The sequence below is a fragment of the Blastomyces gilchristii genome, assembly GCF_000003855.2.
Source record: "Blastomyces gilchristii SLH14081 genomic scaffold supercont1.1, whole genome shotgun sequence".
Taxonomy (NCBI): Eukaryota; Fungi; Ascomycota; class Eurotiomycetes; order Onygenales; family Ajellomycetaceae; genus Blastomyces; species Blastomyces gilchristii.
This window is the reverse complement of record NW_003101682.1, coordinates 7,776,337-7,848,425: the sequence shown is the minus strand read 5'-3', so window position 1 is coordinate 7,848,425 and position 72,089 is coordinate 7,776,337. Positions and strand designations below refer to the sequence as shown.

Sequence of the window (72,089 nt, the reverse complement as noted above, 5' to 3'; positions counted from 1 at the left end):
TTCTTTTTCATCTTTTCTTTCTGATGCTGATTTTTCTATTCTTAGAAAAAATCATTATAAGTTTTATTATATATGAAGTTATAGCATTCACAGATATCAAGAAACTTTTTATAATTATAAAGTTTAATATTATAGATATATCTGCTCTGATGAATTTCTTTGAAATAATAGATCTATATCAGTCTATTCTCTAATATCTGTCATCTGACTTCATGATACAGGTAAAAGATATCTGTGTTTTCAGAAACAGAAATATGAATATCATACTCTTTTACACTCATAGATGTGAGACTCATATATCTTATCTGAGATATTATTATAAGAATAAGCTGTTTATATACTGTGTTCTGTTTTCTGCATTCTCTTATATCTCTCTCTCTCTTTCTGAGAAGTCTTATATGTGTTGTAATTGTATGTACAATTCTAAGATCAGCAGATGTTCATTCAGTAATTATTACTCTCTGCTTTTACAGTTTTATATACTAATAATAGTTCTTAGTTACTCCAGCATCAGAGATCATTTTAATCAAGAATAATAATATCACTAAGACTATCTTCTCTCACTCTTAAGCTTCTCTCAGTACTTTCTCTTTCTTCTCTGTAGAAAAGATTATACATACACTGAGTTATAAGTATTCAGTCTCAGATGACTTTTACTGTTGTTCATTCAGTTCTATATCTTCTCTTTCTTCTATTTCTTTCATCTTCACTCTTTCTGCTCTGACTTCTGATTCTGCAGATTCTGTGCTCTTCTTCAATTTTTCTACACACATGTGTACACATTTCTATATTGACATTTCAGTCAATCTTGCTATAAACAATATTAATGTTGTATACAGAGTAGTAGAGAAATCAGAGACATGCACAGTATTATTATAAGAGCAGCTTGCAGCTCTTAAATTCCTTATGAATCTCAAGTTTTGAGATTTCCTTTATTTTTGACATTTTTCAGATGATGTGGTGTTGAAAATAGATTAAATATATGATATATGAAAATGAATAGAGTGTATATCATAATATTTATCTTTTACAGCTGATTCTTACAGTTAATGACTAATTCATTTTCCTTTTCTTACACTTTTTCTTTGTCTGCTAGTCACTACTCTTATATGATCTCTATATAATACAGTGTTTAATGACTAGATTCAACAACTTTTATCTTTTGTGATTCTATCTTGCATATTATACTGTCTCTCTTCACCTGCTCAGATTACTACAGTGAACAGCTTATTGAAACTAATCTCACTCAATCTCTGAGCATTCTCAGAGATTGAGGTAACTTAGTCTCATGCATCTGCAGATGTTTCAGATGATTCATTCTCTGTGATCTCTGTAATTGAACTAGTGTAAACAGTTAAATTCAACTCTGAATCTCTTTTTCTTCTGTAATCTAACTCATATGCAAGTCTGCTGCTTTAAGACTGCTCTTTACTGCATTACACTCACTGTCTATAGCATATTATTGTACAATCAGCTACAGTCTTATCACTTATTGAAGTATGACATTCATTTAATTTCTTCATTACTTCTCATTCTTTTCTTATAATTATGAAAAGATCAGAATAAGTAAGATTATCTGATTTATAAGTGTCTATGATTTCTCTTACTTCATGAGACTTTTCAATTATAAGTCTCTTCTTTTTCAACACTGATAATAGTGCTGTGAATGATTATAATCTGCTCAGGTCTTACATCTTTACTTTTATAAGATATGAATTATTTATTAAGTTATATAAGATCTGTCCCTCTGATTCTTTCAATGTGTATATTCTCAGAGAATGTGATTTGAGTATTTTATATAACTCAAACCATCTAGGTTGAAACTTCTCAGAACTCTTATTATGTATAAGAACTTATATTCTTATCTTGAGACTTGATTTCTTAACTAGTGAGTCTTATATTCTTTTTAATTAGATTGCTCAGTTCAGAAGTAACTTATTAGCTTTTACATGTATGTGACTGATCTCTTTCAATCTTGATTCTGCATCTGTGACTGTTATGTCTGTAACTATTATTCCTGCTGTATCTGCAACTGCTGTTCTCTTCTTCATCTTTTTCAAAGCATTCTTCAGAATGTGTGAATGCAATTCATACAATAGATGGAATAATGAATACTTGAAGACTGCATGCTACTGAATTCATGTGACTAATAGCATCTGACTGAGATATTCATCTCATAATCTTATAGACTTACTCACTAGATATTTCATCAGCATATTATTCAAGATTTTATTCAAGTGTTTCACTTTTCTGTTTATTCATGAGTGATATGATATTGTTCTACAATATCTTGTCTGTAACTGACTTATAAAATGTCTCACTGCTTCTTCTACAAGATTCATACTATTATCAGTTAGAATCTCACACAGCATTTTATAGTTGATATAGATCTCATCATGTAGAAACTTCATCACTATCTTCTCTATCATCTCTGAAACTGCTTTTATGACTGATCAGTCAGTAGTGTAGTCAATAGCAGTGATTATTCAATGATTTTCATTTGACATTTGCACTAATATGTCTATAAGGTTCATCTTCTATCATTTAAATGATTGTATCATACACTTCATCTGATATTGTACTTTCTTACATTCTAACTCTTTCTTAGATTCTTTCATGACCTGATAATTCAGACACTTGTGAGTGTATATCTGAATATTCTCAGTCATGCTTGATCAGTACACTCTTGATTTGAGTACACTCATGAGTTCAGAGCTTTCTAAGTGACTGAATTTCTTATGTATGTAAGTTATCAAGTTGTGTCTAAATGAATATTCTAGATAGAAAGCTTTCACATATTCTAGATTGTGATAAAGTATAACATCATTTTTCAATTTTCTCAGCTTGAAGTTCAGAAGCATCTCTTCTACTACTTTTACAAGATGCTTATTATCTGATATCTTGCTATTCTTTAAGTGAGAGATCATTGCATTCACTCATTCTGATTCCTTACATTCTCTCAGTGTGTTTAATACAAACTTTTCTTGTGTCTGGTTCACAGAACTCTCACTCATGAAATCAGATCTGTAACTGATTGTATCAGATATTACAGTATTTAACCTCTTTTAGTATTTGATATTAAGATTATACACTTGAAACTCTGAGATTCAACATACTAAGTGTTTGAAAGATTTCATCATTAATTATAGATAGATAAGGCTTTTATAATCTGTGATCACTGTTATTATATATCTGTTGTTAATATATCTATCTCACAATATCAGTGTATACTTGATCACTAGTAATTTCTTTTCATACACTGAGTAATTGAGCTCAGTGTCTGATAGTTTTCTATTATCATACATCACTGAGTGCAGCTTGTCATTCTTACTCATCTGTAGAAGAGTGTCTTTAATAGCTTATTCAGATGCATCTGTCTCAATGTAGAAAGATTTATTGTGATCTAATTGAATAAGCACTGAGAATATTATTACATATTCTCTCAGTGTGAGAAAAACCTCTTCATATACAGTATTTCAGATAATTGAATAAAACTTCTTCTTTCACAGATTTACACCTATTTCTCTTAAGAGATCTGAGAGTGATGCAGATATTTATATGAAATTCTTAATAAATCTACAGTAATATAAGATTAACTTAAGAAACTATTATATATAATGTATGTTTCTCAGCTGTGATCAATTCACTTTAACATTCAATTTCTCTGAGATGAGATGTATACAGTCATCACTCACTATATATTCTATAAACTTCAACTCTTTCATTTCAAACACACACTTTGTTAATTTAATATAGAGCTTATACTCTGTCAGAGTTGTAAGCACTTCATCAAGATGCTTTAGATGTTTATTGTATAAGTTTGAAAAGACTAGAATATCATTGAGATATATGAGATATAAGGTTTCATTGTGTTTATAAAGAATTGTATTTATCATTATTTGAAAGATAATAGATATATTTATCAGACTGAATAATATTATCAGAAATTCAAACTTCTCTCATTATATATTAAATACAGTTCACAGAACTGACAGTTTGTCTACACAGATCTGTCAGTATTCTGAGAGAAGATTAATCTTTGATAGATATCAGACATTTTTAACTGTATTTAACTGTTATTGAATTCATGACAGTGAATATTCATTCTTGATTATAAGCTTATTAAGTGCTTAATAATTGCTACATATTCATCACTTCTCACCTGTTTTTTTCATAAATAGAACTGAAAAGTCTCACATACTTGATAAGAATTGTATAAGATCATATTCTAGAAGGTCTGTGATCTGATACTTCTGTTCTTCAAGATGCATTTGTAACAGAGAGTATGTATTCTGATTGACTGATTTCACATCCCTCATGTCAATCTTATATACAAATCCTCATTTCAGCAGCAATTTCAGTGAAAGATCTGTTCAGAAGATCTTCTCATACTTCTTCAGAAGCTTCTTCATATACTTATTCTCTCATATATTCTTTATCTTGATTTTCTTCACTTCTGAGTCCTGTATGACATACAGAATGCTTTCAGATAAGATCTTATAAATTATTCTCTTTACTTATTAATATATAAGCAGATTTAATTCTTCTATATCAGAGATGTGAAATGTCCCTCTTATATCAGTTAATAGAATTATATGAACTGTTTTCTTCTTATCAGTCAACTATATATAATATGTACATCATTGAATCTGTGAATTGAATCTTTGAAACTAATTGAGTCTGAGAATAAGATTGTATTTCACATTCTGCAGCTCTTGCACTTAAATATAGCAAGATTATTCTCTGAAGTGCAAGAGAACTCTTACTCTTACAGATAATATTAAATATCAGTTATCAGATAATCTTATACATTAGAGATTCTTTACTTAGCAGATCTCTTTTAGTCTTTGAATTATATAATTATTAATATATTGTGTAGAAGCTTCTGTATCTGCTAACACTTTTACAGTTATCTCTCAATTCTTACTCAAGTGTTTTTTATATATTAACATTTCAGGTCTCAAGGTATTGAGATAAGTATCTGCTTCATCATTCTCACTCACATCTCATTTGAGAGCCTGCTTTCTCTTGATATTCACAGAATTCAGAGAGTTATCTAATACAGACATCTCTTTCACTTTGAAGACTTTCTATAGAATATCAGTGAGTATCTTCAAGCTCACTGATTCTGTTAGTTTTTTAACTCTCTTGCTTCTCTTGACTGCACACACTGTGTGTAATTCTTTGTATCATGATTTTAATATTCACAGTTGAAGCAAGCTCAATACTCATAATACTAAGATTTTCACTCAGAGAATTTCTTTTTCAGAAGATTTGATACTTTAGTAATAATATTCAAATCTAGATTCATTGCATCTGAGTGTGTAACTTGTATTATAGAAGTCTGATTATCTGTTCTCTGTTAAGACATACTTAATTACAGTATTTTCTATCACAGTTGACTCACTTGTTTCTGTATAATAAGAATATTGTATGCTTTCTTCACTGTGTCTGACTGTGAGATTAAGCATTTTCATTCTACTCTTAACTTGAGTGTAAGATTATGAATGAAGATCTGTAAACAGAAAGATGTTAAAAGCTCTTCATTCAATACAAGATAGTATAAGCTAAAGTGTGTAAAGTATGATATAAGATCACTCACTTGTCTACACTCAGTGAAGTATTTATAACACTTGTCTTATATATTCATTTTCTCAAAGTTATACAAGATTCATTTGAAAAACTCATTTCATATTTATAAGAATGAATATCACTTCAGATCTGTGAGATTCATCTTTTCATCAGTTATTTATAATAACTTCACTTTTTCATATAGAAACATAGCAGATCTTAAGACTTGTTAAAATTTTATTAACTGTCTGTCTGTAAGTTTGTATTCAATCTGATAATATAATCACATCTGACTTAGTCAGCTGATTACAGCATTATTTTTTCAGTCATTATTAAAGCTTAATGACTCTGACAGATCTCTCAGCTTAATGTATTTCATGTTCAGATTCTCATTCTGCACAGCAGTCTCAGATAATGTGTACACTTCTAAAGAGATTGTGAATAATTATGATAAAATCTTCAGATTCAGTGCAGTTATCTGTCTATGTAAACATTTAATTTCTCACTGCAGATCTATAACCTGATTTTCTTCATTCTTATTAATAATGATAATTGCATCAATGAAGCTCTTCATAGTAAATACTTAATCTGCAGTGAATACTAATTATTGTTTAACTTTCATCTCAGTCTGTCACTGTGTACACAAGATCTTGATTTTATTTAGAATTCTCATATGCATACAGAGCTTCAATTTCAGTTCAGCAATCTCAGCTGCTTTTCTTACTGCTTTAAGTAAACTCTCTGAGAGGTTCTGCATATATTTCAGTTCAGGTAGCAGAGAAGAATGTTTGTATTAACTAAGAAAGATATTCATTTCAGTGGTTTCTCATTGATTGTATAATGTCTATTATTATATCACTATATTATTCTATCACTATATTGTTATATGATTTCTGTTATTATTATACAACTTCAGTGATAGTCATCTCTCTTTTTATTCTTCTTTTAAGTAGGAAGTGAACTTCTTTGAATCTGATTCACTGCTCTCATTCTCTTTCTCATATCTCATCTGTTCACATATATAGCATTCATCTGAGTGTGGAGTTTTCTCTTAATAAGCAAAGTAGTATCAATCAGATGCTCTTTCACTTATCACTCTTCATACACTATCTTTTGAGATGTTCTAGAACCACACTGGTATGATAACTATGAATCACTTTGTAGATAGAATTATCACACTCTGGAGAAGTCTGTGCTTCTCACCAGTTTTTAGACATGCTATCAGATGTGATTCAAGGGTTCACTTGAGCCAGCATACAATTACAGGCGTACGCCGGCTTCTTATATACATTATTTAAATTAATTAGTGGCCGCTAGGGCCTCTTTACATTTGTAAGTGTGTTCGGAAGCGTGTTCGGAAGCGGCCGCGTTATTATCCGGCGGTCGTACGTTCTTCCGAACCACAATTCACAGAATCACAGACTGTTATTGTTATTGATTGAGTACTCTGAGATGTCAGTTCTTATATGTAGTTCTGAGAGGAATCAGAGTGCTTCTTAACATAGTGCTTTAGTAAGTACTTGAAGAAGTTCATCAGTTTGAGCTGTTATATGTCATAATTCATTCAGTATAGATTTGAAAGAAGTTGAGATATCAGTGTCAGTATCAGTGTCAGTGTCAGTAACAGTTCAGAAAGAAGGTGTTCTAATCAGAGAAGTATGTATAGTGTTATAAGTTATTTCATCTTAATCAACTAATATCTTCAGATCTAGAAGCTGATGTTCTCAGTTCATTTAATGAGTGTCTATTACATTGAAAGACATATCTTACTCTCATTGTAAGAGAACATCTGTTATCAAGTTCTGACTACTGAGATAGTAGTGTATTGTAAAATAAAAGCAGCTTAAGAACTCAGATTATTGCATCTGTTATTCAGTGAGTTTACAGATAGTTGTGAAGTACTTGAGATTCTTATAATCTGTGATTATCTCAAATTCAGAGATACTTCAGAGTTCAGAGTCTCATTCTTCTAGATAGTGTACAATTGTAAGAAGTTTCTTATTATAGATCTCATAGTTGTATTCAGCAGAACTCAGTTTCTTAGATATGAAGATGCATTATTATTATTATTATTATTCTTCAATTATAGATGTATGCAGTCAGAGACTATGATATCTACCTGAGAACTTTTAGTTCTCAGAGTTTTTCCTATATCTATAAAGTTAACTATTATACATTCATCAATTTCAGATATGCAAAATCAGAAAATTTCAGCTCAGAATACAAAAACTGTTTACAAATTACAGTATTTTAACATCTTCTGATACTTTGAAATCATTTGATAATATCATGACAAAAGAAAAGAGAACACAGTCTTAAAGATAGACACATTAAATAGATAGATAGAAAAGAATAGAAAGAAAAAGTAAAGTAAAGAAAGACTGTAATAAAACAAATTATCAAAAGATAGTATATAGCTGTTTTAACAGACTATATCTGATCAATTTCCTTCTCTTCATATTCAGATATTTCTGAATTTAGTCATTTTCTTATAGCTGCTTGAGTTTCTGATAGAAAGTCTATTAAGTATTTAATTTCTGTCTCAGTTGAGAATAAGAATCTTATATTTAATTAATTTAAATCATACTTCTCTTTCAATCTAACTCTGAGACTATTGTATAATACACAGTGTATTATAATATACTCAGAATTCTTATTTACATTGCAGAATGAGTATTCTATTGAATTAAATCTATCATCAAATCTTTGTATATAAGATTTAAAATAGTCATGTTCTAGTTTCAGCTGTATTATAGATGAGAATATTTTCTTTTTATATTTGATTAAATAAGGTTTTCACTTGAGTTTTGTTTCAAATCTTGAATAATATATACTCTTCTTTTATTTCTGTCAGCTTTCATTTCACTTCTCAAAATAAGATTCTTTTATCTTTCTCTTTATAAAAGATTAGAACATAATTTTTTGAATAGATCTGCTTAATTCTGAACTCTTTTTTACAGCTGAATCAGTCAATTTATTGTCATGAATATTCATATGAGCAGGAACTTAGTGCAGATAAATTATCAGCTTTAATATTCTTCTCTTTTGAATTTTCAAAACAGAGTTTAAAATCAGTTCAAGATTCATTTGATTATTATGAATCTGACTATTTCTAAGTCTTTTTAAAGCAGCTTGACTATCAGAGAATATCTATATCTCTTTCAAACTATTTTCTCTTTTATAAGACTACAGGTGCTAGTCATCCGCAGAATGCATCTTAAGTTAATTATATTTAATTCTCTATAATTAACTGATCATTACATCTGTTCTCTCAGGCCAGTTTCTAATTTCCAGAGATGTTAGTTAGTGACTGCTATCACTCACTTGATAATGTACATATCAAGCTTCTGATTGCTGATCTCAGTCTCATTAGATACTCATAGATCTATTAATCAGTCATTATAGCCTTGCTCTGTGTTAGAAACTAATCATAGACTTAATAACTATAGTTCTCTCTGTCAGTATTAGAACTTAGCAGTGAGCTTACAGACTCTAGTCTATCAGAGTGCTCTGTCTAGAGTCTAGATATATATCTAGATCTGCTAGTCAGATGATTTTCAAAATTATTCTCTGTATTTGAGAAGAAGCTAGGCTCTGATAACAGCTCTAGTTAGAGACTTACTTAAGTAATATATAATCACTACATTAGGCTTGACTCTATATCATTAGAATCTTGACAGATGCACAGTAGAATAGTGAGATATTGACATCTTATATCAGCTCTGATGAGTGTTCACAGAATCTCACTTAACTAGTGACTTAGCTTACAGTAGAGAGTTCTACCCTGTATCAAGCCTTACTAATTAGACTCAGTCTCTATTACATGAGAGCTTTCATAAGTAAGAAGTGACAGGTGTCAGTGATGAGATTTGAACCCATACATCTCTAATGTATGCGGCCTTGATTACCAGTCTTACCAACTGAGCCATGCTGATATGAAGATGCATAATCATAAGACATCTTTATCATTATATTGTAATATAGCTCTCTCTGTAACATAGTCAGAGAAGTCAGCTTCAATAACTGTTTTATAATCAGAATTAAATGTTATTAGTGAAGAAGTGTTAATAAACATCTTCTTTATCTATGTGAATATAGCTTCAGTGTCTATTAATCACTGAAATACTGAGTTCTTTCTGATAAGTTTTGTAAGTGATCTTATAATATCTGAGAAGTTTTATATAAATTACTGATAGAAGTTAGTAAATCTGATAAAGTGTTATACATCTTTCACAGTATATAAAGCTTCTTATTCAAGAATAATAAAGACTTTCTCACAATTCATTTGAATTTCCTTATCAGCTTCTATAATAAAACCTAGATATTTAATACTCTTGACTTTGAAGTTATACTTGTTAATATTTATTGATAGTTCTGCTTCTTGTAATCATAGTAATACTCTTTACATGTATTCTTGATATTCTTTTCTGAACTCATCAGTGAAGATGAGAATGTCATTGAGATATACAGATATAAATTCATCAAGGAAATTCTGAAGTCCTTAGTTATTATACTTCTGAAATGTACTGAAAGTATTAATCAGTTCAAAGAGTGTAATGATTCATTCAAAGAGATTATAATATATTTAAAATGCTGTAAGTCATTCATCTTCTTCAGTGATACAGATTTTATGAAATGCAGTGATAATATCTAGTTTTATAAATTATTGAGCTTGTTCAATACAAGCTAGAGTTTCATTGATAAGAGATAAAGAATAGCAGTTCTGCTTAATTAATCTGTTCAATTCTTGATAGTTCACACAGAATTAGAGTTCTTCACCTGATTTCTTTGCAAAGAGAATAGAAGCTGCAGTAGAAGAGTTACTAATATGTATAAATTTCTTATTCAATAGATTATTGAGTGTCTTCTGAAGAAGAAGAAGTTCATCTTGAGACATATTATAAAGAGAATCTTATAGTAACTTAGAGTTCTTATCATTCTTCTTTTCTAACTTGATACTGTGATCTACTTCTGAGTCTTGTAAAAGAGATATATTTATAATATTATCTTATCAGAAGACATTCAGATATTTGTGATATTATTAAGAGAGTTTTGTATAAGAATCTGTTATTATAGTATGAAATAACTTCTCTAGAGCTTTCTTGATATTAGTTAGACTGATAGAATAGATTGTTATATAATTCTGCTATTAACAATCTTTTCAGCAACTTTCTTTTCAGAGTATTTCATAGATGTTGACAGAGATCTGTGTCAGATTCATAGTCATATAAATGTCATCTTTGTGAACTCTATTATTATTAGAGAATATTAAGCTTCTGTTTCAAGTATTCAATAAGATATCTTATTCAGATAATCAGATAAGTTCTAATATAAGATTATAATTAAGATTATTAACTTCATATATATAGATATCTTTATATTGATGTTCTCTGACATCTATGTTCAACTTCATCATGTAACAGATATAAATATCTTTTAAGTCATTAAATTCTATAAGAAGTCAGGGTTTTAATAAGAGAATACACTGAAGATTATAATATCTTATGACTGAAGATTTAATTATTGTATAATGACATAGACTGCTGTCTATTATGGCTTTTATATTATATATATTATCAATTACAGTAGATACAAAAATTGCATTCATTGTCATTTTCTCTTTAAATTATTATTATTCAATCTCTTCAAGCTTCTGTTTACAAATTTGAACAGAAGCTAATCTTTTCTCTGTTTTATCAGAGTATTCTCATAGTTATCTTCTAAATCTTTCTTTAATATAATGTGATTGATATGAACAGATGTTGATTCATTCTTTAAATGAGAAGATATATAAACTGATCAGCAGTTGAAAGTAATATATTCTGATCAGTTACAGTTGATGTATACTTCTCATTGATATTGATCAGTGACTTCTTCAGAAGTGATCTCAGAAACTCAGAAGTCTGTTCAGACAGCAGAGACTCTTTCTTATATATTGACATTTGAGTCTACTCAGTTCATAATATCTATATCATTGTTATTATTCCTCAGCACAGGTGTATAAGTGACTGAGATGTAATATCTTCTATCACTGTTCTGTATACTTGAGCTTGATAAGACAGTCATTCAATATTCAGAGTTATACACAGAAATCTTCATAAGTCTGATCTTTGTCTATGCTTACAAGAGTCTGTAAGAGTTCAAAAGTTAATATCTTCTTAAGTATACTAATCTTCATTCAGTTCTCTCAAGATTAATCACCTGCTTCTAGAATCTTGATATCAAAGTCAGGAATAAATATTATGAGAGAAGTATTTCTATGTCAGACACTCTGTAATTAATCTAATACTTTCTACTGTATGATAGTATCTTAAAACAGAATATCAAGATATTTGATAATATTATCAGATACTTGCAACACTGATTCACATGCTTTTATTCATAAATGAAACTTCTGTTTCATATGATTCTTCAATTATTTATTGATATATCAATCTTGATTGATTAGTGAACTGATAACATCTTTATCTATACTTAGTTTCATAAGCATTTTCAATCTCTATGATGAGTAGAGAGTGAGATCAGAAGTATTAAAATATACAGAAGTATCTAAGTATTTCTTTAGTATTTATATTATATCTATATTCAATTCTGTCAGTATTGAGATTGTCTGTGCAGAGGTTTCTTATTGAGACAATTGTTAAATCTCTTCATATTGACATTGTTGAGTTGCATGTATATCAGCTCTCTATTACTGTTGTAATTTCAACATTGCTCAGAGTCACTGTGATACTGTATCTATGCTCATATTTAAAAGTTCTCTTATATTATCAGTAGACATAGCTGTATTGTTCATCAGATATGTGTAATTATATAAATATCTCATATATCTGTAGTATCAGAACTCTCAGATCTTTCACTGACATTCTCTTTATAAGATCTTATTCTCTTCATAAGATCTTATTACAGAGTCAGAGTGACTGATAAACAAGCTTCTATTTAAAGACTCAGTGTTCACTTAACTGTTTGACTGTTTCTCTATTTCTTATGTGTCATTATGTGTTTGAATATCTCAGTGAATAATCATTTCTAATGAGGAGATGATATGTGAATAATCATTTCTAATAAGAAGATGATGAATGTTTTTCAAGTGTAAGAGGCCTACACCGAATAGATCAGTATAATATATAGGTCTTATATAACAAAGTGAAAAACATTAAAGAAGGAAAAGAAAGAGAAAGTGTGAGAATTGATGATTAAAGTGAATATTTATATGCATACATGGTGCGTACGCGGTGGAGCTTCAGAGTGAAAGAATAGAAATTCCATGGGTTTTTTAGCTGAGAATCGGCGATTGAGAATGACCGAGAATCGGAGCTTTCAGCGGAATCTATGAAGTGTAAGAGAATAGTCTATATAATGATCGGGCGCAGCCTGTCACAAGATTCAATGATTGTCTTAATAAGAAACTCCTGCACAGACAATTTCAATACTGACAGAATTAAATATGAACACAATATAAATACTGAAGAAATACTTAGATACTTTTATATATTTCAATACTTCAGATCTCACTCTCTACTCATTATGAAGATTGAAAATGCTTATGAAACTAAGTATAGATGAAGATGTCATTAATTCACTAATTAATCAAGATTAATATATCAATAAATAATTAAAGAATCACATGAAACAGAAGTTTCATTCATGAATGAAAGTATATGAATCAGCATTGTAAATATCTGATAATATTATCAAATATCTTAATATTCTGTTCTGAGATACTGTTATATAATAGAAAGTATTAGATTAATTACAGAGTGTCTGATAGAGAAATACTTCTCTTATAACATTTATTCCTGACTTTGATACTAAGATTCTAGAAGCAGATGATCAATCTTGAGAGAATTAAATGAAGATGAGTATGCTTAAAAAGATATTAACTTTTGAACTCTTACAGATTCTTATAAGTGTAAATAAAGATCAGACTTATAAAGGTTTCTGTGTACAACTTCAGACATTGAATGACTGCCTTATCAAGCTCAAGAGTATATAGAACAGTGATAGAAGAGGTTACATCTCAGCTACTTATACATCTGTGCTGAGAAATAACAATAATGATACAGATATTATGAACTGAGTAGACTTGAATATTTATATACAAGCAAGAGTCTCTACTGTCTGAATAAGCTTCTAAGTTTCTGAGATCACTTCTGAAGAAGTCACTGATTGATGTCAATAAGAAGTGTGTATTAACTGTAACTAATCAGAACATATTATTTTTAACTGTTAATCAGTCTATATATCTTCTTACTCAAAGAATGAATTAGCATCTGTTCATATCAATCACATTGTATTGAAGAAAGATTCAGAAGATAACTATAAAAATACTCTGATAAAACAGAAAAAAGATTAGCTTCTGTTCAAATTTGTAAACAGAAGCTTGAAGAGATCAGATAACAATAATTTAAAGAGAAAATAACAATAAATATGATTCTTGTATCTACTGTGATTAATAATATGTATAATATAAAAGCTATGATAGACAGCAGTCTATGTTATTATACAATGATTAAATCTTCAGTTATAAGATATTACAATCTTCAGTATATTCTCTTATCAAAACCCTGACTTCTCACAGAATTTAATGACTTAAAAGATATTTATATCTGTTACATGATGAAGTTGAACATAGATGTCAGAGAATATTAATATAAAGATATCTATATATATGAAGTTAATAATCTTAATTATAATCTTATATTAGAACTTATCTGATTATCTGAATAAGACAGCTTATTAAATACTTGTAATAGAAGCTTAATATTCTCTAATAATAATAGAATTCATGAAGATGATATTTATAAGACTATAAATCTGACACAGATCTCTGTCAATATCTATGAAATGCTCTGAAAAAGAAGTCACTGAAAAGATTACTGATAGTAGAATTATATAACAATCTATTCTATCAGTCTGACTGAGATTAAGAAAGCTCTAGAGAAGTTATTTTATACTATAATAACAGATTCTTATACAAAACTCTCTTGATAATATCATGAATATCTAGATATCTTCTGACAAGATAATATTATGAATATATCTCTCTTACAAGACTCAGAAGTGAATTACAGTATCAAGTTAGAAAAGAAGAATGATAAGAATCTCAAGTCATTATAAGACTCTCTTTATAATATGTCTTGAGATGAACTTCTTCTTCAGAAGACACTTAATAATCTATTGAATAAGAGATTTATATATATTAGTAACTCTTCTACTGCAGCTTCTATTCTCTTTACAAAGAAATCAGATAAAGAACTCTAATTCTATGTAAACTATTGAGAATTGAACAGATTAATCAAGCAGAATCACTATTCTTTATCTCTTATCAATAAAACTCTAGCTTGCATTGAACAAGCTCAATAATTTATAAAATTAGTTATTATCACTATGTTTCATAAAATCTGTATTACTGAAGAAGATGAATGACTTAGAGTATTCTGAATATGTTATAGTCTCTTTGAATGAATAGTTACACTCTTTGAACTGATCAATGCTCTCAGTATATTTCAGAAGTATATCAACTAAGCACTCTGAGATTTTCTTAATAAATTTGCATCTGTATATCTTGATAACATTCTCATCTTCACTGATGAGTTTAGAAAAGAATATCAAGAATATGTGTGAAGAGTATTATAATAATTATAAGAAGCAGAACTATCAATAGATATTAACAAGTGTAATTTCAAAGTCAAGAGTATTAAATATCTAGATTTTATCATAGAAGCTAGTAAAGAGATTTGAATGAATTCTGAGAAAGTCTCTGTCATTCTTGAATGAGAAGCTTCATATACTGTGAAAGATATATAAAGCTTCATTGAATTTACTAACTTCTACCAGTGATTTATATAAAACTTCTCAGATATTGTGAGATCACTTACAGAACTTATTCAGAAGAACTCAGTATTTCAGTAATCAGTGATTACTGAAGCTGTATTTATACAGATAAAGAAGATGTTCATTAATATCTCTCTACTAATAATATTTAATTCTAATTATAAAATAGTTATTGAAGCTGACTTCTCTGACTATGTTATAGAGAAAGCTATATTATAATATAATAATAAAGATGTCTTACAATTATACATCTTCATGTATAAGAAACCGAGTTCTGCTGAATGCAACTATGTGTGATTCAATGGTTGCTTAAGTCAGTGTACAATTACAGGCGTATGCCGGCTTCTTATATACTGTACACTAAATTAATTGATGGCTGCTATGACCTCTTTACATTCATAAGCAAGTTCAGAAGTGACTGCATTATTATTCAGCAGTCATACATTCTTTCAAATTACATTCTTCTTCACCAGATTTGATCACACTCATATGATCATGACATACACTCTAGCTTCATGCAGATTAGTGTGTCACTAGTGTTTACAATCATGTGATTTATTTCTGATTCAGCTAGCATTCTGCATACACTCTTACAAAGAAACTTTCACTATATTACATCACTCATCTCTAACTTTTCTTATTCTTCAATCATCTTCTCTATTATCATCATCATTGAATACTATTATCTTCTTCAAGATTTCTGCTTCTTCTTCTGTTCAATATCTTCTATCTATTTATCTATCATATTGTATGCATTTCTGACAATAATCTCTCATTTTCATAACAAGTGTCATCATAGTGCTCATACTGAGCAGTTTGTTAGCAGTAAGTATAATATGTTGTGAAATATGACCTGAACTTGTTTATCTTCTAATAATCATCAGAACATACTATTATGAATAACACATCTTCTTCATCTTCTTATACACTTCTGACTCTCTTTTTTTCAGTGATATCTGATTATGTTTTCTGATCATATTTTCTGATCATTTTGCATGACTGCAGATACTAATATATTTGTTTTAATTCACATAGAATCTTCACATATTAACAGATCTGCATTCACTGATGATCATAATCTTAATGTTGAATTGTTAATTAAGAACTTAAGAGATATGATAATGAAGAAATTATCTGTGCTATATATAACTGAGTCTTCTACATCTCTCTCTGTCTCTTTCTCTGTCACTCTCTCTCAATCTTCTACACCTGCCTCTATGTCTGATTCTCCCGCTCTCACTATCTCTGTTCTCATGATCTCTACTTCTGCTACTTCTGCTCTCTCTGCTTCTACTGTCTCTGCTTTCATTATCAGCTCTTCTCATTTCAAGAAGATATTGCATAGGCTTAATAAATTATGTTTCTCAGTGTATATACTCTCATTCTTCTTACTAATCTCTAAAATGATTTATTATACAAAGACTGTATATAATACAATTATCTAAAGCTCAGTCACAGACACTGATTATTATATTCATTTTAAATATTTATAATAAGATAATTATTCATTTATATCAGAGAATCATCTCTCTTCTCAACAGTGTTGAGATTGTAAGTCTTTTTTCTTTTCATCTTTTCTTTCTGACACTGATTTTTCTGTTCTTAGAGAAAATTGTTATAAGTTTTATTATATATAAAGTCATGATGTTCACAGATATCAAGAAACTTTTCACAATTATTAAATTCAATATTATAAGTATATCTGCTCTAATGAATTTCTTTGAAATAATAGATCTGTATCAGTCTATTCTCTGATGTCTGTCATTCAACTTCATGATACAGGTGAAAGATATTCATGTTTTCAGAAATAGAAACATGAATGTCATACTCTTTTACACTCACAGATGTGAGGCTTATACACCTTGTCTGAGATATTATTATAAGAATGAGCTGTTTATATACTGTATTCTGCTTTCTGTATTTCTCTATGTCCTTCTCTCTCTTTCTGAGAAGCCTTGTATGTATTGTAATTATGTGTACAATTCTACAATCAGTGAGTGTTCATTCAGTAATTATTATCTCTGTTTTTACAGTTTTATATACTAATAATAGTTCTTAGTTACTTCAGTGTCAGAGATCATTTTAATTGAAGAGAATAATACTACTGAGACTATCTTCTCTCATCTTCAAGCTTCTGTCAGTGCTTTCTCTCTCTTCTCTGTGAAGAAGATTGTGTATACACTGAGTTATAAGTGTTCAGTCTCAGATAACTCTTACTGTCATTCATCTGATTCTATGTCTTCTTCTTCTTCTATTTCTTTCATCTTCATTCTCTCTACTCTGACTTCTGATTCTGCAGATTCTATGCTCTTCTTCAATTTTTCTACACACACATATACACATTTCTATATTGACATTCCAGCCAATCTTGCAATAAATGATATTAATATTGTATACAGAGTGATAGAGAAATCAGAGATATGCACAGTGTTATTATAAGAGCAGCTTGTAACTCTTGAATTTCTTGTAAATTCCAAGTTTTGAGATTTTCTTTGTTTTTAATGTTTTTCAGATAATGTGACATTGGAAATAGATTAAATATGTAACATATGAAAATGAATGAGATATGTATGATAATATTTATCTTTTTATAACTGACTCTTACAGTTGATAATCAATTTATTATCTCTTCTCTTTCTTATACTTTTTCTTTATCTGCTAGTTACTACTCTTATGTGATCTCTATATAATACAGTATTCAGTGACTAGATTTAGCAGCTTTCATCTTTTTAATTCTGTCTTGCATATTATACTGTCTCTCTTCACCTGCTTAGATTACTACAGTGAACAGCTCATTAAAACTAATCTTACCTGATCTCTGAGTGTTCTTAGAGATTAAAATAACTTGATCTCATACATCTGTGAATGTTTCAGATGCTTTATCCTCTGTTATCTCTGCAATTGAACTGATGTAAACAGTTAAATTCAACTCTGAATTCCTTTTTCTTCTGCAATCTGATTCATGTGTAAGTCTGCTACTTTGAGACCACTTTTTATCACATTGTGCCTGCTGTCTGCAGCATATTATTGCATAATCAGCTACAGTCTCATCACTTATTGAAGTGTGATATTCATCTGATTTCTTCATTTCTTCTCATTCTTTTCTTATAATTGTGAAAAGATCAGAATAAGTAAGATTATCTGATTTATAAGTATCTATGATTTCTCTTACTTTGTAAGACTTTTCTATTATAAGTCTCTTCTTTTTCAACACTGATAATAGTGCTGTAGGTAATTATAATTCACTCAGATCTTACATCTTCATCTTCATAAGATATGAATTATTTATCAAGTTGTGTAAGATCTGTTCCTCTGATTCCTTCAATATATATATTCTCAGAGAATGTGATTTAAGTATTTTATAAAGCTCAAATTATCTAGATTGAAACTTCTCAGAACTCTCATTGTATATAAGAACTCATATTCTTATCTTGAGACTTGATTTCTTAACTAGTGAGTCTTGTATTCTTTTCAATTGAATTGCTCAGTTCAGAAGTAACTCATTAGCTTTTGCATGTGTGTGACTGATCTCTTTCAATCTTGATTTCACATCTACAACTGCTGTGTCTGTGACTGTTGCATCTACAACTATTGTTTCTACTGTGTCTGCAACTGATGCATCTATAATTACTGCTCTCTTTCTCATCTTTTCTGAAGTATTCTTCAGAATGCGCGGATGCAATTCATACAACAGATAAAATGATGAACACTTGAAGACTATATACTGTTGAATCTGTGTGACTAATAGCATCTGTCTGAGATATTCATCTCATAGTCTCATAGACTTGCTCACTAAATATTTCATCAGCATATTGCTCAAGATTTCATTTAAGTGTTTCACTTTCTCATTCATTCACAGATAATATAATGTTGTTCTACAATGTCTTATCTGTAACTGACTTATGAAATACCTCATCACTTCTTCTATGAGATTCACATCATTATCAGTTAGAATCTCACACAGTATTTCATAGTTGATATAGATTTTATTATGTAGAAACTTTATCATCATCTTCTCTATTATCTCTGAAACTGCTTTTGTGACTGGTCAGTCAGTAGTGTAATCAATAGCAGTAATTATTCAATGATTTCTATTTGACATTCACAGTAATATGTCTATGAGATTCATCTCTCATCATTTGAACAGTTGTATTGTATATTTTATTTGATGTTGCACTTTCTCACATTCTAATTCTTTCTTAGATTCTTTCATAACCTGATAATTCAGGCACTTATGAGTATACATCTGTATGTTCTCAGTCATGCTTGGTCAGTACTAGACTGGCTGCTGAGATCATGAATTTCACATTTAATCTCATTTGATCTGATCTCATACATTTCTTGGCGTGAATCCCGCTGGGACTAGTCATTAAAAAAACATGCAAAGTGACTATATATCAGATTTTAAATGAAACCATGACTTGAAAAAAATGAGAAAGTGGTTTCATTTGATCTCATTTAGTCTCATTCTTGACATAAAGTTACTATTTTTAGACATTTTAAGTTGTTTTTTAGACTATTTTTAATTTTTTAAAAAGTAATGCTTTTTGATAATGCTCAAATGAGATTTAAAGTCATTTAAAGCAATAAAAATAATTTAAATTGAGAAGTGAAAATCATGGTTTCATTTGAAAAATGTGACAAGAGTAGACAGTAAGTCTCACTGAGACAGTATGAGACTACTATCTAATGTTAAAACTGTGTAATGAGATCAGTCGAATTGGTAATAGAACTATTGAAAAATCTGGTCCTGGTCTCAGACACAGTCACACGGTCAGTCTAGTCAGTACACTCTTGATTTGAGTACACTCATGAGTTCAGAGTTTTCTAAGTGACTGAATTTCTTGTGTATATGAGTCATCAAGTCACATGTAAATAAATGTTCTAGATAGAGAGCTTTCATATATTCTAGATTATAATAAAGTACAACATCATTTTTCAATTTCCTCAGCTTGAAGTTTGAAAGCATCTCTTCTATTACTTTCACAAGATGCTTATCATCTGACATCTTACTATTCTTCAAGTGAGAGTTTATTGTATTCACTCATTCTGATTCCTTGTATTCTCTCAGTGTGTTTAGTATGAACTTTTCTTGTATCTGATTCATAGAACTCTCACTCATGAAATCAGATCTGTAACTGATTGCATCAGATATCACAGTATCTGATTTCTTTCAGTATTTAATATTAAGATTATACACTTGAAACTCTGAGATTCAACATACTAAGTATTTGAAAGATTTCATTATTAATTATAGATAGATGAGACTTTTGTGATCTGTGATCACTGTTGTTGTATACTTATTGTTAATATATCTATCTTATAACATCAGTACATGCTTGATCACTAGTAATTTCTTTTTATACACTGAGTAATTGAGCTCAGTACTCAATAGTTTTCTATCATTATACATTATCAGATGCAGCTTGCTGTTCTTACTCATCTGTAGAAGAGTGTCTCTGATAGCTCATTTAAATGCATCTGTTTTAATGTAGAAAGCTTTATCATGATCTGATTGAATAAGTACTGAGAATGTTATCACACATTTTCTCAGTGTGAGAAAGACCTTTTCACACATGATATTTCAGATGATTGACTGAAACTTCTTCTTCTGCAGATTAGTATCTGTTTCTCTTAAGAGATCTGAGAGTGATGCAGCTATTCATGTGAAATTCTTGATGAACCTGCAGTAGTATGAGATCAATTCAAGAAATTATCATACATGATATACATTTCTCAGCTGTAGTCAATTCACTATAATATTCAATTTCTCTGAAATGAGTTATATACAGTCATCACTCATCACATGTTCTACAAACTCTAACTCTTCTATTTCAAACACACACTTTGTTGATTTGATGTAGAGCTTATACTCTGTCAGAGTTATAAGCACTTTATCAAGATACTTCAGATGTTCATTATATAAGTTTGAGAAGACTAGAATGTCATTCAGATATATAAGACATGAGATTTTATTCTGTTTATGAAGAATTGTATTCATCATTATTTAAAAGATAATGAGCACATTTATCAGACTGAATAATATTGTCAGAAATTCAAACTTTCTTTATTATATATTAAACACAGTTCACAGTAGTGACAGTACTGATAGTTCATCTACTCAGATTTGTCAGTATTCTGAGAGAAGATTGATCTTTGATAGATATCAGGTATTTTCAATCATATTCAACTGTTGTTAAATCTAGACTGGCCGCCGGAACTATGAATTTCATGTTTGATCTCATTTGATCTGATTTCATATATTTCTTGGCATAAATCCTGCTGAGACTAATTATTAAAAAAACATGCAAAATGACTATATATCAGATCTCAAAATGAAATCATGACTTGAAAAAAATGAGAAAGTAATCTCATTTGATCTCATTTAGTCTCATTCTTAACATAAAGTTACTATTTTTAGACATTTTAAGGTTTTTTTTAGACTATTTTTAATTTTTTAAAAAGTAACACTTTTTGATAACACTCAAATGAGATTTAAAGTCATTTAAAGCAATAAAAATAATTTAAATTGAGAAGTGAAAATCATGATCTCATTTGAAAAATATAATAAGAGTAGACAGTAAGTCTCACTGAGACAGTATGAAACTACTATCTAATGTTAAAACCGTGTAATGAGATCAGTCGAATTGATAATGAGACTATCAAAAATTCTGGTCCTGGTCTCAGACACGGTCACACGGTCAGTCTAGTTGAATCTGTGACAGTGAATATTCATTCTTGATTGTAAGCTTGTTAAGTGCTTAATAATTAATACATATCTGTCACTTCTTATCTGTCTTTTTCATGAATAGAACTGGAAAGCCTCACACACTTAATGAGAGTTATATAAGATTATGTTCTAGAAGGTCTGTGATCTGATGCTTCTGTTCTTCAAGATATGTTTGTAACAGAGAATATGCATTCTGATTGCCTGATTTCACATTCTCTGTATCAATCTCATGTATGAATTCTCATTCTGATGATAATTTCAGTGAAAGATCTGTTCAGAAGATCTTCTCATACTTCTTCAGAAGCTTCTTCACATACTTATTCTTCTGCATATTCTTTATCTTGATTTTCTTCACTTTCAGGTCTTATATAATATACAGAATGCTTTTAGATGAGGTCTTGCAGATCATTCTCTTTACTTATTAATATATAAGCAGATTTAACTCTTCTATATCAGAGATGTAAAATGTTCTTCTCATATCAGTTAGTAGAATTATATGAACTATTTTCTTCCTATCAGTCAACTGCATATGACATGTACATCATTGAATCTGCAGATTGAACCTTTGAAATCAATCAAATCTAAGAATAAGATCATATTTCATATTCTGCAGCTCTCACACTTAAATATAGTAAGATTATTCTTCAAAGTACAAGAGAACTCTTACTCTTGCAGATGATATTAAATATCAGTTATCAGATAATCTTATGTATTGAGAATTCTTCACTCAGTAAACTTCTTTCAGTCTTTAAATTATATAATTATTAATATATTGTGTAGAAGCTTCTGTATCTGTCAACACTTTTACAGTTATCTCTCAATTCTTACTTAAGTATCTTCTATACATTAACATTTTGAGTCTCAAGGCATTGAGATGAATGTTCACTTCATTCTCACTCATATCTCATTTAGAAGTTTGCTTTCTCTTAATATTCACAGAATTCAGAGAATTATCTAACACAGATATCTCTTTCACTTTAAAGACTTTTCATAGAATATCAGTGAGTGTCTCTGAGCTCACTGATTCTGCTAGTTTTTTAACTCTCTTACTTCTCTTGACTGCATATGTTATATGTAATTCTTTACATCATGATTTTAATGTCTGTAGTTAAAGCAAGCTCAATACTTATAATATCAAGATTTTCACTCAGAGAATCTCTTTTTCAGAGAATTCAGTACTTTAGCAATGACATTCAAATCTAGATTCATTATATTCAGATGTGTGACTTGTATTATAGAAGTCTGATTATCTGTTCTCTGCTGAGACATACTTGATTACAGTGTTTTCTGTTATAATTGACTCACTTATTCTTAAATAATGAGAATATTATATGCTTCTTTCATTATATTTGATTATAAGATTAAGCATTTTCATTCTACTCTCAACTTAGATATAAGATCATGAATAAAGATCTGTAAATAGAAAGATGTTGAAAGCTCTTCATTCAATACAAGATAATATAAACTGAAGTGTATGAAGTATAATATAAAATTACTCACTTATCTATACTCTGTGAAGTGTTTATAACACTTGTCTTATATATTCACTTTCTCAAAGTTGTGCAAGATTCATTTGAAAAACTCATTTCATATTTATGAAAATAAATATTATTTCAGATCTGTGAGATTCATCTTTTTATCAGTTATTTATAATAACTTTACTTTTTTATATAGAAATGTGACAGATCTTAAAACTTGTTAAAATTCTGTTAACTATCTATCTGTGAGTTCATATTTAATCTGATAATATGATTACATCTGACTTAGTCAGCTGATTACAGTATTATTTTTTCAGTCACTATTAAAGCTTAATAGCTTTAGCAGATCTTCTGACTTAATATATCTCATGTTTAAATTCTCATTCTGCACAGTGATCTCTGATGATGTGTATACTTCTGAAGAGATTATAAATGATTATAATAAAATCTTCAGATTCAGTGTAATTATCTATCTATGTAAATGTTCAAACTTCTGCTGCAGATCTAAGATCTGGTTTTCTCTATTCTTATTAATAATGATAATTGTATCAGCAAAGCTCTTCATAGTAAATACTTGATCTGCAGTAAATGTCAATTGTTATTTGACTTCTGTCTCAGCCTGTCACTGTGTACACAAGATCTCAATTTCATTTAGAATTCTTGTACATGTACAGAGCTGTCACGCTCCCGGCCGCGCCAAGGCCCCGCTGCGGTTTCACACGGCCCATCGCTTCCATGCGGATGATTTCATCCCATCCGAACCGGTTTCCAACCACTCTATGACATCATTTGAATATATCATAGAAAGATCTGATTGATGGATAAGAGAACCCCGCTTCTATACAAGGTCAGCAGATTACTCTTCCTTGGCAATGAGGCGCTGCTGAGATATCACTTCAGCTATTCTTGCTCATGAAATGAGAGAAGAGTATCCGCTCATTATCTATATAGAATAGCTAGATGCTGACTCCTCATCAAAGAAGTCAGTGATTCATTTCTTTTCTTCTACAGGAATATATACAGGAGTTACTGCATGTCTTATACAATCTTCTTAGTATACTAAGTATTATATCTGTGATATTCTCATAATAACTCTGTAGTCTACAAGCTTGCTATTCAAGCAAGATAGTCAAGCTCACTTATACAGCTTCTTAAACAACTATCTCTATATAACACTGCTAACTAGTCATCACTTCAGTTTCATCACATTACAATTCAAATCACTCAATCTGATTACATGTTTGAATCAGTCAAGCTCTAACAGACTGATATGACCTCATGCACCTGCACTGAGACTGATCTGACCTCATTCTCTGAGAGAAACACTACACTATTTCCTAGAGTGTGTACATCTCTATCTCAGCAGGAATCTGAGATTTCTGAACTCACTGTACATTTTGACATGAGCTCTTCAACTGCTCTGTCATCACCGCAGCCTCTACACACCTACATCTATCATGAAGATAGAGAGATTAAGGTCAGAGATTCTCTGAGATATAAGAGAAACATCTTGTCTGAATTCCACAGCTTTATCTATACTCTTGAATGAAAATTCCAGAGCCTTAATCTGAGTCAGTATAATACTTATAAGATATAAGTAATCTACACTGTCAATCTTCTTGAAGACATCTCTGCAACTACTTGAACTATTAAGAAGAGAGAGCTTAAGCATATTAATACTGTCATGACTTAAGAAGAATTCAAGAACTTTCTACTGAATCAAATTGAAGATTACTATAATTACAGCTTCACAGCAGCACAGCAGTTCAACACATTATATCAATAAAATAATGAGAATTCTTCTGATTTCAATGTAAGATTTAAAGAATATTGAGAGAAATTAACTGATAATTTGAATTAATTAAAAACACAGCTTTATCTCATAAAGCTGACTCACAAGATGTGAATAATGATATCACAGTATCAGAGTTCACTAATCAATTGTACTGAGCTTGTCAACCTGGCTTCTTAAATCTATTTGAATAATCAATTCTCTGAGAAAAAGGTTAACAAGACTTCTTCTAAGTAATTTATAACAGAATCTAAACAGTGTCATGATAGCTTCAGTGTGAAGAAAGTAAAGAAGAATTTTAAGTATTCTGATTCTTCACTCACTGTGAAGAAATATTAAAAAAGATTTGATAAAGATCTCTGTTTCAACTGTAGAGCTGATGATCACTATATCAGTAATTATAAGAAACTGAAGAAGAAAAGAAACTGAGAAGATATCTTTTCAAAGTCAACTTCTCTTCTGATAAACATATTCATAGAAGATAAAGAAGAGAAAGAAATGAAGAATTGATAATTCTCACATCTTTAAGTTTATATTATGATTATAATACATACTCTGAATAAGAAGATATCAGTGAGATGTCTACTTGACTCTGAGATAAATACTAACTTTATATTCTATTTCTTTTCTTTAATGAAGAGTTGAAAGAAGATAGATCTGTTAAGCTATGTGAAATTGACTGATGAAATAAAATGTCACTGTTTTAGCATAATTCAAGCACAGTGTGTAATCACAGACTTAGAAGAAATCTTCAAGAAGAGCAGTCTGCTCCTTTACATAGTTAATATCATAGATGAGAATGTCATTCTAGGTCTTCTATAATTGAGAAAAAACAATTCTCTCATTAACTGAGTCACTTAGATGTGACAGTATTATCTTACTAATGAAGAGACAGTGATAGAGAAATCTGAAGAGTTTCATTGAAAGAATCTTGAGAAAAAGATTGAGTTAATATACTGTGTAGCAGATAACTGAGACTTGAGAACAGATGAAGAAGTTATCATTCTTACTGCAAGATTAGCAGCAGTATCTGTCATTGAAGATGAATGTACATGATATCTCTTTACAGATTTTAAGAATGTCTTTTCAGAAAGAGAAGTAGCAAAGTTTTCTGACACTAAGATATAATATAAGATTTATCTTGAAGATGGTGTAACAGCACTGTACAGATCTCTTTACAACTTATCTATAAAGGAATTAAATGTTCTATGCAAATATCTTAAAGAAGTGCAATCAAAGAACTGAATATATTTATTAAAGAGTTCAGCAGAGATGTCTATACTCTTTATACTCAAGAAGAATGATAGGCTGTGCCTATATATAGACTACAGAGGCCTTAATAAGATGATGATTAAGAATTGCTATTCATTACTGTTAATTAATATGATGATTAATTGATTATCTAAAGCAAAGATGTTCTCAAAGATTGATATACAGAATATCTATTATAGAATCAGAGTTAACAAAGACAATGTTTGAAAAACAGCTTTTCATATCAAGTACAGCAATTTTAAATATCTTGTTTTATCTTTTAATCTTTATAATACTTCAGTCATCTTTCAGATCTATATAAATAAGACACTGTGAGGCCTTGTTAATATCTTCTGTATAGTATACTTAAACAACATTCTAATCTTCTCAAAAACAGAGAAAGAACATGATACTCATGTTTAAGAAGTATTAAGTCACTTGAGACAGTATTAACTCTATACAAACACTGAAAAATACTCATTCTACATGCAGAAGATTGATTTCTTAGATTATATTATTGAGATGAATGACATTTCAATGAACAGAAGCTGAGTCTCTGTCATTGAGAACTGGCCAGTGCTGCAGATGTATCATGAGATGCAGATATTTCTAGAATTTGTGAATTTCTACAGACAATTCATCTATACATATTCACAGATTACTGCTCCTCTTACAGATCTGTTAAAGAGAAGTGTAAAAGATAGAAAAATAGAACTGTTTATTCTCATTCAAGATACTGTGCAGGCATTTGTGAAATTGAAACAAGCTTTCACAGATGCTATGATACTGAATCACTTTAATTCTGACTTACTCAGTCAGTGTGAGACTGATGTATTCAGAAATGAAGTCTGTGAAATCTTTTCACAGTTGACACTGAAGATCTTTCAACATTGAAAGAATCAGAGAATAATTATTTCTGAAGAAACAGATAATGAATTGTCTGTGAGAGAAGACTTTTTTACAGAGTCTATAAGACACTGTAAATGAAGATCAGTGATCTTCTTCTTCAAGAAGTTATCACTCATACAGAGAAGATATAATATTCATGATCAGAAGATGTTAGTAATTATTGAATTCTTTAAGATCTGATGACATTATCTTCAGAGTAGTAAGTACTCAGTGCAAGTTCTCACTGATTATATAAATCTGCATTATTTCTTGATAACAAAGAGCTTGACAGAATATCAAGTCAGGTGAGCAGAGCTGCTTTCAGAGTATGATTTCTATATCTAATACTGTTCAGATCAGCTTAATTCTACTAATATATTATTTAAACAGCTCAATTATAATATCATTGATGTGAAGAAGAATTCTATAAAAGAATCTCTGTCATCACTGTAGAAGAAGCTGGCTGCAGAGGGTTGAGATTCTCTGAAGCTCAGAAACAGCACTGATAAGACAGCTGTGTGACTCAGTATAGAAGGTGGAAGAAAACTCAGATCTCTGCAGAGAACTGACACTGAAGATTATAAGCTTCTTATATTATATCTTACAATCATTGAATTGATAAAGAATAAAATAATCTACAATCTTTCAATCTGACTACTTTTAAAATTTATTGATAAGTTACAGAAGAGAGACATCTCTACTACAGCTTGAATTCAGAAGTTGAAGAAGAAAGCATCTGATTTGAACTTGAAAGAGACAGACTCTGAGCAGGGCAGTGCTGCTAAGAAATCAAGTCACTGATAACTAGAAGAATGTGAACTTCTACTGCTGAATAATTCAGTCTTTGTCTCTCATAGCAGAGTGATGCATCAGAAGTTATTGAGAATTCATTATAATAATTCTCATATAGAGCACTTCAGATTAGAGAAGACTGAGAAGCTTCTAAAATATAAATATATTTAAGAGAAGCTTCAGACAGATATTAAAGAGTATATTGAGACTTATAATATCTGTCAAAGAATAAAGATCTCATGATATAAGCAATATAATAAGTTGATATCACTGCCTGTTTCAAAGAACTCATGACAGAATCTATTGATGAATTTCATAGTTGATCTGCTGAAGTCAACAAGAGTCAAAGAATATGACTTAATTTTAATCATTGTTAATCACTTCACAAAGATAATCAGATATATCTCTACTTATAAAAAGATTAAAGCCTCTGAATTGACTGACCTATTTTTAGATATTATCATTTGTGATCACAGTGCTCTGAAATTATTAATAATAGATTGAGAATCTCTCTTCATCAGCAAATACTGATCAGCTTTTTACTATCATTTTATAATAAGATATCTTCTCAGTACTGCATTTCATTTACAGACAGATGATCAGACTGAATGCTAGAATCAGACACTAGAACAGCATCTTTAAGTATTCTATTTATATTATCAGAATGATTAACTCAAACATCTTCTAATCACTGAATTTATATATAACAATGTAAAGAATGTAATTTTAAAGATATCTTCTTTCTATACTTGTTATGAATATAATTCTTCATTATTCAGTGACATCACAGACAACATTTCAAAGAAGAGAATAGATAGTTAGAATGTTGAATAGATACAGAGAATGAAGTATCTCTCAGTGCTAGAAGTAAAAGTAAGATTGAAACTTTTAAACAAAATTCATGAGAAAACAGTGAAAAGCATTCACTGTGTTCAGAAGTAACAGATGAAATACTATAATTGAAAACATCTTTCAATAAAGTTCTTGATAGAGAATTAAGTACTACTTTCAGCAAAGAATATCAAGATAATAAGACTGTATAAGAAGCTCAGTGAGTGATGACTAGAATCTTTCTCAGTAATAAAAGTGATAAGTAAGTAGATATATGAGTTGAAATTACTCACAGAATTGAAATCAATTTATTCTATTTTTCATATTTTCTATTTGAAGCTCTATAAGTAATACTCTGAGACAGAGCTGTCTCAGCTGAATAATATTAAGATTGAGAGTGATACTGAATATCTTATAAAGAAAATATTGAATAAGTGAATATATTACAGCAAGCTTCAATATCTTATTAAATGAGAAGATTATTCATTGTCAGAGAATTCATGAAAACTGCTTGAGTATTTAAAAAATACTGAGAAAGAGATTGTAAGCTATAAGACAGCTAGTAGAGACTACTCTATTATACATCAGAGATGTTGAGTAAGAAATGCTACTTAAGACTTCTTATTTTTCTCAAAGAGTTTTTTAGAGATAATCTTATAATAATAAGTCAGTATCTTATAGACTCTGTAGCACTCTTCTTCTATTTTCTCTTAAAGAGTTTTTTAGAAGTTTAATAAGACTATACAAGTGTAAAATTCCTGAAGCAGTTAGAGAAAAGAGATATTGAAAATCAATAAAAAGATTAATATTATCAATTCACAGATCACTGCTATTCTAATAGAGTCACAGCTCACTGAAAAAGTAAAAAGAGAGATCAGAGTCTACTTATCAATAATCACACTCTTATCAAACTCATTCTTCACTGTTGAAGTCTCTGATACTGATATCTTTATCTGCTGAGAAGTTAGTGCTGCAGTACTGCAGAAGAGTATGAGAAATATATAAAAATATTAATTTATTAACTTATAAAACATCTCAGTCATCTACTTCAATTGAAAGTGAGATTCTCTTTAATCAGTGATTAATCTTCATAGTACTTTCAACAGCAGTATCAGTTAATCTCTTCTTAAGATCAGTTATTCTGAGATGTTTTTTCATCTCAGAGATTCACACTTTCATCTTCTTTTACAGATGAGTAAGAAAGATCTTCTCAGTCTTGACAGAATTCATCAATACTTAAAGCTCTGAGACTCTTACTCTGTACTGCTTGAGCATCTAGACTTCTTATCAGAGTTAACACAATGTCTTTCTGTGAGATAATACTTACAGAGAGACAGGAGTCATTGTTATAAGTGCAATAAAAATAATGAGAGTGAGAGAAGAGACAGATATATAAAATCCCTCTCTTCTTCAGCTGCTTAACATAGTGTAGACAAGTAGTAGTGCTGGTCAGAGACTGCATCAGAGCCTTCTTACAGAGAGAAGATGAAGAAATCACAGAACTCTGCAGACTCAACTCAGCAGTATTCTGAGCAGGGCTCAGGCATGCTGTGAGAGAGAAACTACAGATTGAGCTTCTCAGAGTCACTGTTTCTGAAATCAAGCTCTTTCCAGGTTTCTCTTCAAATGATCACACAGGGTCATACATCACTGTATTGACTTGAGAGGGGGGCAGCATTACAACAGTGGCAGAGAAGGCAGGGGACAGACCAGACACAGACACACTGACTGATAGAAGAGATGACATCTCACTGCAAGGCACAGCAACTACCACTGTGGTCACAAGAGAAGCAGAAGAAGATGTGACAATGAGAGCAGTGCTTCCACAGCTCATTGACATCACTGCCTTCAACCTGGCTTTCTTAATGATCATGGAGGCCGCAGCCGCATCATGAAGATATTTACTCACTAGAAAATGTCAGAATAAGTCTCTTATTATCTTCTAAGAATGATGCTCTCATGCACTCACTATTACAGATGAGAGAGAGGGAAGAAAAATGTGTCATAAGAGAGAGAAATCTTTTCAAAAAATCCTGTCACTACTGTTAGCTTTATCTCTAAAACACATCACTTTTACAGGGAATTTCATATATAGAATGAAATATGATGAGAGATCTGTAAGTCACTTATTAACTACATTTTTCACATTTCAAATCAATATATAAGAAACTCACTTATCATATATTTAATTTGAATGAAGATGAAAAAAGAAAGATCTATATAGTCAGCAGAAAAACTCATCTATTTCTTTGTATCATGTGTAGTATATTTGCTGTCAATTGATTAATAACTGTTACTATACAACAAAGATAACTTCTAATCTGATAATCTTAAGAGTATAAAGACTATGCTCTTAAAGAGAAGAGTATTATCATACTTCTGACTATATCAAGATCTCACTGCAGTTTCACACAGCTTATTACTTTCATATGAATAATTTCATTTTATCTGAACTAGTTTTCAATCACTCTATAACATCATTCAGATATATCATAGAAAGATTTAATTAATAAATAAGAGAATCCTGCTTCTATATAAGATCAGCAGATTACTCTTTCTTAACAATGAAATGCTACTGAGGTATTACTTTAGCTATTCTCACTTATGAAATGAGAGAAGAGTATTCACTCATTGTCTATATAGAATAGCTAGATGCTGGCTTCTTATTAAAGAAGTCAGTGATTCATTTCTTTTCTTCTACAGAAATATATACAGGAGTTACTGCATGTCTCATACAATCTTCTTAGTATACTAAGTATTATATCTGTGATATTCTTGCAATAACTCTGTAGCCTACAAGCTCACTATTCAAGCAAGATAGTCAAGCTCACTTATACAGCTTCTCAAACAACTATCTCTACATGACACTGCTGACTAGTCACTGCTTCAGTTCCGCCATGTTACAAGAGCTTTGATTTCAGTTCAGCAGTCTCAGCTGCTTTTCTTACTGCTTTAAGTAAACTCTCTGAGAGATTCTGTATATCTTTCAGTTCAGATAGCAGAGAAGAGTGTTATTTATATTAACTAGAAAAGATATTCATTTTAATAATTTCTTATTAATTATACAATGTCTATTATTATATCACTATATTATTATATCACTATATTATTATATGATTTCTGTTATTATTGTACAACTTCAGTGATGATCACTCTTTCTTTTATTCTTCTTTTAAGTAGAGAGTGAACTTCTTTAAATCTGATTCACTACTCTTATTTTCTTTCTCATATCTCATCTATTCATGTATCATATATAACATTCATCTGAATGTGAAGTTTTCTCTCAATAAGTGAAGTAGTATCAATCAGATACTCTTTCACTTATCACTCTTTATACACTATCTTTTAAGATGTTTTAGAATCACACTGACATGATAACTATGAATTACTTTGTAGACAGAATTATCACACTCTGAAGAAGTCTGCACTTCTCACTAATTTTTAGACATGCTATCAGATGTGATTCAAAGGTTGCTTGAGTCAGTGTATAATTGCAGATATACACTGACTTCTTATATACTGTATACTAACTTAATTGATGGCCGCTATGACCTCTTTACATTTGTAAGCAAGTTCAGAAGCGGCCGCATTATTATCCGGTGGTCATACGTTCTTCCGAATCACATATAAGATCTATGATAAGAAACTTCTTATAATTATACACTATCTAGAAGAATGAGACTCTGAACTCTGAAGTGTCTTTAAATTTGAAATAATCACTGATTATAAGAATCTCAAGTATTTCATAATTATCTATAAGCTTACTGAATAACAGATACAGTGATCTGAGCTATTAAGCTGTTTTCATTTCACTATACACTATCACCTCAGCAGTCAGAACTCAATGATAGATAATCTCTTATAACAAGAGCAGAATATGTTATTTAATATAATAGACATGTGTTGAATGAACTGAGAACACTGACTCTTAAATCTGAAGATATTAGTTAATCACAATGAGATTACTTATGATACTATATATACTCTACTGATTAGAACATCTCTTCTTCTACACTGAATGAATTATGATATATAATAGCACAAACTGATGAACTTCTTTCAGCACTCACTGAAGTAGTATATTAAGAAGCACTCTGATTCTCTTCAGAACTATGTATAAGAACTGACATCTCAGAATGCTCAATTGATGACAATAATACTCTATAATTTTATAAACAACACTGAGTCTCTCACTCTGAATTCTTGTGCATCTGAATAATACAAGAGATGCATGATTCTTGTATAACTGATTATTCAGATTGTGAATAACTGTATTAAATAATCTCTTGAGAGTTTTACTGATCTGAGATATTAAACAGTATCAGATATTTTGTCTGAAACTGTAACTATTATTCTTCTATCATCTTATAAAAGAACTGTAGAAAAGATCTGATAAAATTACTTAATATCTCTGATAGAATCTGATGAAATATAATAATTGACTTCACTATTAATCTCTCTAAGAGTAAGAATTATAGAAATGTTCTGATTATTATAAACTGATTAAATAAAGATGTAATATTGAAATCTTATAATAAGATAAATACTGAACAAGTCACTGAAGCTTTTCTACAGAGCTTATTCTATCAGATACATGAATTACTGAGATCTATAGTATCAGATTGAAACTGTTAATTTATAAGCACTCTCTGAATAAGAATCTGTCAAGTTCTCAAGATTATACACTGTTTATTAACTGTCTATTACTCTGAGACTGATGATGCATCAGAATAGATAATTCAGACTGTAAAGAATTATCTTTATAAGTTCTATAATCACTTATAAGATAATTGATATGATCTTCTTCTACACACTGAAGTTACTATTAATGACTGAGATACTGTTTTAACAGGTGTAAGCCTGTTCTTTCTCACACACAGATATCACATGAAGATATTGAATCTTCTAGAGATTATATATTTCATACTGAATCTCTGCAGTCTGATTCAGATCACTGATAATATAGTAATGAAGTTCTGAGACATCTGTGATTAAGCAGAAGTCTTTATAATAAGTGTTAAATAGAATTAAGAAAATCAAACTAATATTTACTGAGATTCTGCTGAGTAATATGAGATAGAAGACCTGATGTGATTGAATCTTAAGAATATATAAATCACATACTCATCTCATACACTGAATTATCATTATATTAAATATAAAGTGATAGAAGTTCTAGACAGTTATAATTACTATCTTAATACATTATCAGAGATTTATAATGTCTTTCATATAAGCTTACTTCATTACACTGTCACTGACTCATTTCCTTCTCAACTGACTTTTAATTAACAGTCATCAGAGATTGTAGAAGAAGATAGTGAACTTAAGTGAGAGATTGAAGATATTCTCAATAAGAGATTCTACAGCTATGACTGACAATATCTTGTGAAATAAGTTAGCTATGATTATGTAATCTAAACTCTGAGCTTTATAATATCTGAAACAGCAGATCTTAACTGATAAGAACTACATATAATCTCATCTCTGAAAAAAGAGAATTAATGTGATAAGCTGCATCTGATCAATTATATAGACTATTTTATTACACTTCATAGATTCTGCTAAAAGCTTCAATTCTCAGTTATTAATTCTTAGCTGAAAAATTCATGAAATTTCTATTCTTTCACTCTGAAGCTTTACTGTGTACATGTATAAATATTCACTCTGATTATTAATTTCTACACTTTCTCTTTCTTTTCTTTTCTAATGTTTTTTACTTTGTTACATAAGATCTATAAATATTATACTGATCTATTCAGTGTAAACCTCTTATATTCAGTCTTATTCAGTTTATTCAGTGATTGCTTATATAATCAGAATTTGATAATAATTATTAATAACACTTATGAAATAATTAAATATATATTTATATAAGTTTATTCTTTACTTTTTTATAAAAACTATACTTTTCTGATATACTGTGATCTAGACTAGCTGCCGGGGACTATAAAATTTCATGTTCGCTCGCATTTAATCCGATCTCATACATTTCTTGGCATGAATCCTGCTGGGACTGGCTATCAAAAAAACAGGTAAAGTGTCTATATCTCCGATCTCAAAATGAAATCATGACGTAAAAAAAGTAAGAAAGTGATCTCATTAGATCTCATTAGTTTCATCTTAGCATAAAGTTACTATTTTAGACATTAAGGTTTTTTTTAGACTATTTTTAATTTTTTAAAAAGTAACACTTTTTGATAAATACTCAAATGAGATTTAAAGTCATTTAAAGCAATAAAAATAATTTTAAATTGAGAAGTGAAAATCATGATCTCATTTGAAAAATGTGATAAGAGTAGACAGTAAGTCTCACTGAGACAGTATGAAACTACTATCTAATGTTAAAACTATGTAATGAGATCAGTTAAATTAATAATAAGACTATCAAAAAATCTGATTCTAATCTCAGACACAGTCACACGGTCAGTCTACTGTGATCAGAGATATTAAACTATCTGATAATTTCATATTTTATAATTATAAGTTTCTTAATTATTTCTTCTTAGAATTATCTCTGATAATAGTGATAAATATCTTAACTTGAGTTAAACTTTCACTTTATTTTCATCTCTGTTAATAAAATTGTTAAAATATTATATATTATTAATATAATAGTTAAATATATATTTTTAACTAGACTAACTGTATAACTGTGTAACACAGTTTGTATCTGAGATTAAAATTAAACTTTATAGTTATTATATTATTTAAAATATTACTTCTGATTATAATATAAGTTTATTATATTAATTTTAAATCACTTTTATTTCAAATATTAAAGATCTCAGATTTACTTTTTAAATAAAGATTTAATCTCAGATAGACTAACTATATAACTGTGTCTGAGATCAAAATTAGAATATTTAATAGTCTTATTATCAATTTAATTAATCTTATTATATAATTTTAACATTAAATAGTAGTTTCATACTGTCTTAGTAAGACTTACTGTCTACTCTTATTACATTTTTTAAATAAGATTATGATTTTCACTTCTCAATTTAAATTATTTTTATTACTTTAAATGACTTTAAATCTTATTTAAGTATTATTAAAAAGTGTTACTTTTTAAAAAATTAAAAATAATCTAAAGAAAATCTTAAAATGTCTAAAAATAGTAACTTTATATTAAGAATTAAACTAAATGAGATCAAATAGAATCACTTTCTTAATTTTTCTAAGTCATGATCTCATTTTAAGATCTGATATATAGTCACTTTGCATGTTTTTTTAATGATTAGTCCCAGCAGGATTCATGCCAAGAAATGTATGGGACCAGACCAAATGAGACCAAACATGAAATTCATGGTCCCGGCGGCCAGTCTACACCCACGGATGTGGTGGGTTTTTAGCGTAGGCACGTGTATTCCATTTTGTTTCTAACTCCGCGCAACGAGTTTATTCCAACTTCTGTCGCCGCGGATAGTCAACAATTTGTTTTAACCTAAGGAGCCTGTTCCCTTTCATTTGATTTGGGCCATGGTCTGACGAATACAGACAGACGTCTGGCCCCACAAACATCCTGCTGTTCCAACATCCACCGTTGGAATATTTTAACACCGCTAATTCTGCTAATTTCATAAAGTATGCTATGCTCCCTGTCCCTTGATCTGTTAGGCCAATATGAGCAATATTATTTTAGACTCACACGACGAGAGAGTCCCTGTTGCTTTAAGGAGCGCATTTCCTACCAATAAATACTTCGTTCCCCAATGGATATGTACGAATCTGCTGAGAATATCTGGGATTCATTTCATCGTTGCTGCTTTATATAAAATTTACTCTGTAACCTGTTGGGAAGAATGGATTTATAGTGTGTGGGAACAATGCTTCGTACTTACAGTCGAAAAGGGAAGGGGAAAGATAATAAAACGAGGTTAATAGGGCTCTTGAATTCGATGGGCTCAAGTATATATAGATAATATTGTACAGTACAGACCGAACTGTCTGGGGAATAAACATTAACGTTGTTTATCTAGGGTAGGTGGAAACCCGCAAGGGCAAGGTAGCAAAAAGCAAAGAACCCTTCTCAGACCAAAGCCTCCTATGCCTTTCAAACATGAACAAACGGTGTATAGTAAAACATTCAGTCAAATCAAAATGAAAAGTCTTCTGATTTCTCTTAAAAAGGGAGAAAGAAGAAGAAAACAAAGAGTAAAAGAGAAACCAGTACAAAAATCTACGCCTGTCTATTATTGCCGTTAAGTCGCCATGCGCGCAGTGGTAGCTGTTGCACCTTCAGAACAGCGGGTCTGATATATAGGAAAAATGTAACTGCGCCGATAATTACACATATGATGTTGGTGGTATAATACCCGTCGCGATATACCTGGCAAACACCCTTGCCAGCTTCACAGCGATGCCTGTCCGCTTCAAGCGCGCAGGAAAATTGCGCCGTGAGGGGATCCTTTATGCCTGCGGGTGTTCGTGTGGGGGGTATGCAGGTTGCGCTCGTGAAGAGATCGACAAGTTTGAGAATGAAGAATTTGGGGAACGTTCCACCGAGGTTGGAGACACTGTGTGACAGATATTTAGCTTTAGATTATAAACCATTTTTCAGAAGGTATGGGGACTAGAAGGGTGATGAAAAGTGGGAAACTCACGTTGCGAGGAGGGTCATGTAAGTCCCGCCGATGGCGGGGTCGGCAATGCGTGCATGGAAGGCGGAAACAGCAACAAACATAACGGTCATCATGAACGTAGAGAAGACATGTTCGGCAATAACTACCAGGATATACCAGGTCGGCATTGGTCCGCCACCACTCGGGAAGACCATGACAACTGCCTGCGCGAGAAGTGCGGCAAACAGCCGGGCAACAAATGCCCAGCACCAGAGCCTCATTGGGGTATACTTGTTCGACCATTTGCCAGCATAGTATCCTAACCCGATCTCGAATGGGAAATCGATCAGGACGACGAGTGCCATGTTCTCTTGGCCAAAGCCCTGGTCAATTAGTTTTAGACTGGTCACGGCATCGTTGGCTTGGAAGCCGATTTTGGCGATGAGGTGGACAATGATAATGGTGTGAATGCTCTTCAGCTTCAATACACCCCACATGCTCTTATAGACTGCAAGGATGCCATCCCGATCGTTGGATTTCTCCTCTTTCTTCCGGATAGCTAGAACTAACGTGACAACGATATAGAACCACCCCCAGAATGTAAGGTAACCGCCCAAGGTTATAAGGCCAGTATTGCCATCCAGAGTGCGGAACCATTTGTTGGCGAAATCTTTCGAGTTCAAGGCCAAGAAGACAGTGTATGAAAGAAACTGGCCGGCAGTGAGACCAACCGTCTGGGCCGTGGAAGCGTAAGAGATATTCTGGGCCGACAAGAGGGAAATAGCCCAGCCGTCAACCGCAATATCCTGCGTCGCACATAGGAACACCAAGAGGAACCACCAGCCAGTAAAGTTCCAAACACCTGCACCACCATCTGCGCCAGCAGCTACCATCATTTTATCAATGCTACCTCCCAGATATAGCATTGCAATACCGGATATCATCTGGATGGGCGTGATCCAACTTTTCCTCCGCCCAAATCTTCGACTCCAAACAGCATCTACAATGGGACTCCAAAGCAGCTTCAGGGAATAAGGGTATGACGCAAGGGAGAATATGCCGATTTGGCCGTAGGAGAGGTAAGGTTTAAGAAGGAAAGGCACCGATCCACCAGCCAGCCCCATCGGCACACCCTGCAAAAAGTAGAGAAGACATAATAGTACAAAATTCCGCTTGTCGTGTACGGGTAGATCGCCAAAGCTCGTAGTTGTGGTGCCTGGAGTTTGTGGTGTGGGAGGTTCATGATTAAGCGAGAAATCCGATCTGTTCATGAGCCGGACTGTCTGGGTAGCTGAGGGAGCTGAGTCGAGGGAATTGTCCTTCCTCCGCATTTCAATAGTAGAAATCATGTCACTCTCGGCGTGGCCGTTTTCCCCGGCGGTTACGACGGCCAGGCCCGGCCTGTTGGAAGGGCGACGTTTGAGTGATCCCACCTTTTTAGAGCGCCTCATCTGAAGATTTCTTGGGTTTGGTTGACCAAACCGCGAGGGGGAAATCAGTTGTGCGCCTCGTTGATGACTTCACTGGGCCGGAATTCAGATACGTCTGTGTTGTTATTTGTACAATCCTCGTTCGTGTTCCGCTTTCCACTCTCCTCTTTCTTCAATATTTCCCGAAGCTTCTTGTAATCCTGCCAAGGAAACTTTATCGCGATGACCAGAGGCGGAAGAACTATTGGCTCTGTGACCCTGAAAGCGAGCGGAAGACAAGGGGCTGGAGTTGGACGTCCTGACCCTAGTCGGAATCAATGGTCTGGCAAGAGTCGGAAACATGGAGAGGCAAGCCGGAGGAAACGAAAGGCGATTTTTGCGCGGGAGGGAGGGATATGGCGGGAGTGCGGGCTCACCTTCAGAGGCGGCGTCCATGGGGCGGCGGAAATAATTTGAGGCAAGTTGGCCTCTGCGCGGATCTAATGGCTTAGCCCGCTGCCTAGATTGCGGATCACTGACGTGTTGGCTTTGTTACGTGCTGGCGGATGTGATAGGACAGACAGAAGCGGAGATGTGGATAAGCGGGGCTGACTAAGGGCTCAGGTAAGCAAGAGCCGCAGGGGCTCTGTTTCAATTTTAAAAACATAGATACATAACTTACATGGAGTGGCGGCCTCGTCCCAAAGACGCTGTCTCTTGCAGAGTTATGTAGACGAACTAGTAGCAAGACACAGACTTGGGCCGATGCGGGAGCATAAATTATGTTTATTTACATCAGATAGAGCGATTTAAATTGGGATCAATAATATAAATATCCTATATATTACCTGGCCAGGAGCCTCTTCCGCTTTTTTCACTATCCAACAGCATCTTCCCTCTATTCGCTAATGCAAACCCCATATCGAGCAACAATGACATCAGCACAAGGGAGTCCCCACGCTCATTTCTTTAGACATTTCCAACCACCTTCCTTCAGCGGAGAGTAGCCGGCTACTTTTTTGTCCTATGGTCGACTCGGACGCTGTGGCGCTATTTGCGATTCGTTCGCGGCCAGAAGTGGCAGCGCATGAGTAAAACAATGAACTTCCCTCATCACAATTGTCCACTGTTCAAATTGAAACCACCGCCTACCGCTCTATGACTTCTAACTAGTAAAAATTAAACAGCCACCCAAAAGAACCATTCAAGTCGATTGAGCAGACGCGTGAATGGATGACATTCAAGACCTACAAACAGGGGCCCCCAGATATCGTGGGCCGTTCTTTCAACTTCGCCATCTTGGACAAGTCGATTCCTGAAACGCAAGAGCAACTCATTGGCTACGTGAGCGTTAACATGGTAGTCCCCTGTCCTGAGATTAGACACTCACTTCCCCTTGAATCGTGGGCAAAGGGATATGCCACCGAGGCGTTGCAGATGATGTTGAAGATCTGGTGGGATCTCCCGAGGCGGAATGTTACTGAGCGCAGTGGAGGTGATAGTGGCGATGGTGAACGTGCGGACAAAATTTATGCCACTTGTTAGGCGGGAAATCATGTGGGTTCGAGATCGTCCAGGAGATCACCTATGGAGGTGATGATCTTCTTCTATTTGCTACAGAAAGGCCTAAAGCATAGAGAAATGCCCCTATAAAGAGGCCTGTGGCTAATGGTAACCTTTGCTGGGGTGGATGGTGCTGAATTCATGGATACGTGTGGTCTGTTATATGGTCTGTTTGTTTGACTTGGGTTATGTAACTTACTCGCTCTGGTTTACGTTGGGAACTGATAAGGCTTTGCTCGTCGATTTATTAAGGCTCATTTGTCACATTGTAAAATAAAGGAATGAATTTAACAACGATGTAACTTCAAATGTATCTCCAGGGACCAATGAAATTTGGCAATCGTTGACTACTAATTGATACAACGGTCCGCTATGTTTGGTACGGGGTCAAACTTGTGTATACAGAAAACTTGACCTCGCTAAGTGCGCCACTTGACCTCATTACATAATCATGACCCCGACCTCACACAATACAGTAATAATCAGTTGATAATTGACTTTCAACCTTTCAATTCATTCATCCACTCAGCTTATCAATCAATCAAAGCATGTATAGCTGATTCATAATCAATTAAATGAACTGATAAATTCATATAGAATATAAAGAGATATTTTACAGAATTTTAAAATATATCAAGATAAAAATATTTAATAATTTCAGTATTAAATTAATTTTAAATTGATTTTGAATTGATTTTGAATTAATTGTTAATTAATTATAGTAATAAAAATAAATTCAATCTATATATTTAAGTAATTAATAATTGATTGAAAATCAATTGATAATTAATTCAGTGTAAATTATATAAATACCTACTTTATTATTAAATTCAAGAATAATTTCAGTATTAAATTGATTTTGAATTGATTTTGAATTAATTCTGAATTAATTGTTAATTAATTATAGTAATAAAAATAAATTCAATCTGTATATTTAAGTAATTAACAATTGATTGAAAATCAGTTGATAATTGATGATAAATAATTGAGTGGTTTCAAATTACAAGAAAAGATGTATTGAGCGAGGTCAGGTAGTGGCACGGGCCACATTTGCGAGGTCAGCTTACATAGAGGTCAAGTGGCGCACTTAGCGAGGTCAAGTTTTCTGCTTCCTGGTCAAACTTTCAGGCAAACCTTGGGACATAGCCTCTGTAATCAGGGGGCCGACCAAATGAAGCCTTTCCTTGGCTCCGCCGTTTTCTAAGTCACTTGGTGTTGAATACAAAGTTTGGTGTCCTACTTAGGGATGCCATGTCGCGGGGCAATCAAGGGGCTAATCATCCTGGCTATGTGCCTTTGTCGGAATGGGTATCTCGGATGAATATGTCGGAAACATATGAATCTCATGTGTATCAAGATCTGCTTCTTATATTCTCTGTACTCTATCTATCCTAGCTAATTGCATACAAAATATGGCACTATTTATAGGAAAATGAATGTGTGAGCCAAGAAGCTAGCATTAGCAAGTATTTAATGAGCAATTGTAGTAGGCTGATGATGATAAGAAAAATAGTAGTAATACAATGTTGGTGGCGTTCATAGCGCATGACCTCTTATTTCCCAACAGCCTTTCATTGAAACAACACCTTGCCTTCAATAGGGCATACTAATTGGCATACCAGATCCAATAGAAACGTACAATGTGGAATGAATCCGCCTGCGATATAGCTACGAATTTGCATCTTCGTTTTATTTGGGCTGTAGTTTGCAATTGGAGTGGAATTTTCCAACGCATTCTATCTGAGGGAGGCACCTACTTTCCTATGACTTGGAAGCACTTGAAACTTCAAATTATAAATGCCATATCTAGATATCTTGCACCGAAAACAGAGAATCTTGGTATATGGGGGTCCAGCAATAAGGGGCATATCAATTTAGTATGCTTCATGAGCGCAGATGAATACAGAGATTATGGGCACACATTAACGTGAAGAAATTATGTCCAATATATCCTAGAACTTTTCAAGATCAAGAGCAACAACATGTCTATTTCCCGGCATCTCCATTTGTGCCCACAGCCCATACCCCTTCTGATAAGACAAGTCCTCCGGCACGCCAGAGAACACGTCCTTATACCCCTCCTGTCCGTCCTCCCATGTAAACGTCCACAAGCTACCACCGCTCTGGGTCAGGAAGTACTTGTTGTTGATCATGATGCTGCCCTGGATTTTAGTGAGGGAATGCTGGACAGCTCGAGAGGCAGTTGCGATGTTGTCGCCATCGACTTTAAGTAAGTGGCTGCTTTCGTCGAGATCCCAGTGTGTAAGGCGACCGGGGCCACTCGGAAACCATTCACCGGTAACAAGGCTTGGATGTACATTAGAGCTTCATTTCGACAGTATACGGGGGTGTATTTACTTCTATGAATATGTACGTACCTTGGAGGGTTGCTAGTCTTGTCAAGTCCAACGAAGGAGAAATGCAAATTTTTGACACCTTCTTTCGGCTGCCACTTGTAGGCTCGCACTTGCGGTAGGACATATCTGGAGCGAAAAATGTTAAAAAGAAAATCGGCGGCAACTGTCGAAAGGGATCTGTTTACCTGTAATTGTGTGCTTGATACTCATTTCCAACACGGCCAATACCGTCTCCGATGGCAACTTCGTAGATGTGCCTCAAATCGAAGACCAGAAGTCCCCCTGTAGTCGCGACCACATAGAGGTAATGCCCGTACCAGGCAATCCCACCAGCATGGAGGCCACTAAGCGCTTCGAAATTGGGCTTTGACCCACCCTCGGTCGGCCGAACAAGGAGGATATTGCGGTAGGCTCTCTCAGCTCCTTTATTCATGTTGATGAAGGAGATGCGCGGACCGCGTTTCCCATCATTATAATTATCCGAGTGCCAGGATATCAGGGTGGCGACGTCGCCTTCATAGTCACCCGTATCGGTTGCGTCTGCGGTCGTGGTTATGCCTTGAGGATACCACTTCCGTGTGTTGACATCATCATACCCATCGACGTCCTCCCACGTAAAAGCTTGCAGAGTGTGCTTCACATCTGGAGAAGAGTCTGGGTTTCTATGATTAGTGGTTGCCAGGACTTGTTTGACCGATTTGATGGGCAGGACCTTATCCAGGTCTTTTATATTGTCAGAGCATCCAGTTGCTTTGAGCTTGTAGTCGTTCACGGTGATGTTTTTGAATTCTGCGGCCGCTAGGGGCAGCGCGCAGAGGGCTGCAACCGCGGTGAGAAGCAGTGAAGGCAAGACCACCATGTTGTCTCTTGATAGTGGGTTGAGAGCGGGTTGGAAAAGTGTTTCTTGATTCTACATCATGCAGGCCAGGGCGAGCCCGGGATGGCCTCCAAGTCTTATATGTGCATGCTCAGCCATGTTGATCGTCGCCGCACGGGATGGCGAAACTTGATCACTCAATTCCAAGTTTGCTTCTGCATGTGTGTATGTTACTCTTTTGTGTGCTGTGCAAGCGACTTGAAACGTCCTAAGATCACGAACTTTGCTGACACAAGTGGAATCGGTGCTGACAGCGATTGGCCTTGCACTTGATCGAATTGGTCTGCGCCTCGTCTAGGCTGTTGCAGAGTGTCGAAGAGCATTGTGTGATGTCTGTTATTGGTGGATGAGGAGGTTAAGCGGGTTGTGGGGGTACGAGGTATCCTAATAGAGGGGACAAGCGACACAAGCTTGGTACGGTACAAAAAATTATGCATGAATAAAATATGCACCAGGCGTGTATTTTACACGTGCCAAGGAATTTATTACCACGCTCAAGCCTTGGCATCAACATCACCAAACAATCGATGTTGATCATCAGCACAACATCCACGACGAGACGGACAACCTAGGAAAACCCAATGCCCGTATCTGCGTGGTAAATGACGTCGCTATGTCTGTAGATGTGCTGGATACCACTGTGCCTGACATAGACGACGTGTCAAGCGGCCTCGACGATGAAATCGCCGCACTACGTGCCCAGAGTCAGTTCACCCTTCGTTCCCGCCCGGCGTTTGTTATTGCTGACAGCATTCATAGTCCACAATCTCTCCAATCGCAGGCAACTCCTTTCATCAAGCCTCCTATCGACCAATACCGTACAAGATGTGCTGGCTCAGCATGTTCCGCTCGGGTTGGAAAAGGATATAGAACCTGTCATCCTGAGTAGCGGAAAGCATGCCCAAACCAACCACCATCGCATTACCTTCTCCGTTACATCCTTTCCTTTTAAGGACCCTTCGCCTCACGCGGCGTCATCCAACTTACTAGGTATTCGAATTGACATCTGCACGCGCCATGGAACCTTTGTTAAACCATACTATCTACTGTTAAAACGCGTTGGCGGACCGGAGAAGAAGTTCCTCCAAGTACATCGCCATACCATTCCTATCTTCGTACCATTGACTCAGCTGGAACAAAGATACCTTTCTGTGCCCCGTGGCACAAATGGAGCGGATTCCGCAATTGCGAAATCGCGCAAGACTCCAAAGCAGGATTTGCGTAGCCTCGTGCGAGAATTAAGGCAGGAGCTGGTCGCTTGGCATTTGCGCTGCGATGCGCTCAAGTGGTTACAAGAGGAACTTGGTATCCCGGACGAGAGCGGCATGGATGAGTCGCAGGTGTCGCAGCGCAACCTTCATGACGACCCGCGGCCTGAAAGCGATTTGGGGATTGTATCCGTTAATGCAACCGCTATCGAGACGAGATACATTCGCATTGAATGGCGGGATGGCCGTGTAGGCCGCATAAAACTCTCCAACAAGGGATATGTGGAGCGCGCTATTATCATTGGTGATGAGGGCAGAGATAAAGTGACCGAAAACTTACTGACAGGGGGTGACGGGCGGATCGAAAGTGCAATTGAAAGGTTGCGCGGTGCCTTGAAACCTGGATGAGTGGGTCATACATAGCGGCTAATTCGGAATAATTGAAAACCTAACGCATTGTGTCATTGTCACATATGCCCAACCTAGCTGTATGATGACATTTATGCTCGTTGATTGGCCGCTGTGGTTTCTACTGACATGTCCCTCTCCCCGATTGCCAGGCTCTATCCGCAGTGAGAACCCATCTCGTGGTATTTATTACCAAGTACATGCACACTACGGCGATCACTACTGGTTCTTAATCATAATCAGTCGCATGCGGGCTCATCATTACGTTGAAACATCCGCGTACGCTCTGCGTATCCACCGCTAGCAGCTGTAGCCTCGATTTATTACTAATGGTCCCTAACTACTATCTAAAGCGTACGGCTGGATACCCTTTCTCCACTTTATCTCGAAAAGTAGATGCCAATATAGTCGCTGGAACTCGAGGGCTAGACGCCAAAGTACCAGTTCCATATCCTGTATTCGTTTGAAGTTTCGTTTTTTGGTCACCTCTCGAATTTTAGGGTTACAGGAATTGGACCGTTTCAAAATGAGTTAACCGAGGGAGTTCAATACTAAAAGTACTGGGAGTTGGACGGCCTTAAAGCCTCTGGCGAGAAAATCGCGATGCGATCTCGGCATCCTCTGAGCCATCGCCTATTACTGGCAAGCACTGGGAAGACGCCCCACCTTTTTTTTAAGCGAAAAAATGTCTGTACATGAGCTCTCTCACCAGCCGGTCGTTCAGGCTTTTGCCTACGCTTATCGTTCATCTTTGTTTCGGTAGTGAGCGATGAAAATGGGGAGAACAGGAGGGGATATGGACGCAACAACCCTTCCACTTTCTCACCAGTGCTGAAGGAGTCACCCAGTCCAGGACGATGCGTCACGTTAAAGGGAATTGCGATGGGAACGAATTTGACAGGTGGAATATCAAAAATACCCTATTGCTGATAAGCAGCTTTGCAAGGTAGTTGAACAGAAGTCGCACGATGATAAGGGGGAGTTGTGGAGAATTGAACGACGATAATATTAGTAGTAAAAATAAAATATTTAGCGGTTGCGCTTTTTTTCATTGTTGCATTTTCATAGATCTAATTTTATGACGTCGAGTATCGCTCCAAAAGTTGACACTGGAACCTTTGCCATAACTCTCGTGGTGTAGCCGGAAGAAGTTTGTTTTGTCAAAGTTGAACATTACGTACATACTCTTTAGTCTTGAGAGTTAGAGGCTTTTAGCGCTGTTAATTGGATCATGCAAGTCTCCCACCAGCATCAAAATGACAACACCTGAATCAGATTCATGGGGAATTAACAAATACCCATGGATTTCATCGAGAACAGGCGGCAGCTTTATTCTAAACAAGGTCCCATTCATGTTAATAAAAATGGCTAGATTTGAAGAGGTGTAGAATTAACTAGAGGTTGTCTAAAACGTATTTCTGATTTGGATTTTTATTTATTTTTCATGGCAGCTGCCAGCGTTTGCGAGGTCGATTGTATTCATCCGGTTGTTTAAAATGCAACCGTGGAAAAGTTAATGGAGTACAAAATCAATTTTTTGTGAAGCATACTACATTAAAATCGTATCTGGCAGGTTGATGTGGGATTCTGTGTAATGTCAGATATAGATATTGGGTGACGTAGTGTCAATTTGTAACATAGCAACGAGTTCGTGAAACATCTTTCTCAAACCTCAGAAATGACCAATATGCGGAGTGCTTCCCACGAACATCTGCCATTTTTCATGGGAACTACTAAATTAAATCAAAACCGCTCCACATAATTCTCCGATCTCAAAATTGTGATGGTCGTGTCCTCAATTTAGTGTACAAAGGATCGCAAGGGGTTAAAGGATTTGTTTTGAAGTGTCATTCATGGATGGGCATTGCGCTAGTTGGGACGGGGAATTTTAAGCTTAAATGAACCCCTGCAGGCACGAACCCCTGCAGGCACGTTTTTGAGCCCCAAAACTTTAATCATGTTCCAGTTACACCTGAAGTGTTTCCCCGCATTCAGGAGACGTCATTAAGACAATGACACAATTCGCGTTTTAACTTAAAGAGGCTTTGAAAATTCGCATGGTTCAAAATTAGAATATGTATCAGAATTTGATAAGTGAAGTAGAACAAGTAGAAGAAGAGGAATGACTGTACTCGTCCTCGTTATTACGAGTCATTGTCGGTGACCTATATATAATGATCTATGGTAGACTTTATTATGTTGGTCAAGTAAGTATGTGATCGTTCTCTAAGCACTAGAGTAAATCGAACAGAATGATTAGAGGGTAGGTCTTCACAGAGGCTTGTCGAATCAGTATTACAAAACAAGGTAGAATAGAGGGATCGCAAGTCGAATTAACTTAATATATAGTTTGGTATGTACGGCTGAATGAAATATTACACTAAATATTATGGGCAAAAACAGATCGCTTAAATCTGCTTCTATTTTTTGCCCTTTTTCTTGACACCTTTCCTCTATACAAAGTAAACAAAACCAATCATGTTATGCAACAAAAATGAAAAAACCAAACGAAAAGAAAAACTGAATGAGAACCATGCAACAGAAAATGAGGGGTATAGAACTGGCATCATGTCGTAAAACAGGGGATGAAAGGGCCGTTAAAAGGTAGAAAGGAGTACGAGTTATATGCAGAGTTGATATGGGGTGGATACTTAGGGGAGCGTGAAAGTGTCGGACTCTTCATAAACCGGACCGCATATCAATGGGAGCCGTGGGTGCCGGAGTGCCAGGGCGTATTGCAGACAGAGAGCAAAGGGGAGCGCACCAAGGTTGATTCATGAGATGCGCGTCGTGTTGTGTGAGTCGAGATTAATCAGGTCTCTCTGCATATTCCTCCGAAAATGAAATCACTGGCAATGGAACATAAGAGATACCCGTGTCGATTTCCAATCTTTTTCTAACAATCGCTTCTTCAAGCATCCACCTCATTCTCAGGTGTTGTTTTCGACTGAGAAACCACGCATTAGCAGCTGCAGTCTCGTTGTCACAACGGCTGACAAGGTTCTGGAATGCGTTCTCATGTACTTGGGCCACTTTGCTGGCTTTCTTCTCCTGCTTGGACACTGTTTCTAGGTATTTCCGTTCTTGGGTGTCTCGGAGCACTTTGATCTTTGATATATGGAGAGTATCCATCCTGTCCCGTTCGCGGTACTTTTCGAGTAGATGGTCCCTATCTTTTTGAGTGACTTGGCGGTGGGGTTGATGGATATAAGAGTGGTTGTCAACATCGTTATTCGAAAGCCTGGATTCGGAATTTCGCGGAGCGTTACTGAGGTAACCTTCCATATGGAGGATACGCATCTCTAGAGTTTGCCTTTCTCGCCGTAGTTCCTCAACTAGATCGAGTTCAGCGCTAAGTTGAAGCTCCTCAAGTCGATTTGCTTCTTGCATATTCTAAAAGTGTAAAGTTAACACAGAATAATACGCAGGTTTAAAACCTAAAGCACACTAACCTGGTCATCTATATCACGTTCCACTTTCTCATATTCCCTTCTCTTCAAAGATTTCGACTCTTCGTGCCTGAGATAAAGAGTTTCGAGTGCTTCTTCCTTGAATGCCAGGAATCGGTCTCGTTGGGCTTTCTGAGCACTACGCAATTCTTGTATTTTAGGGCAATTCAAAGTCTTCATCGTAGCAAGCTTATCAACATTATTGCTATGATTGAACGAGGGGTTATTATTCGACTGCGGGGTCTGGTTTCCCAATTTGGACTGCGAATCTAGGAATTGTAGGTTGTCAAGGCCTGGCGTGATGGATCTGGTTTCGGACCATACAGGAGAGGTAGGTGTTGAGACGGCTGTAGCGGAACGCCTTCTAAAATTCGGAAATTTTCCAAAGGATAACCTGAAACTACTAAACCTCACCCTTCGCTCACGACTACCCTGTTTCACGAACGATAAACTTGACCTGTAACACTGTCCGGGCCTTGACACCGGCGAAATGGATGGCTGCTCTACAACGGAGCCGTGCGATGTTGGGCGCGTGGAAATGGAGGTAGCAGAATACATACTGCTGGCGATTTCATTGCTTGAGGATATAGTTGGCGGAGAAGACACATTATTGTTATTTGCATGAGGAGAGCTGGTTGAAGTAAGGGGAGAAGATTCCAAGTTAAGGTGAGAAGACTGATTGGGAAAATGGTTCGCCAATTGGGACATATCGAACTGTGGATGTATAGCATTAGAGGTCTCTAAACCAATCCCTTGGGCTATACTGATAAGCTCTTTTTCCACGTCTTCTTCCGCCTGGCTAGGTGGGATTTGTAGAACAACCTCATGGTATTGGCGTTGGTTGACTGGGGGGCAACTGCTAGGTTCGATGTCGTTTTCCACGAAGGATAGTGGTAAGCTTTCTGGCGCCATCGCCGTCGCTATGTCCATGGTTTAAGATCGATAGAGGTAAACCAGCAAACAGGGTACCCGCGACGGCGTTTCGAACCGACAATCGTGATGGACATTAGATAGGGGCAAGGGTGACGAAATGATTAACTAGTAGGGATAGATGGCTGGCGACGACTTGCGAGCCGCTAGCTCTCGAACTCAAGGGGTTTCGAATGCACCTGAGATGGGATATGAAAAAAGGTTCTAGATGCAGTTTGGCCGGAGAAAGAGGTTGGAAAGACTGGATGCGAGCTGCAAGCTGCAACACAAACAGGTTTGCGCCCATTCCAACCCAAAAAATCATACAGGGCGGGATGCACGGGATGCACGTGATTCTCAGCAAAAGGAGTGGGCCGAGGATAAACTAGTCCTTCTTTAGTAGGTGACACATGCGGATTAACCGATTTGAGCTAGATTAACGAGGGAGGAGTTGACCCCGACTTGGCGTCGTCCAAACCGCGGTGGAATAGGATAAAATCTGAAAGAGGCAGAGGGGCAATTGACAGTGTGTGTACGCCTCTACGAAGTGGGTTTGGCATAAAAACACTAATGTTTGGTAAAGCTGTTTGTCTGGCATTTGCCAATTCCAGCATGACAGCGTAACCCCTAGCAACCTTCAGCGGATTTATCTATTCTCACCTAACCGTGCCATGCTTACTCACTCTCTCTAGTGAGTGTGCCACAGTTAGACTGACCGTGTGACCGTGTCTGGGACCAGGACCAGATTTTTTGATAGTCTCATTACCAATTTGACTGATCCCATTACACAGTTTTAACATTAGATAGTAGTCTCATACTGTCTCAGTGAGACTTACTGTCTACTCTTATCACATTTTTTAAATGAGATCATGATTTTCACTTCTCAATTTAAATTATTTTTATTACTTTAAATAACTTTAAATCTTATTTAAGTATTATTAAAAAATATTACTTTTTAAAAAATTAAAAATAGTCTAAAAAACCTTAAAATGTCTAAAAATAGTAACTTTATATCAAGAATGAAATTAAATGAGATTAAATGAAATCACTTTCTTATTTTTTTCAAGTCATGATTTCATTTTAAGATTTGATATATAGTCACTTTACATGCTTTTTTAATAACTAGTCTCAGCAGAATTCATATCAAGAAATGTATGAGATCAGATTAAATGAAATTAAATGTGAAATTCATAGTTTCAGTAGTCAGTCTATCTGTAAGTTTACTCTTACAGTGTGTGTGTAATTTCATCTGAATTATGCTACTCTTGAAGATTTTGTTCAACTGTCTTATTAAATCAGATGTAAGAGTATTCTTCACATCTTCTAAGATTTTAACTGCTGTATTAATTTAATGATATAGTTTTGCAATCATCTCTGAGAAGATTAATTATAAGAAGACAGTTAATAATTGATCTGCAGATAACAGAGTAAACTTTAAAGTGATTATATACATTATTATCACTATTGTATATGTTGAGATTCAGAGCATCATTAATGATAAAAGGTCTCAATTAATTGAGAATTATATTGTGATTAACTGAATACATTTCATAGTTAGTAAAACCAGCTCTTATAGTATTAGATTTAAATATTTACAGTTGAACACTCTTCAGATTAGTAAGAAATTGTCTGTCATCATACTGCTTATATCTGTAGTAGACAGCCTCATTAACTGTCTTTGTATAATAATACTTATACTGCTGAAAAGATATATTATCAAGAGATTGTAGAATATAACTTATATAAGATGAGAATTCAAACAGAATAATCTTATAAAGATTACAGTATTGAATAAATTCTTCTATGAAATGAGAATTATAATTATTCATTAATGGCAGTTGATAACTACTTATTTGACACTTTTTTATCATCTTATTAAACTGCTTGATTCATTCAAATTCAATCTCATCATTTGTAAAGTCAGACTCAGATACAGTGATAATGTAGTTATTAGATAAGTTGAAGTATATATATCAATTCTCTAGATGAATCTTTGATTTCATTATAATCAATGAATTCAATACTGTGTTATCTGTATTAATACACTTCATCACTGTTATTAATCTGCAGAAGTATAATAACTGTATAACAGAATTCATGTCTTTAAGAGCAGTTATAACTCACTATTCATATTCTTCTTCTTCTTGAAATTCAATCTCATCAAAGTTGTAGATATTGCAGTGAAAAAAATGATATTAATTGAAGACAGCTTTATATCAATTAAATCAGTTAATAATGAAGCTTATATTCTCACAAGACACTTATTTTGAATTCATGAGCTTTTGCTTAACTCATTCATAATCTGACAGACATTTAATGAATTGATATACTCACATCTTGCTTACTATGAGAGATGCAGTCTCTGAATCTGTATAATGCTGTCTTAATATACAGTTCACAGCAGCTTTGATATACTTGATAATAAGCAGACAAAAATTAATATTCAATTAATAAATTCATATCTTAATTATCTCTTTCTAACTGTCATTCAATACTCAATTCAGTGAAACTCTTATAGTTCTTGATTTCTTTCTGTTAATTCTCTCATATAAGATAGTATATAAGACTTTGAATTCTTGTAACAGAAATGTGATTTTTAATTTTAAATTATTTTTATATGTGTTAATAGCTCTTTGCAACTGCTTCTCAGTGTAATTAGAAGATTTAGACATGATTATAATTAATAATGATTATTTGAAGATAAAGAATGAAGATATTGAAAATATTTTCTATACAGTGTGATTTTCTGTACACTGTGATACACTCACTAGAGAGAGTGAGTAAGCATGACACAGTTAAAGACTAAGATATCAATTGACAGATCTTATACTATTGATGAAAATGATCATCAGATTACTTCCGTAGGCTCATTTTAATACTATTTATAAGTATAAGAGAGGATGTTTTAGCGTTCTCTTGACTATTAGAGAATCTTAACAAGCATATTGAGATTCAATTTAGCTGAACCTCACACTGTGTACAGAAATGATTGTAAAACTATCTTAATGCATATGAGTCTCTGTGTATAAAGACATTGCAGAGCTAAGCTCAAAACAGAAGACTCTGTAAGATTGATTTTACAGCTTATTAATAGAAGGAATAGAACTGTAACTGCAGTGAAAGTATGTCTGTAAAAGTGAAATAAGATTGACTTGAGAATGAGTTGAATAATGATATAGATAATTAATGAAAGACTGAAGAGAGATCTACAGAACTGAGAGATAAATTAATTATCAAAGATAATGACTGCAGCTGTTTTCTCAATTAAGTTAAGAATGAAGTTAATAAGAGATATTCTCTATAATATCTGATAATACAGTGAGCTCTTCAAATGATAGTTTTCTTTTTACAGACTGCTGTTAATAAAGATGTATCAGAACTATAAATCTCACAGTGATAAAACTTAATCTCAGATAATATATCTATTTCAATAGACTATTTACAGGCTTAAGAGACTACTATTGATTGTATGAAGTATTAATATATCTAGAATAATAGAGAGAGTTCAGACTTATTTATCACAGAATCTGTAACTGTAGAAGAATCTGATTTTACTATATATATTCATTTACAGTTCTACACAGTGTAAAGAGATAATCAGTGATAGAAAAGATATAATAAGAGAAGATTACAATACCTGAGTTCTCTGAGTGTGACATTGAAGATAGATAGCTGTAGAAGTAGTAGAACACTGTAAAGAAATAAATTAATTAAGAGACTGGTTTTGTAAGCAGTAAATACAGACTTTTAACACATTATTCATTCTTGAGAATCTATGAGAGATAATTGATCAGATACATTATCTATTCAAAAATCTGTACAGAGTAAATTGTTAATCAGATATGTTATTTATTCAAGAATCTGTATAAAGTAGATAGTTAATGAGATGTATAATCTATTATTCAAGAATCTGTACAGAGTTAGATAATATAATAGTACAATGTCACGGGATTACGCTTTGCTTAATTCTACACCAATCAGTGGGCTGTATTCGCGCCAAGAACCTCAAAAAGGAAATTCTCCACTTTTAATGACCACAGTTTTCATCATATATTTGCTTCGCTTCGCTCCACAAATTAAAAAACGCATCAAATATAACCTCATTTGTACTCTTGCACCCGAAGTTTATCCCGACTGACATTTTAAATATTATGTTCAAGAGTTCTCTCAACATGTTGAAGTCATCTCACTTATTCATTTGTTTCTGACAAGCGCATTTTTTCCATTGTAATAGCTCTGCTTATATGCATGAAGAAATACAGATTAACACTCAATGAGAGCATGCTCAGCCACCACTATAGCGATTGAGATCTTTATGTCAAAAATGAATCATGTATTGTCAGCAGTTGTAACTATTTTTAATCAGCTCTAATCAGAGATATTGTAAGAAATCCCGCTCTGTGGTTCGGAAGAACGTACGACCGCCGGATAATAACGCGGCCGCTTCTGAATACACTTACGAATGTAAAGGGGCTCTAGCGGCCACTAAGTAATTTAGTATAACATATATAAGAAGCCGGCGTATGCCTGTAATTATATGCTGGCTCAAGAAACCTTTGAATCACATCTGATAGCATGTCTAAAAATCAGTGAGAAGTGCAGGCTTCTTCAGAACATGATAATTTCATCTACAAAGTGATTTATAGTTATCATGCCAGAGTGGTTCTAAAAAAACATCTCAGAATGAGAGTGTACAAAGAAGTAATGAGTAAAAGAGTATTCAATTGATGCTACTCTACTCTACTTGTTAAGAGAAAACTTCATACTCAGATAAATACTATATATACAAATATAATGAGATGTGAGAAAGAAAATAAGAGTAATGAATCAGATTCAAAGAAGTTCACTATCTACTTAGAAGAATAATAAAAGAATAATTATTATTGAAATTGTATAATAATAATAGATAACAGAAATCATAGAATAATAGACACTGTATAATTAATAAAAATCTTCTGAAATGAACATCTTCTCTAATTAATATAAATACTCTTCTCTGCTATCTTTAGACTGGCTGCTGAGATTATAAATTTCATATTTAATCTCATTTAATCTGATCTCATACATTTCTTGACATGAATTCTGCTGAAAGTAGTCATTAAAAAAACATGCAAAGTAACTATATATGAGATTTTAAAATGAAATCATGACTTGAAAAAAATGAGAAAGTGATCTCATTTAATCTCATTTAGTTTCATTCTTGATATAAAGTTACTATTTTTAGACATTTTAAGGTTTTTTTTAGACTATTTTTAATTTTTTAAAAAGTAATGCTTTTTGATAATACTTAAATGAGATTTAAAGTCATTTAAAGTAATAAAAATAATTTAAATTGAGAAGTGAAAATCATGATCTTATTTGAAAAATGTGATAAGAGTAGACAGTAAGTCTCACTGAGACAGTATGAAACTACTATTTAATGTTAAAACTGTGTAATGAGATCAGTTGAATTGATAATGAGACTATCAAAAAATCTGGTCCTGGTTCCAGACACGGTCGCACAGTCAGTCTAGCTATCTTGTGACGGGCTGCGCCTGATCAATCATATAGACTATTCTGTTACACTTCACAGATTTCAACCACTTCATTCTTGAATGTGTATGCTATACTTCACAGATTCCAACCGCTTTATTCTCAAATACATACACTCTGATTCTCAGCCATTCTCAATTGCCGATCCTCGGCTGTTATGAATGTGTATAGATTCTTCCGCCCTGAAGCCCCACTGCATACATCATCACATACATGTATAAATATTCACTTTAATCACTGATTCTCATACTTTCTCTTTCTTTTTCTTCTCTAATGTTTTTCTCTTTATTATATAAGTTCTATTTATTATACTGATCTATTCAGTGTAGGCCTCTTATACTAGAAAAACATTCATTGTCTTCTTATTAGAAATAATTATTCATGTATTATCTTCTCATTAGAAATGATTACTCACTGAGATATTCAAATATATAATAATATATAAGAAATAGAGAAACAGTTAAACAGTTAAGTGAACACTGAGTTCTCAGATAGAAGCTTGCTTATCAGTCACTCTGACTCTGTAACAAGATCTTACAAAGAGAATAAGATCTTACAAAGAGAATGTCAGTGAAAGATCTAAGAGTTCTGACACTACAGATGTATGAGATATTTATACAATTACACTTCTTTCAATTTCACAGATATCTCATATCTGATAAATAATATAATCATGTCTAATGATAATATGAGAGAACTCTTGAATACAAGTATAGAAGTAATATCACAGTGACTCTGAGCAATGTTGAAATTATAACAGTAATAGATAGCTGATATGCATGCAACTTAACAACTTCAATATAAGAAAATTTAATAATTAACTTAATAAGAAACTTATACAATTTCAACATCTACAGAATTAAATACAAAAATATTAAAAGAATGCTTAGATGCTTCTATATATTTCAATACTTCTAATCTCACTCTCTACTCATTATGAAGAATGAAAATGCTCATGAAACTGAGTATGAATGAAAATGTCATCAGTTTACTAATCAATCAAGATTGATATATCAATGAATGATTGAAGAATCACATGAAACAGAAGTTCTATTTATGAATGAAAGTATGTGAATCAGCATTGTAAACATCTGATAATATCATAAAATATCTTGATATTCTGTTTCAAGTAGAGTGGCCGCCGGGATCATGAATTTCATATTTAATCTCATTTGATCTGATCTCATACATTTCTTGATGTGAATCCTGCTGGGACTAGTCATTAAAAAAACATGCAAAGTGACTATATATCAGATCTTAAAATGAAACCATGACTTGAAAAAAATGAGAAAGTGGTTTCATTTGATCTCATTTAGTCCCATTCTTGGCATAAAGTTACTATTTTTAGACATTTTAAGGTTTTTTTTAGACTATTTTTAATTTTTTAAAAAGTAACACTTTTTGGTAACACTCAAATGAGATTTAAAGTCATTTAAAGCAATAAAAATAATTTAAATTGAGAAGTGAAAATCATGGTCTCATTTGAAAAATGTGATAAGAGTAGACAGTAAGTCTCACTGAGACAGTATGAGACTACTATCTAATGTTAAAACCGTGTAATGGGATCAGTCAAATTGATAATGAGACTATTAAAAAATCTGGTCCTGGTCTCAGACACGGTCACACGGTCAGTCTAGTTTCAAGACACTGCCATGTAACAGAAAGTGTTAGATTAATTACAGAGTATCTAACAGAGAAACACTTCTCTTATAACATTCATTCCCGACTTTGACATCAAGATCTTAGAAGTAGATGATCAATCTTGAAAGAATTAAATAAAGATTAGCATGCTTAAGAAGACATTAACTTTTGAACTCTTACAGACTTATATAAGTATAAACAAAGACTCAACTTATAAAGGCTTCTGCACACAGCTCTGAACATTGAATAATCATCTTACTAAGCTCAAGAGTATACAGAATAGTGATAGAAGATATTACACTTCAGTCACTTATACATCTGCACTGAAGAGAAGTAACAGCAATGATATAGATATTATGAACTGAATAGATTCAAATGTCTATACATAAGCAAGAGTTTCTGTCATTTGAACAGGCTTCTGAGTCTCTGGAATCACTTCTGAGAAAGTTGTCAATCAATATCAACATGAAGTATGCATCAACTGTAATTAATCAGAACATATTACTTTCAACTGCTGATTGACCTATGTGTCTCCTCATTTAAGAGAAAGATCAGTGTCTTCTTACTTAAAGAATGAATCAGTATCTGTTCATGTCAATCACATTGAATTGAAAGAAGATTCAGAAGATAACTATGAGAATGCTCTGATGAAATAGAAAAAAGATTAGCTTCTGTTCAAATTTGTAAACAGAAGCTTGAAGAGGTCAGATGACAATAATTTAAAGAGAAAATGATAATGAATACAATTCTTATATCTACTGTGATTAATAATATGTATAATATGAAAGTCATGATAGACAGTGATCTATATCACTATTCAATAATTAAATCTTCAGTTATAAGATATTATAATCTTCAGTGTATTCTCTTATCAAAACTCTGACTTCTTGCAGAATTCAATGATTTAAAAGATGTTTACATCTGTTACATGATGAAACTAAACATAGATGTCAGAGAATATTAGTATGAAGATGTCTACACATATGAAGTTGATAATCTTGATTATAATCTTATATTAGAACTTATCTGACTATCTGAACAAGGCATCTTATTGAATACTTGAAACAGAAGTTTAATATTCCCTAACAATGATAGAATTCATGAGAATGACATTTATAAGACTATGAATCTGACACAGATCTCTGTTAACATCTATGAAATACTCAGAAAAAGAAGTCACTGAAAGAATCACTAACAGCAGAATCATATATTAATCTATTTCATCAGTCTGACTGATATTAAAAAGGCTCTAGAAAAGTTATTCTGTGTTATAATAACAGATTCTCATATGAAACTCTCTTAATAATATCATGAATATCTAGATATTTTCTGACAAGATAATAATGCTACAAATCTATCTCTCTTACAAGGTTCAGAAGTGAATCACAGTATCAAGTTGAAAAAGAAGAACAGCAAGAACTCTGAATCATTATAAGACTCTCTTTATAATATATTCTGAGATGAACTTCTTCTTCTTTAAAAGACACTCAATGATCTGTTGAATAAAGAATTTATATATATTAGCAACTCTTTCACTGCAGTCTCTATTCTCTTTGCAAAGAAATCAGATGAAGGACTCTGATTCTGCATGAATTATTGAGAATGGAATAGATTAATGAAGAAGAACTGTTATTCTTTATTTCTTATCAATAAAACTCTAGCTCACATTGAACAAGCTTAATAATTTACAAAGTTAAATGTTATCACTATGTTTCATAAGATTTACATCACTAAAGAAGATGAGTGACTTATAGTATTTTAAACATAATATAATCTCTTTGAATGAGTAGTCACACTCTTTGAACTGACTAACACTCTCAGTATATTTCAGAAGTATATCAACTGAGCACTCTGAGATTTTCTTGGTAAGTTTATATCTGTATATCTTGATGACATTCTCATCTTCACTGATGAATTCAGAAAAGAATATCAAGAATATGTGTGAAAGATATTACAATGACTACAGAAAGCAGAACTGTTAATAGACATAGATAAGTATGATTTTAAGATTAAAAGTACAAAATATCTAGACTTTATCATAGAAGCTGGTAAGAAGATCTGAATAAATTCTGAGAAGATCTCTGCTATTCTTGAATGAGAGGTCTTATACACTGTGAAAGATGTATAAAGCTTCATTGAATTCACTAACTTCTATTGACAATTTATATGAAACTTCTCAGATATTGTCAGATCACTTACAGAACTTACTAAGAAGAACTCAGTATTTCAATGATCAGTGAATACTGAAGCTGCATTTATACAGATAAAGAAGATATTTATTAACATCTCTCTACTTATAATATTTGATTCTGATTATAAAACAGTTGTTAAAGCTGATTTCTCTGATTATATTATAGAAGAAGCTATATTATAATATGATAATGAAGATATCATACAATTATGTATCTTCATATCTAAGAAACTGAGTTCTGCTGAATGCAACTATAAGATCTATGATAAGAAACTTCTTATAATTATACACTGTCTAGAAGAATGAGACTCTGAACTCTGAAGTACCTCTGAATTTAAGATAATCATAGATTATAAGAATCTCAAGTACTTTATAACTACCTGTAAACTCACTGAATGACAGATGCAATGATCTGAGTTTTTAAGCTGCTTTCATTTTACAATACACTATCATTCTGATAGTCAGAACTCGATGACAGATGCTCTCTTATAACAAGAGTCAGATATATCATTCAATGTAACAGATACTCACTGAATAAATCAAGAGCACTAGCTCTTGAATCTGAAGATATTAGTTGATCAAGATGAAACAGTTCATGACACTATATACACTTCTCTGATTAGAACACCTTCTATTCAAACTATCACTGATATCAACACTGACACTGACACTGATATCTTGACTTCTTTCAAACCTACACTGAATGAATTATGACATATAACAGCTCAAACTGATGAACTTCTTCAAGCACTCACTAAAGCAGTATATCAAGAAGCACTCTGATTCTTCTCAGAACTATGTATAAGAACTGACATCTCAGAATACTCAATTGATGATAATAATACTCTGCAGTTCTGTGAATAATGCTGAGTCTCTCACTCTGAATTCTTACACATCTGAATAATACAAGAGATGTATGATTTGTGTATAACTGATTATTCAGGCTGTGAACAACTGTACTGAATAATCTCTTGAGAATTCTACTGATCTGAGATATTAAACAGCATCAGATATTTTATCTGAAACTGCAATTATTGTTCTTTCATTATCTTGCAAAAGAACTGTAGAATAGACCTGCTGAAATCACTTAATATTTCTGATAGAATCTGATAAGATGTGATAATTGACTTCACTGTTGATCTCTCTGAGAGTAAGAGTTGTAGAAACATTCTGGTCATTATAGATGAATTGAGTAAAGATATAATATTAAAACCTTGTAATAAGATGAATACTGAACAAGTCACTGAAGCTTTTCTACAGAGTCTGTTCTATTAAATGCATGAATTGCTGAGATCTATAGTATTGAATCAGAGCTGTCAATTCATAAGTACTCTCTGAACAAGAATCTGTCAAGTTCTCAAGATTATACACTGTCTGTTAACTGTCTATTATTCTGAGATTAATAATGTGTCAGAATGAACAATTCAGATCATAAAGAATTATCTCTATAAGTTCTGTAATTACTTATAAAATGATTGACATGATCTGCTTCTACACACAGAGATTGCTATCAATGAATGAGATGCTGTTTTAATAGATATAAGTCTGTTCTTCCTTACACATGATTATCACATGAAGATGTTGAATCTTCTAGAGATTATACAGTTCACACTGAATCTCTGCAGTTCAATTCAAATCACTGATAATATAGTAATAAAGCTCTAAGATGTCTATGACTGAGCAGAGGTCTTCATGACAACTATGAAATAAGATTAAGAGAATTAAATCAATGTTTGTCAAGATCTCACTGAATAATATAAGATAGAAGACTTGATGTGATTAAATCTTAAGAATATACAGATCACATGTTTATCTCATATACTGAATTACTGTCATATCAAGTATAAAGTGATAGAAGTTCTAGATAGCTATAACTACTGTCTTGACACATTATCAGAGATTTATAATGTCTTTCATACAAGCTTGCTTCACTGTGCTATTATCAACTCATTCTCTTCTCAACTGACTTCTGACTGACAGCTGCCAGGCATCATAGAAGAAGATAATAAGCTTAAGTGAGAGATTAAGAATATTCTCAATGAGAGATCTCACAGCCATAGCTGATAATATCTCATGAAATGAGTCAGCTATGATCAACTGATCTGAACTCTGAGTTCCATGTTATCTGAAACAGCAGTTCTTGACTGATGAGAACTGCTTCTGAAAGAGAGAAGCTAATGTGACGGGCTGCACCTAATCAATCATATAGACTATTCTGTTACACTTCACAGATTTCAACTGCTTCATTCTTGAATGTGTACACTACACTTCACAGATTTCAATCACTTCATTCTTGAACATGTACACTCTGATTCTCGGTTATTCTCAATCACTGATTCTCAGCTGTTATGAACGCGTATAGATTCTTCCACTCTGAAGCCTCACTGTATATATTACTACATACATGTATAAATATTCACTTCAATTACTGATTCTCACACTTTCTCTTTCTTTTTCTTCTCTAACATTTTTCTCTTTGTTATATAAGTTCTATTTATTATACCGATCTATTCGGCGTAGGCCTCTTACATATCTGAACTAAAAGATATATAGAATCTCTTAGAAGATTTATTTAAAATAGTAAGAAAAACAGCTGAGACTGCTGAATCAGAAGTGAAACTCTGTATATATACAAGAATTTTAAATGAGATTAAAGTCTTGTATATACAGTGACAGACTCAAGCAGAAGTTAAGTAATAATTAACATTCACTGTAAATCAAGTATTCATCATAAAGAGCTTCACTGATATAATTACTATTATTAATAAAAAAAGAGAAAACCAGGTTATAAATCCATAATAAGAGATTGAATACTTATACAGATACATAATTATATCAAATCTGAAGATCTTACTATAATTATTCACAATCTCTTCAAAAGTGTATACATTATCTGAGATTGATATATATAATAAGAATTTAAGTATAAGTTATATTAAGTCAGATAATCTGTCAGAACTATTTAACTTTAATAATAACTGAAAAATAATACTATAATTAGGTGACTAAGTTAAATAGAATTATATTATTATATTAAGTATGAACTCACAGATAGATAGTTAATAAAATTTTAATAAATCTTAAAATCTGAAGTATTTCTATATAAAAAAGTGAAGTTATTATAAATAACAGATAAAAAGATAAATCTTACAGACTTAAAGTAGTATTCATTTTTATAAATATGAAATAAGTTTTTCAAATAAATCTTATATAACTTTGAGAAGATAAATATATAAGATAAGTGTTATAAATACTTTACTGAGTATAAATAAGTAAGTAATCTTATATTATACTTTATATACTTCAGCTTGTACTATCTTATATTGAATGAACAGCTTTTAATATCTTTTTATTTACAGATATTTATTCATGATCTTATATCTGAGTTAAAAGTGAAATGAAAATGCTTAAGCTTATAATTAGATATAATAAAAGAAGTATATAATATTTTTATTATATAAGAATAAACAAGTCAGCTATGATAGAAAATACTGTAATTAAGTATATCTTAACAGAGATCAGATAATCAAACTTCTATAACACAAGTTATATACATAGATATAATAAATCTAGATTTAAATATTATTACTAAAGTACTGAATTCTCTGAAAAAGAGATTTTCTAGATAAAAATCTTAATATTGTAAGCTTTGAGCTTGTTTTAACAGCAGATACTAAAATTATAATATAAAAGATTACATACAGTGTACACAGTTAAGAGAAATAAGAGAGTTAAAAAACTAGTAAAATTAGTAAGTTCAGAGACACTTACTAATATTCTATAAAAAGTATTTAAAATAAAAGAAATATTCGTGTTAGATAACTTTCTGAATTTTATAAATATAAAAAGAAAGCAGGCTTCAGAATGAGATGTAAATAAGAAAGAAGCAGACAGTTATCTTAATATTTTAAGATCTGAAATATTAATATATAAAGATTATTTAAGTAAGAATTGAGAGATAGCTGTAAAAGTATTAACTAATACAGAAGCTTCTATATAATATATTAATAATTATATAATCTAAAGACTGAAAGAGATCTGCTGAATGAAGAATTCTTAATATATAAGATTATCTGATAATTGATATTTAGTTTTATCTGTAGGAATAAGAGTTCTCTTACATCTTAGAGAATAATCTTACTATATTTAAGTGTGAGAGCTGCAGAATATGAAATATAATCTTATTCTCAGACTTGATTAATTTCAAAGATTCAATTCACAGATTCAATAATGTATATATTATATAAGATTAACTAATAGAAAGAAAAAGATTTATATAATTCTATGAACTAATATGAGAAGAATTATAAAAGGCCTACGCTGAATAGATCAGTATTATATTTATAGATCTTATATAACAAAGTGAAAAATGTTAGAGAAGGAAAAGAAAGAGAAAGTGCAGAAATCAGTGATCAGAGTGAATATTTATACATGCACATAATGAAGCTTCAGAGCAGAAGAATAGAAATTCTGTGAGTTTTTCAGCTGAGAATCAATGACTGAGAATCGGAGCTTCAGCTGAGAATTGATGATTAAAAATCAAAGCTTTGACAGAAATCTATGAAGTATAATAAAATAGTCTATATAATTAATCAGACACAGCCAGCTACATTAGCCTCTTGTTTTCAGAAGTGAGATTGTGTATAGTTCTCATCAGTCAAGAGCTGCTGTTTCAGATAATACAGAGCTCAGAGTCTAGATCAGATAATCATAACTAACTCATTTTACAAGATATTATCATTCAACCTCTTCAAGCTTCTATTTGTGAGTTTGAACAGAGGTTAATCTTTTCTCTGATTCACTGAGATATTCTCATAGTTATCTTTCAAATCTTTCTCTAATGTAATGTGATTGATGTGAACAGATGCTGATCTATTCTTTGAGTAAGAAGATACTGATCTTTCTCTTGAGTGAGAAGATGCTAATCTTTCTCTTAAGTGAGAAGATATGTAGACTGATTAGCAGTTGAAAGCAATATGTTCTGATTAGTTACAATTAATGTATATTTCTTATTAACATTGATCAGTGACTTCTTCAGAAGTGATTTCATAGATTCAGAAGTCTATTCAGACAGTAGAGACTCTTGCTTATTCATAGATATTCATGTCTACTCAGTTCATAATATCTGCATTATTATTATTCTTTGACACAGATGTATGAGTAATTAAGATATAATGTCTTCTACTACTGTTCTGTATACTCTTAAGCTTGATAAGACAGTTATTCAATATCTGAAGTTATATATAAAAGTTTTTATAAGTCAGGTCTTTATCTACACTTATAAGAGTCTGTAAGAGTTTAAAAGTTAGTGTCTTCTTAAGCATGCTAATCTTCATTTAATTCTTTTCAGATTGACTACCTGCTTCTAGAATCTTGATATTAAAGTCAGAAATAAATATAGTAAGAGAAGTATTTCTCTGTTAAGTACTCTGTAATTAATCTAATACTTTCTGTTGCATAACAGTGTTTCAGAACAGAATATCAAGATATTTAATAATATTATCAGATATATGTAACACTGATTCACATGTCTTTATTCATAAATGAAACTTCTATCTTACACAATTCTTCAATTGATCATTGATATATCAATCTTGATTAGTTAATAAATCAATGACATCTTCATTTAAACTTAGTTTTATAAGCATTTCCAACCATTATAATGAGTAGAGAGTGAGATTAGAAGTTTTAAAATATGTAAAAGCATCTAGACATTTCTTCAGCACTCACATGTTTATATCTGATTCAGTCAGTGTCAGAATTGTGCCCTGGTGACTGAATGATTAATGCAGCCACCCGGTAGTGCCTTGGCTTGGGAAATCAAGGCATGTGGATTCGAAACCCGCAGGGGATACATTAAATTCAGAACTCAAGCACCTCAGATTTCTAATAAATACAGAGATGTATAAATTGCTTCAATGAATCACTCTATGTTTCTGAGCTGAGAAGTTATTATCACATGTATCTAATTGTCACTTCTTTGTATTTTTCTATGTTCTTATTATCTTGACATGATCTCAACACCTGTATTTCCTTCTGTATAATTAACACTTGATCTGTATTTAACATCATGCAAGAACTTATCATAAGCTCCGCTTGCATATAAGTATATTATTATTATTATTATTTTTCATTTGTAGATGTATACAGTCAGAGACTATGACATCTACCTGAGAACTTTTAGTTCTCAGAGTTTTTCCTATATCTATAAAGTTAACTATTATACATTTATCAATTTCAGATATACAAAATCAGAAAATTCTAGCTCAGAATACAAAAACTGTTTATAAATTGCAGTATTTTAACATCTTCTGATACTTTGAAATTATTTGATAATATCATAATAAAAGAAAAGAGAATACAGTCTTAAAGATAAACATATTAAATAAATAGATAGAAAAGAATAAAAAGAAAAAGTAAAGTAAAGAGAGACTATAATAAATTAAAATTATTAAAAGATAGTGTATAGCTGTTTTAACAGACTATATTCAATCAATTTCCATCTCTTCATATTCAGATACTTCTGAATTCAGCTGTTTTCTTGTAACTGGTTAAGTGTCTGATAGAAAGTCTATTAGATATTTAATTCCTGTCTCAGTTGAGAATAAGAATCTTATATTTAATTGATTTAAATTATACTTCTCTTTTAATCTGACTCTGAGACTATTATATAATACACAATGCATTATAATATACTCAGAATTTTCATTTGTATTACAGAATGAGCATTCTGTTGAATCAAATTTATCATCAAATATTTGTATATAAGATTTGAAATAATCATGTTCTAGTTTCAGCTGAATAACAGATGAGAATATTTTCTTTTTACATTTAATTCAACAAGATTTTCACTTAGGTTTTATCTCAAATCTTGAATAATATACACTATTCTTTTGTTTCTGCCAGCTTTCATTTCACTTATTTAAATAAGATTCTTTTATCTTTCTCTTTATCAAAGATCAGAACACTGTTTTTTGAATAGATCTGTCTAATTCTGAACTCTTTTTAGCTGCTGAATCAGTCAATTCATTGTCATAAATATTCATATAAGCAGGAACTCAGTGTAAATGAATTATCAGTTTTAATAATCTTCTTTTTTAAATCTTTATAATAGAATTTAAAATCAGTTCAAGATTCATTTAATCACTATAAATCTGACTATTTTTAAGTCTTTTTAAAGCAGCTTGACTATCAGAGAATATTCATATCTCTTTCAAGTTATTTTCTCTTTTATAAGATTTTATCTCAATAACTTTGAAAGCTTTTACTATTATAAATAGTTCAGCATCAAAGACTTCAGATTCACAGCTCAAATTTCAGAAATCTGAGATGAAATTGATATTATCTTTAGTGTAAGCAATGTCTGTATCTAATGTGTTCAAACTCTCATTTTTTGACTCATCTGAGTAAATCAGAATAGAGTCTTTTATATTGATTGTAGAGATCTACTTTAAATACTGTTCACATTCTCTCTCTTTAGATAGTTCACTTATTTATAAGTCTATGAGAGATTTCAGCTTTTCTCTTCAGAGAGATATCTTCTCATGATCAATTTTCTCAATATTTAATGAAGAAAATTGATTTTTGATCAGTGAATATAGTCTATACAGTTAAGAGAGCATTTTCTTTGAAGCACTATTCTTATTTCAATTAAGAAATCTATTTCAATCCAGTTCATTTTCTGAGTTAATTAATGAAAATGAAGAAGAGACTCTTTCTCTGATTATATAATTTAAGCTCATCTTCATGACTCTCAGAGTATAGTTCATGCAGGTCTTTTCAAATTGAATAGCAGAAGATGAAATTGAAGCTTCAATTTTCATTGCTTTAATAGAAGATGATTTAAATGCTCTCAGAATTCTTCTCAAAGCTCTGTTTTATAGACTTTGAAAGAGTTCAGTGAAATTATCTTGATTATTTCATCAAACTTAAACTTCATAATCAGCTACTGAGATGATACAGACTATGTATAATTGTCTCATAGTCTGAAAGAATAGACCTCTCTCAGTATTTGATAGTCTGATTACACTATTCAGTAGTCTCTCTGCCTTGATGATTCTTTGTTGAATATGATGTTTAAAATTCAACTTGAAGTTTAACCATACTTCTAGTCATTTGACATTCACACTGAGTTTAATCTCTTTATTCAAAAGAGTTAGACTTAGGTTTTTCTCATTGAATCTTGGAAAAACGTGAATTAACTCATGTGGCGGGCTGCGCCCGATCAATTATATAGACTATTTCATTACACTTCATAGATCCCGCTGAAAGCTCCGATTCCCGGTCAATTCTCAGCTGAAAAACTCATGAAATTCCTGTTCTTCCGCTCTGAAGCTTCACTATGTACACGTATAAATATTCACTCTGATTGCTGATTCTCACACTTTCTCTTTCTTTTCTTCTCTAACATTTTTCACTTTGTTATATAAGATCTATAAATATTATACTGATCTATTCAGTGTAGGCCTCTTATACTTGAAAAATGTTCATTGTCTTCTTCTTAGAAACAATTATTCATTGAGAAGATATCTGAATGTGTAACAATGTGTAAGAAATAGAGAAATGATTAAACAGTTAAGTGAACACTGAGTTCTCAGATAGAAACTTGCTCATCAGTTACTCTGACTCTGTAACAAGATCTTACAAAGAGAACAAGATCTTACAAAGAGAATATCAGTGAAAGATCTAAGAGTTCTGATATAGATGTATAAGATATTCATACAATTGCACACATCTGATGAATGATACAGCTATATCTACTGATAATATGAGAGAACTCTTGAATACAAGTATAAATGCAGTACCACAGTGGCTCTGAGTAATGTTGAAATTACAACAGTAATAGATAGCTGATATGCATGTGACTCAACAACATCAATATAAAGAGATTTAATAATTGTCTCAATAAGAAATCTCTGCACAGACAATTTCAACACTGACAGAATTAAATATAAACATAATATAAACACTGAAGAAATGCTTAGATACTTCTACATATTTCAATACTTCTGATCTCACTCTCTACTCATCATGAAGATTGAAAATACTTATAAAACTAAGTGTAGATGAAGATGTCATCAGTTCACTAATCAATCAAGATTAATATATTAATGAATGATTGAAGAATTATGCAAAACAGAAGTTTCATTCATGAATAAAAGCATGTGAACAAGCATTGCAAATGCCTGATAATATCATCAAACATCTTAATATTCTGTTCCAAGACACTGTCATACAACAGAAAGTATAGATTGATTACAGAGTATCTGATAGAGAAATACTTCTCTCACAACATTCATTTCTGACTTTGATATCAAGATTCTAGAAGCAGATGATCAATCTTGAGAGAATTAAATGAAGATTAGTATATGTAAGAAGGTATTAACTTTCAAACTCTTACAGACTCTCATAAGTGTAAATGAAGATCAGACTTATGAAGGTTTCTGTGTACAACTCAAGATATTGAATAACTGTCTTATCAAGCTCAAGAGTATACAGAACAGTGATAGAAGATATTACATCTCAGTTACTCATACATCTGCACTGAGAAATAACAACAATGACACAGATGCTCTGAACTGAGTAGACTTGAATGTCTATGTATAAGTAAGAGTCTCTGCTGTCTGAACAGACTTCTGAGTTTCTAAGATTACTTCTGAAGAAGTCACTGATCAATGTTAATAAGAAGTGTGTATTAACTGTAACTGATCAGAACACATTGCTTTCAACTATCAATCAGTCTATATGCCTTCTTACTCAAAGAATGAATTAGTGTCTGTCTGCATCAATCACATTGCATGAAAGAAAGATTTAGAAGATAACTATGAGAATACTCTGATGAAACAGGGAAAAGATTAGCTTCTATTCAAATTCACAAACAGAAGCTTGAAGAGATCAGATCTCAATAATTTGAGAAGAAAATGACAATGAATGTGATTCTTGTATCTACTGTGATTGATAACATGTATAATATGAAAGTCATGATAGACAGTGATCTATGTTATTATACAATAATTAAATCTTCAGTTGTAAGATATTACAATCTTCAGTGTATTCTCTTATCAAAACACTGACTTCTTGCAGAATTTAATGACTTAAAAGATATTTGTATCTGTTACATAATGAAGTTGAATATAGATGTCAGAGAATATCAATATGAAGATGTCTATATATATGAAGTTGATAATCTCAATTATAATCTTATATTAGAACTTATCTGACTATCTGAATAAGACATCTTATTGATCACTTGAAACAGGAGCTTAATATTTCCTAACAATAATAGAGTTTATGAAGATGACATTTATAAGACTATAAATCTGATACAGATCTCTGTTAACATCTATGAAATGCTCTGAAAAGAAGGTTACTGAAAAGATTGCTGATAGTAGAATTATATAACAATCTATTTCATCAGTCTGACTGATATTAAGAAAGCTCTAGAGAAGTTATTCTGTACTATAATAACAGATTCTCATACAAAACTCTCTTAATAATATCATGAATATCTAGATATCATCTGATAAGATAATAGTACAAATTTACTCTTCTTACAAGACTCAGAAGTGAATCACAGTATCAAGTTAGAAAAGAAGAATAATAAGAATTCTAAGTCATCATAAGACTCTCTTTATAATATGTCTTGAGATGAACTTCTTCTTCTTCAGAAGACACTCAATGATCTGTTGAATAAGAAATTTATATATATTAATAACTCTTTCACTGCAGCTTCTATTCTCTTTGCAAAGAAATCAGATAAAGAACTCTGATTCTGTGTGAACTATCAAGAATTGAACAGATTAATCAAGAAGAACTGCTATTCTTTATCTCTTATTAATGAAACTCTAGCTCACATCAGACAAGCTTAATAATTTACAAAAACTAGATATTATTACTGTGTTTTATAAAATTTATATCACTGAAGAAGATGAATGACTTACAGTATTCTGAACATATTATAATCTCTTTGAATAAATAGTTACACTCTTTGAACTGATTAATACTCTCAGTACATTTCAGAAGTATATTAACTGAGTACTTCAGAATTTCCTTAATGAATTTATATCTACATATCTTGATAACATTCTCATCTTCACTGATGAGTTCAGAAAAGAATATCAAGAACATATGCAAAGAGTATTACAATAATTATGAGAAGCAGAACTATTAATAGATATTGACAAGTATGACTTTGAAGTCAAGAGTATCAAATATCTAGGTTTTATCATAGAAGCTGGCAAGAGAATTCAAATGAATTCTGAGAAAGTGTTTATTATTCTTGAATGAGAAGCTTCACATAGTGTGAAAGATGTATAAACTTTCATCAGATTTGCTAACTCCTATCAGTGATTTATACAAAACTTCTCAGATATTATAAGATCACTTACAGAACTCATCAGAAAGAACTTAGTATTTCAGTGATTAGCAGACACTGAAGCTGTATTCACACAGATGAAGAAGATGTTTATTAATATCTCTCTACTAATGACATTTAATTCTGATTATGAAACAGTTGTTAAAGCTGACTTCTCTAACTATATTACAGAGAGAGCTATATTACAATATAATGATAAAGATGTCTTATAATCATGCATCTTTATATCTAAGAAACTGAGTTCTGTCAAATGCAACTATGTGTGGCGGGCTGCGCCCGATCAATCATATAGACTATTTCATTACACTTCACAGATTTCAACTGCTTCATTCTCGAACATGTATGCTCTGATTCTCAGCCATTCTCAATCACCGATTCTCGGCCGCCACGAATGCGTATAGATTCTTCCGCCCTGAAGCCCCATCACATACATCACCACATACATGTATAAATATCCACTTCAATTACTGATCCTCACACTTTCTCTTTCTTTTTCTTCTCTAACATTTTTCTCTTTGTTATATAAGACCTATAAATATTATACTGATCTATTCAGTGTAGGCCTCTTACACTAGGAAAATGTTCATCATCTTCTTATTAGAAACAATTATTCATGTATCATCTCCTCATTAGAAAGAATTATTTATTGAGAGATATTTAAACATGTAACAATGTGTAAGAAAGAGAAACAATCAGTTAAAGCAGACACTGAGTCTCTAGATAGAAGCTTGCTCATCAGTCACCCTGGCCCTGTAATAAGATCTTACAAAGAGAATATCAGTGAAAGACCTGAGAGTTCTGACACTCAGACATATGAGATAGTCATACAATTACACTTCTTCAAGATTTCACAGATATCATACACTCAATGAACAACATGTCTAATGACAATATAAGAGAACTCTTGAACATGAGCATAGAAGCAATATCACAGTGGCTTCAAGTAATGTTGAAATTACAACAGTAACAGATAGCTGATATACATGCAACTTAATAACTTCAATATGAAGAGATTTAACAATTAACTCAACAAAGAACTCATGCAATTTCAACATCTACAGAATTAAATATAAAAGCGCTGAAAGAATGCTTAGATACTTCTGCATATTTCAATACTTTCAATCTCACTCTCTACTCATCATGAAGAATGGAAATGCTCATGAAACTGAGTGTAGATGAAGATGCCATCAGTTCATTAATCAATCAAGATTGATATATCAATAAATGATTGAAGAATTGCATGAAACAGAAGTTTCATTCATGAATGAAAGCATGTGAACCAGTGTTACAAATGCCTAATAACATTATGAAATATCTTGATGTTCTGTTCTAAGACACTGCTATGCAACAGAAGACATTAGATTAGTTACAGAGTATCTGACAGAGAAATACTTCTCTTACAACATTCATCCCTGACCTCAACATCAAGATCTTAGA

The 72,089-nt window shown here is 32.5% G+C and overlaps 6 protein-coding genes across 7 annotated transcripts; 3 read left to right on the top strand and 3 right to left on the bottom strand.

The window, feature by feature from the left end:
• Positions 1 to 36,914: 36,914 nt before the first annotated feature.
• On the bottom strand, positions 36,915 to 40,976 carry BDBG_00832. 2 transcript variants are annotated; one of them, XM_031720070.1, is made up of 4 exons: positions 40,534 to 40,976; positions 40,395 to 40,483; positions 37,777 to 40,308; positions 36,915 to 37,689 (listed from the first exon to the last, which is right to left on the bottom strand). In XM_031720070.1, exons 3-4 carry the CDS (start codon positions 39,183 to 39,185, stop codon positions 37,353 to 37,355), a joined length of 1,746 nt encoding a protein of 581 aa, XP_031576066.1. In that variant the 5' UTR covers positions 39,186 to 40,308; positions 40,395 to 40,483; positions 40,534 to 40,976; the 3' UTR covers positions 36,915 to 37,352. The 2 variants fall into 2 exon arrangements, with proteins under 2 accessions (XP_031576066.1, XP_002629586.1); XM_002629540.2 differs by having other exon boundaries at positions 40,395 to 40,976.
• On the top strand, positions 39,387 to 39,620 carry BDBG_16206 (uncharacterized protein; the record flags this gene model as incomplete). The annotated part of the gene is made up of 1 exon (XM_031724204.1): positions 39,387 to 39,620. One exon carries the CDS (start codon positions 39,387 to 39,389, stop codon positions 39,618 to 39,620), a length of 234 nt encoding a protein of 77 aa, XP_031576065.1.
• BDBG_00831 (N-acetyltransferase) lies at positions 40,170 to 40,688 on the top strand (the record flags this gene model as incomplete). The annotated part of the gene is made up of 2 exons (XM_002629539.1): positions 40,170 to 40,234; positions 40,331 to 40,688. 2 exons carry the CDS (start codon positions 40,170 to 40,172, stop codon positions 40,686 to 40,688), a joined length of 423 nt encoding a protein of 140 aa, XP_002629585.1.
• A 1,165-nt stretch (positions 40,977 to 42,141) lies between the features above and the next one.
• BDBG_00830 (uncharacterized protein) lies at positions 42,142 to 44,346 on the bottom strand. The gene is made up of 3 exons (XM_031720069.1): positions 43,249 to 44,346; positions 43,085 to 43,189; positions 42,142 to 43,013 (listed from the first exon to the last, which is right to left on the bottom strand). Exons 1-3 carry the CDS (start codon positions 43,920 to 43,922, stop codon positions 42,659 to 42,661), a joined length of 1,134 nt encoding a protein of 377 aa, XP_031576064.1. The 5' UTR covers positions 43,923 to 44,346; the 3' UTR covers positions 42,142 to 42,658.
• A 106-nt stretch (positions 44,347 to 44,452) lies between these two features.
• BDBG_00829 (uncharacterized protein) lies at positions 44,453 to 47,215 on the top strand. The gene is made up of 2 exons (XM_031720068.1): positions 44,453 to 44,644; positions 44,700 to 47,215. Exons 1-2 carry the CDS (start codon positions 44,554 to 44,556, stop codon positions 45,554 to 45,556), a joined length of 948 nt encoding a protein of 315 aa, XP_031576063.1. The 5' UTR covers positions 44,453 to 44,553; the 3' UTR covers positions 45,557 to 47,215.
• Positions 47,216 to 47,576: 361 nt separating this feature from the next.
• On the bottom strand, positions 47,577 to 50,396 carry BDBG_00827 (uncharacterized protein). Its single transcript, XM_002629535.2, has 2 exons — positions 49,009 to 50,396; positions 47,577 to 48,949 (listed from the first exon to the last, which is right to left on the bottom strand). The coding sequence occupies exons 1-2, from the start codon at positions 49,933 to 49,935 to the stop codon at positions 48,365 to 48,367; spliced, it is 1,512 nt and encodes a 503-aa protein (XP_002629581.1). The 5' UTR covers positions 49,936 to 50,396; the 3' UTR covers positions 47,577 to 48,364.
• Positions 50,397 to 72,089: the final 21,693 nt, after the last annotated feature.

Coding starts and splice junctions, on each gene's coding strand:
- BDBG_00830 (XM_031720069.1), bottom strand. CDS start 43,922: ATGGTGGTCTTGCCTTCACTGCTTCTCACCGCGGTTGCAGCCCTCTGC. Junction 43,190..43,248: donor TATCAAGCACACAATTACAG/GTAAACAGATCC, acceptor TTTTCGCTCCAG/ATATGTCCTACCGCAAGTGC. Junction 43,014..43,084: donor AAGACTAGCAACCCTCCAAG/GTACGTACATAT, acceptor TGTACATCCAAG/CCTTGTTACCGGTGAATGGT.
- BDBG_00832 (XM_002629540.2), bottom strand. CDS start 39,185: ATGAGGCGCTCTAAAAAGGTGGGATCACTCAAACGTCGCCCTTCCAAC. Junction 37,690..37,776: donor TACATGACCCTCCTCGCAAC/GTGAGTTTCCCA, acceptor TCTGTCACACAG/TGTCTCCAACCTCGGTGGAA.
- BDBG_00827 (XM_002629535.2), bottom strand. CDS start 49,935: ATGGACATAGCGACGGCGATGGCGCCAGAAAGCTTACCACTATCCTTC. Junction 48,950..49,008: donor AACGTGATATAGATGACCAG/GTTAGTGTGCTT, acceptor TTACACTTTTAG/AATATGCAAGAAGCAAATCG.
- BDBG_00829 (XM_031720068.1), top strand. CDS start 44,554: ATGTCTGTAGATGTGCTGGATACCACTGTGCCTGACATAGACGACGTG. Junction 44,645..44,699: donor CGCCGCACTACGTGCCCAGA/GTCAGTTCACCC, acceptor CAGCATTCATAG/TCCACAATCTCTCCAATCGC.